The sequence below is a fragment of the Nicotiana sylvestris genome, chromosome 12, assembly GCF_000393655.2.
Source record: "Nicotiana sylvestris chromosome 12, ASM39365v2, whole genome shotgun sequence".
Lineage (NCBI taxonomy): Eukaryota > Viridiplantae > Streptophyta > Magnoliopsida > Solanales > Solanaceae > Nicotiana > Nicotiana sylvestris.
The window spans coordinates 79627391-79699479 of NC_091068.1; the positions used below are offsets into that span (position 1 = coordinate 79627391).

The 72089-nt window shown below is 40.2% G+C and overlaps 2 protein-coding genes across 3 annotated transcripts; one reads left to right on the plus strand and one right to left on the minus strand.

Annotated features, from left to right (window-relative positions):
• The first annotated feature begins 22100 nt into the window (after positions 1-22100).
• LOC104219209 (uncharacterized) lies at positions 22101-26734 on the plus strand. Its single transcript, XM_009769850.2, has 6 exons — positions 22101-22454; positions 23587-23679; positions 24314-24547; positions 24981-25083; positions 25499-25728; positions 26293-26734. Exons 1-6 carry the CDS (start codon positions 22141-22143, stop codon positions 26513-26515), a joined length of 1197 nt encoding a protein of 398 aa, XP_009768152.1. The 5' UTR covers positions 22101-22140; the 3' UTR covers positions 26516-26734.
• An 18632-nt stretch (positions 26735-45366) lies between these two features.
• LOC104219208 (F-box protein At2g26850-like) lies at positions 45367-47875 on the minus strand. 2 transcript variants are annotated; one of them, XM_009769849.2, is made up of 5 exons: positions 47008-47875; positions 46532-46611; positions 46262-46434; positions 46055-46129; positions 45367-45802 (listed from the first exon to the last, which is right to left on the minus strand). In XM_009769849.2, the coding sequence occupies exons 1-5, from the start codon at positions 47641-47643 to the stop codon at positions 45615-45617; spliced, it is 1152 nt and encodes a 383-aa protein (XP_009768151.1). In that variant the 5' UTR covers positions 47644-47875; the 3' UTR covers positions 45367-45614. The 2 variants fall into 2 exon arrangements, with proteins under 2 accessions (XP_009768151.1, XP_009768150.1); XM_009769848.2 differs by having other exon boundaries at positions 46532-46617.
• Between the last annotated feature and the right edge of the window lie 24214 nt (positions 47876-72089).

Sequence of the window (72089 nt, forward strand, 5' to 3'; positions counted from 1 at the left end):
AGAACTTAAATGTATTCCCGCATTATATTGGTGGGCGACCTAGAACTTAAAGTATTCCCGCATTATACTGGTGGGCGACCTAGAACTTAAAAGTATTCCCGCATTATACTGGTGGGCGACCTAGAACTTAAAAGTATTCCCGCATTATACTGGTGGGCGACCTAGAACTTAAATGTATTCCCGCATTATACTGGTGGGCGACCTAGAACTAAAAAGTATTCCCGCATTATACTGGTGGGCGACCTAGAACTAAAAAGTATTCCCGCATTATACTGGTGGGCGACCTAGAACTAAAATGTATTCCCGCATTATACTGGTGGGCGACCTAGAACTTAAAGTATTCCCGCATTATACTGGTGGGCGACCTAGAACTTAAAAAGTATTCCCGCATTATAGTGGTGGGCGACCTAGAACTTAAATGTATTCCCGCATTATACTGGTGGGCGACCTAGAACTAAAAAGTATTCCCGCATTATACTGGTGGGCGACCTAGAACTTAAATGTATTCCCGCATTATACTGGTGGGCGACCTAGAACTTAAAAGTATTCCCGCATTATACTGGTGGGCGACCTAGAACTTAAATGTATTCCCGCATTATACTGGTGGGCGACCTAGAACTTAAAAGTATTCCCGCATTATACTGGTGGGCGACCTAGAACTTAAAAAGTATTCCCGCATTATACTGGTGGGCGACCTAGAACTTAAATGTATTCCCGCATTATACTGGTGGGCGACCTAGAACTAAAAAGTATTCCCGCATTATACTGGTGGGCGACCTAGAACTTAAATGTATTCCCGCATTATACTGGTGGGCGACCTAGAACTTAAAAGTATTCCCGCATTATACTGGTGGGCGACCTAGAACTTAAATGTATTCCCGCATTATACTGGTGGGCGACCTAGAACTTAAAAGTATTCCCGCATTATACTGGTGGGCGACCTAGAACTAAAAAGTATTTTCGCATTATACTGGTGGGCGACCTAGAACTTAAATGTATTCCCGCATTATACTGGTGGGCGACCTAGAACTTAAATGTATTCCCGCATTATACTGGTGGGCGACCTAGAACTAAAAAGTATTCCCGCATTATACTGGTGGGCGACCTAGAACTTAAATGTATTCCCGCATTATACTGGTGGGCGACCTAGAACTTAAAAGTATTCCCGCATTATACTGGTGGACGACCTAGAACTTAAATGTATTCCCGCATTATACTGGTGGGCGACCTAGAACTAAAAGTATTCCCGCATTATACTGGTGGGCGACCTAGAACTTAAATGTATTCCCGCATTATACTGGTGGGCGACCTAGAACTTAAAAGTATTCCCGCATTATACTGGTGGGCGACCTAGAACTTAAATGTATTTCCGCATTATACTGGTGGGCGACCTAGAACTTAAATGTATTCCCGCATTATACTGGTGGGCGACCTAGAACTTAAAAGTATTCCCGCATTATACTGGTGGGCGACCTAGAACTTAAATATATTCCCGCATTATACTGGTGGGCGACCTAGAACTTAAATGTATTCCCGCATTATACTGGTGGGCGACCTAGAACTTAAATGTATTCCCGCATTATACTGGTGGGCGACCTAGAACTAAAAAGTTTTCCCGCATTATACTGGTGGGCGACTTAGAACTTAAATGTATTCCCGCATTATACTGGTGGGCGACCTAGAACTTAAAAGTATTCCCGCATTATACTGGTGGGCTAGCTAGAACTTAAATGTATTCCCGCATTATACTGGTGGACGACCTAGAACTAAAAAGTATTCCTGCATTATACTGGTGGGCGACCTAGAACTAAAAAGTATTGAAATTGTTTCCCCGTTTTTCCGAGAAAATTCTCGACAATTGGCAGAAAATTTTCTGCCCCGGTTCTTTGGTGATTTCCCTGGCGTTGCATCTTGCTGCCATCATCAGTCCTTTGTTTTCCTGCAGCAGACAAAAGGATTTAATTAGTTTTCATTGTGGCGGTAGAGGGTGCCTTTTTGGCGGATGATTTTTCCTTTCTTCTCTTTTCTTGCTCTATGTCCCATAATTGATTAGTGGGCAGGGCTGCCTGCTGGGGGTCTCTAGCCTGCTGGGGATTGGCTTTCAATTAATCCCCTTTTCTGCTTTATCTTTAAGCACGTGCTGTGGGAGTCTGCTTTTAACTCCCGACACCACTCCCTTTAGGAACTTACTTCCTCCAAAATTGTCGGGCACGATCACTGCACTGCCTGGGATCGGCTTTTAAGACTGTTTGTATTATCCTGCACTGGATGAATTCCCCTTCGATCTCTGGTAGTAAGCTTTGAAAGATCCTTTTCAAGACAAGTTTTAGGAAGAGAAATAAAAGCTAGAAGGAGAAAATCTTTCTGAACCCATATTTGGTGGGGGAGGAGAATCTCAGAAGAACTTATCTGGAGGACATGACTGGTCCCCGTGATCATGACGCGCACCATAGATTCCCGACCTAGTCTATTTGTATCAATCGATTTGCCCGATGGTCTGACTTGCTGGGGATGATAAATGACTATCCATTTTGTTGCAAATGTGGTCGCTTTTTTGTTGATCTGTCTTGTCGCCTTGTAGTGCCCTTCGAGGGGTTTTCACTAGTGAGACTCTCTCTTTTCTCTCATCTCCCGGCGCCTTATGGTGCCTGTGAAGGTTTTCACCAACAAGACTCTCTCATTTCACATCCCTCATCTTACATCGCCTCTCGGTGCCTGTGAGGGTTTTCACCAATAAGACTCTCTCATTTTATTTCTTTCGGGGAATCGGGGCGTTGTAGATACGACCCTCTCTTCTGGAGATTCCTTTGACCATCAATTCATTCCCAGTCTTACGATCCTCTTCTTCGCTGGGGATCGGTGTATTATTCTCGGCCTCATTTGCCTGACTCGACATCTCTTGAACATTGATCGGGAGGTTTTTTGGACGTTGATGTTGGTTTTGGTGTGGAGTTAAAGAAAAGCTATGAAAAATGAAAATAATTTGATGGGTGGTGTGCTACAACTTTTGGAATCAAATCTTTGTTGGAACTTAAAACATAACCTCTGCCCCAGTTTTCTTGCTTGGGGAATTTATTTTTTACACTTATGTTGCGCTATGTGCGTTACGCACAATGTGCCTATTATGCACACTATGTACCTTATGCATCCTATTATTCACTATGATGCATACTATGACCGAGCCGTGAGGCGCCTACGTATCCTCTTTGAGGAATCAGGTCAAACGTAGTTCCCAACGGTTTTGTATTTCTTATGATTTTATCTTCTCTTTTTTTTCTTTTTTTCCTTCTTTTCATTTTTTTTTCTTCTTTTTTTTCATTCATTTTTTTTCTTTTCTTTTTCTCTCTTTTTTCATGTCTTTTCCATTAGTGATTCCAAAAGAGGGGTATGAAAGAATAACTTTAAGCTCAAAGGGGGAAACAAGGGTTAAAAAGTGTTTGGATAGAAGAAAGAATTGCCTCCGTCATCTCATTATCCAATAAATGCCAAATACAAACAAGTAAACCAAAAATTGCCATAATTAAATAAATTACGCATAATATCTCTTGACCGCATCTGAATTGATAGCCATGTCGACACATCTACCTTCGACATCTGTCAAACACAAAGCACCGTTGGACAATACTCTGGTCACGATATAAGGCCCTTGCCAATTTGGGGCGAATTTGCCTTTTGCCTCGACCTGATGTGGGAGGATCTTCTTCAATACCAGCTGCCCTACTTCAAACTTCCTGGGGCGCACCTTCTTATTATACGCTCTTGCCATTCTCTTCTGGTACAGCTGACCATGGCACACTGCTGCCAATCTTTTCTCATCTATCAGGCTCAACTGTTCCAATCGAGCTTTGACCCATTCATCATCATCAATCCCGGCTTCAGCGACAATTCGGAGGGACGGAATTTCGACCTCCGCGGGTATTACGGCCTCAGTTCCATACACCAACAAATAAGGAGTTGTGCCTATGGAAGTTCGGACGGTAGTGCGGTAACCCAACAAAGCAAAGGGTAATCTCTCGTGCCATTGTCTGGACCCTTCCACCATTTTTCGCAGTATCTTCTTGATATTCTTATTGGCTGCTTCGACTGCTCCATTCGCCTTGGGACGATATGGGGTGGAATTGCGGTGTGTAATCTTGAATTGTTGGCATACCTCTTTCATCAAGCTGCTATTAAGATTCGCACCGTTATCCGTGATGATCACTTTTGGGATCCCAAATCTGCAGATGATATGGGAGTGAACAAAGTCCACCACTGCCTTCTTGGTTACTGATTTGAAGGTTTTAGCCTCAACCCATTTGGTGAAGTAATCAATGGTCACTAGAATGAACCTATGACCGTTGGATGCTGCTGGCTCGATGGGCCCAATGACATCCATGCCCCATGCCACAAACGGCCAGGGTGCTGACATCGTATGTAACTCTGTTGGTGGAGAATGAATCAAATCTCCATGTATCTGGCACTGATGGCATTTCCTCACGAAAGCGATACAGTCGTGTTCCATGGTGAGCCAATAACACCCTGTTCGAAGGATCTTTCTTGCCAACACATATCCGCTCATGTGTGGTCCGCAAACTCCCGCATGTACCTCTGCCATAACCGTCGTCGCTTGACTGGCATCTATGCATCTCAACAATCCCAAATCCGGGGTTCTTTTGTACAATACTCCTCCACTGAGGAAGAAGCCATTCGACAAACGCCGAAGGGCTCTTTTTTGGTCTCCAGAGGCATGTTCTGGATATATCCCCATTCTGAGGTATTCCTTGATATCATGAAACCAGGGTTCGCCATCTGCTTCTTCTTCTACGGCATTGCAGTAGGCGTGCTGATCACGGACCTGGATGTGCAGAGGATAAACATACATTTTGTCGGGGTGGTGCAACATTGATGCTAAGGTGGCCAAGGCATCCGCAACCTCGTTGTGAACTCTAGGGATGTGTTTGAACTTCACCGATCGAAATTGCTTGCTCAGATCATGCAAGCATTGTCGGTATGGTATGAGTTTTAGATCTCGTGTTTCCCATTCACCCTGAATTTGATGTACCAAGAGGTCCGAGTCTCCCAAGACCAAGACGTCTTGGACATCCATGTCAGCAGCCAAGCGCAGACCCAGAATGCAAGCCTCATACTCGGCCATATTGTTGGTGCAATAGAAGCGTAGTTGAGCCGTAACAGGATAATGCCGTCCTGTTTCAGAAATGAGTACTGCTCCTATTCCAACCCCTTTTGCGTTTGCAGCTCCATCGAAGAAAAGCTTCCAACCCGGTTCCTCAGGTAATTCCAACTCATTCGTATGCATCACCTCTTCGTCAGGAAAATACGTTCTTAAGGGCTCGTATTTTTCATCAACGGGATTCTCTGCCAAATGGTCTGCCAGTGCCTGGGCTTTCATGGCCGTCCTCGTTACGTAGATGATATCAAACTCTGTGAGCAGAATTTGCCACTTTGCCAACCTTCCCGTGGGCATAGGTTTCTGAAAGATATACTTCAATGGGTCCAAGCGGGATATGAGATAAGTAGTATATGAAGACAGGTAGTGCTTCAACTTCTGAGCTACCCAAGTTAGGGCGCAGCATGTTTTCTCGAGTTGAGTGTACTTGACCTCATGCACTGTGAATTTCTTGCTAAGATAGTAGATGGCCTGCTCCTTCCTTCCTGTGTCATCATGTTGCCCCAGTACACAACCAAATGAATTTTCCAAGACCGTCAGGTAAAGGATTAGGGGTTTCCCGGGCTTAGGCGGGACCAATACGGGTGGATTAGACAGATACCCTTTGATTTGGTCGAAAGCCTCCTGACACTCTGCCGTCCAACCTACTGCAGCATCCTTTCTCAGCAGCCGAAATATGGGCTCACAAGTTGCTGTGAGTTGAGCGATGAACCTGCTGATGTAATTGAGTCTACCCAGCAAACTCATTACCTCTGTTTTGTTCCTTGGCGGTGGCAAATCTCGGATGGATTCAATTTTGGATGGGTCTAACTCAATCCCCCGTCGACTGACGATGAATCCTAGCAACTTTCCTGATGGAACCCCGAATGCGCATTTGGCCGGGTTAAGCTTGATATCATACCTTCGGAGTCTTTGAAAAAATCTCCTTAGGTCTGCCACATGGTCCTCCTGACGCCAAGATTTGATGATCACATCATCGACGTACACCTCAATTTCCTTGTGTATCATGTCATGAAACACAGCAGTCATTGCTCGCATGTATGTTGCCCCAGCGTTCTTTAAACCGAACGGCATTACCCGATAGCAGTAGGTTCCCCATGGCGTAATAAACGCTGTCTTCTCAGCATCCTCCTCGTCCATTAGGATCTGATGATAACCCGCATAGCAATCCACAAAGGATCCGATCTCGCGCCCAGCGCAATTGTCGATCAGGATATGAATGTTGGGTAGCGGAAAATTGTCCTTGGGACTTGCTTTGTTGAGGTTGCGGTAGTCAACGCACACCCTGATTTTTCCATCCTTCTTTGGGACTGGTACCACATTGGCCAACCACTCGGGATACCGAGTGACCCGAATGACCTTCGATTGCAACTGCTTAATCACTTCTTCTTTGATCTTTACACTCATTTTTGTTTTAAATTTCCTTAGTTTTTGCTTGACCGGAGGGTATGCCGGGTCAGTGGGCAACTTGTGAACCACTAAATTGGTGCTTAATCCAGGCATATCATCATATGACCATGCAAAAACATCTTTGAATTCCATGAGGGTTCTGATCAATTCTTCCCTGACATTCGGCTCAATGTGGATGCTGATTTTGGTTTCTTGGACGTTATCAGCGTCTCCTAGGTTTACAGCCTCAGTGTCATTTAGGTTAGGCTTGGGTTTTTCTTCAAATTGGCATAATTCTCGGTTTATCTCTTCGAAGGCTTCACCTTCATCACATTCAGATTCATCATCACAAACGACCTCTTGCATCATTGAGTCAGATTCAGATTGATTTATTAGACTAGGTCGAAGATCCGCTTGTGCATGCCATGTCATTAGAACCAGTAAAAAGAGAACTGTTCAGAAAGAAAAAGAACAAAACAAAAATTAAAATGGAACAAAAGAAAAGAACTTCATTAACTTGCGGGATAAAAGGGTTCACACTTTTACAAACGAAAGTAAAATTTGGATTACACCCTTGAATAATCCGATCAAACAAACAAACAAACAAAACATTAATCAAAGCCTACTACCAAGACTCCCCTCGGACAGGAAGAGGAGTAACCGTCCAATTGTTGGTCTTGGCCTCAGGCCCCACAAATTGTATCTCTGCTCTGCTGGAACCTTCTCCAGCTTCCACCATACTGACATCCGCGAATAGCCTCTCAAAACTCTGATTCAGGTCTTCATTTATACCGATCAAAGGTCCTCGAATCTTTGGGATCGCTGACCCCTTGGCACTTGCTTTAACAAAAGACCTTGAGAGGCGTGGCACTGGTTTAGGCAGAAACCAGACCCTCTTCTTCATTTTTCGCGCTTGCTTCCTGTCTGCTGCGGTTGGTTTGAACCCCAATCCGAAAGTTTCCAGATTTTTAGGAAGGGAGACAGGTTGGACTATCCCTTGAATCTCGACTCCCAGGCCTTTTCCTGGCACAAATCCATTACCCAGCATTTCCGAGACCATCATAACTGTTGCGGCAGCTACCCTAGGGTGTGGGATGATTTCTCCTTCAGAAATTTTGTTGGCCGACCCTGTATCGAAAATCTGGTAGACCCAAGGACCTTTGTCATCAGTGGTCTCTATGAAAGGTACAATGGTTCCGCCCATGGTGCATGTTGTATCCTCGTCGTGTAACACGACCTCTTGTCTTTCCCACTCGAACTTCACCGTCTGATGTAGGGTGGAAGGCACCGCTTTGGCTGCATGAATCCAGGGTCGTCCTAACAGCAGGTTATAAGAAACTGTGGCATCTAACACCTGGAATTCCATGGTAAACAGGACTGGCCCAATGGTCAGTTCAAGTACAACATCCCCCACAGTGGCTGTTCCGTTTCCGTCAAACCCCCGGACACAGATGCTATTCTCCCGGATTCTTCCACGGTCAATCTTTAACTGGTCCAGGGTGGATAATGGACAAATATTGGCGCTTGAGCCGTTATCCACCAATACTCGAGTTACCACCGAGTCTTCACATTTGACAGCTAGGTATAGAGCTTTGTTATGCTCTGTACCTTCCACCGGCAGGTCATCATCTGAGAATGTTACCCTGTTTACCTCGAAGATCTTGCTGGCAATGGTTTCCAGGTGGTTTACAGAAATCTCACTGGGTACATGAGCCTCGTTCAGTATCTTCAACAGGGACTGACGATGCTCCTCAGAATGGATCAGCAACGACAACAGTGAGATCTGGGCCGGTGTTTTTCTCAGCTGTTCGACCACAGAATAGTCATGTACTTTCATCTTCCTCAGGAACTCTTCGGCCTCTTCCTCGGACATAGGTTTCTTGGTTGCCACTGGGTTGGTTTTTCTTAGCTCCACCGGAGCAAAACATCGACCTGATCGAGTCAGCCCTTGCGCTTCACAACTGACTTCTTCCACCTGTTTTCCTTTGTACGTCACCACTGCCTTTTCATATTTCCAAGGCACAGCCCTGCTGTCAATCATCGGCAGTTGGACCACAGGCTTTATGGTCACCCGTTCTCTACATACCCCTTTCAACACGACTGCCGGTGTGGGCAGGATCCCTGGTATTACCAACTTGCTTGGCTCGGGTTTGCTTGCTATGATGGACGGGCTCTTCCCCAATATCACTACCGGCTTGACGCCTTCTCCCTGCGACTGTACACTCGTTCCTCCACTGGTTAAGACTTCTTTCGGGGCGGCTTGGATCATCATCACTGTTTGTGAGGGTTTTCTTAATTCTCCTCCCTCACACACCAACTCAATCATGTGAGTTTCGTGGTGCGCTGGCAGTGGGTTTTGGTTGATGTTAGGAGCCTCCGGTGTCTGGACCTCGATCTTATTGGTGTCAATAAGATCCTGTATGGCATGCCTTAACTTCCAGCACTTCTCGGTATCGTGCCCGAGCATCCCTGAACAGTATTCACAACTGATTGATCGATCTACATTCTGAGGTGGGGGATTTGGTTCTCGAGTCTGGACAGGACTAACCAAACCCAATTGCCGCAGCTTGTGGAACAAAGCGGTGTAGGTTTCTCCCAGCTCCGTGAAGGTTCTTTGCTTCCGCAACCTGTCATTCCTAGCATCTGGATTTCCCCGGAAGCCTGCCCCTGAAGGGTTTCTATATGCCCTTGGTGGAGGGTAGGTGTTTTGTGGTGGTGCATATATGTTCTGGGGAGCCGGTGCGCGCCATTGTGGGCGAACCGGAGGCTGAGTGTATACCTGGGCTTGGTGTACGGAACAATGTGGTTCTCGAGGTGGATAGAAATTTTGTGGTGGGTTGTATGGGTAGTTTGACCTGTGAGGCCTGGGTTGGTTGTAGTGTGGCCTGCCAGCCCTGGACCAACTGCCTGCCTCGATCGTGGCAACCTCTTCTTTCTTTCTTCTCAACGCACCTCCCGTGCCGTTTTGAATGGCCTGGGTTGTGGCCTTGAGTGCCGAATAGTTCAAGATCTTGTCAGACCTCAAACCCTCTTCTATCATGACCCCTATCTTGACCACCTCGTTGAAAGATTTTCCAACCGTTGTCACCAAGTGACCAAAGTAGGTTGGATCCAATGTCTGCAAAAAATAGTCCACCATCTCTCCCTCTCTCATGGGAGGGTCGACTCTAGCTGCTTGTTCTCTCCAGCGGAACCCGAACTCGCGAAAACTTTCCCCGGGTTTCTTCCCAGTTCTCAATAACGTGAGACGGTCAGGGACTATCTCTAGATTGTACTGGAAATGACCTGCAAAAGCCTGCGCCAGATCATCCCACGTGTACCACCTGCTGAAATCTTGCCTGGTATACCATTCCAGTGCAGATCCGCTCAGACTTTGGCCGAAATAAGCTATCAATAGCTCATCCTTGCCGCCTGCCCCTCTCATTTTGCTACAGAATCCCCGCAAATGCGCCATGGGATCACCGTGCCCTTCATATAAATCAAACTTGGGCATCTTGAACCCAGCCGGGAGTTGGACGTCTGGGAAAGGGCACAGATCTTTGTATGCCACGCTGACTTGATTGCCCAGCCCGTGCAAGTTCCTGAAGGATTGCTCCAGGCTTTTGAACTTTCTCAACACTTCATCCTGTTCAGGGGCCTTAACCGGCTTCTCAACCTCTGCCGGTACTTCCAAATGGGGATTGTAAGCCTGTGGTTCGGGTGCATGGAATGTAGGCTCAGGGGGATAGTATTGGGTATCGTGAGCCTGAAACAATGGCTCACTGGTCGTTCTCTGCAAAGGGGCTGATGTGGGTCCCACAAAGATGGGAATATTGGGTGTTGGGAGAGGTTGATGGGGTGGTGGAGCTTGGGAATCATGAGGGCTTCTTTCTTGATGATAAAGGGATTTGGATGGCTTGTTGAAGGGCCGGAGTGAGGGTATTCCGGCATGTGCCCCAGTGTCTCAGGGCTCTTTTGTGTTTTGGCTAGGGCTAGCTGCATTGCATTCATCTCTAGTCCCATCCTTTCAATCTTTTCCATCGCTTCTTTTAACAACTGGCTTCATCGGCCTTTCTTCCTCATTACTATTCTCTGAAGTAGTCATGCTTGTTGCTACCGGTCCTTTGGATCTGGTTTGGTATGAGTGTGTTGCCAGAGTTCTTTAACAACTAACTTGTCTGAATCAGACAACAACAAACTTCGTTAGCGTTAGAGTTTAACAGATTTGATCATAACACACAGAGGATGCAATGCACCTAGGTAGTTAACCGTTTCTACATGCTTTGCTTCAAACAACATGCGTCATCCCGGTTTGCTCATTCGTCTCTTTAAAGTATTTTGCGAAACCCTGCGTTTTATTTTATTTACATTTTCTTTTCTTTATTTATTAAAAGCGGTCGAATCTTATGGGGATTGCCTACGTATCACGTCCCCGCGTGAATCAGACCAGGCGTAGTTCTGCCTCAAAGTAAAGACACATAGAAATTCTTCCGGAGTCACTTAATTTCATTATCAAAATTTGCTATTACACATTACTTCAAACAAAATAGCAACAGTACAGACTCCTCGGTTTTAAACTTGGTTTGAGGAAAAGAAAACAACATATGGGGAAACAACAAACAAAACGACCAGGACTCGGACAACTAATTTTCCAACTTAGGGACCCACGAGGCATCTTTCGGCCCTTTCGCGGCCCTAGGTGTAAGGTCTCTTTGCAAGCTCTTCAACTCGTTCATAATCCGGTGGACGCAGCCCATGATGGAAGCAATGAGGGTTTCCCGAGGTGTTTGCTCGCATGCCAAACATTTTAGGTAGATGTAATGCCCGATTTCGTCAATTCTTGCTCGAATGTTGTCCCTTTCTGCGAACAATTGCCTTATCTGTCGGCTTTTCAATCCTAGCGTTTGTGCATTGGTGGCGAGCTGATCCTGGAACATATCCATTTGCCTTTCCATCCTTGTCATTGCATTGTAATAGCGTCTTCGGTCGGCTTGGGCATCTTGTGTTTGCTTGAAGATCCGCTCTTGCAGAGCAGCATTTGTTTCCTTTGCTGCTTTGACGCTCAGTTCACAATTCCTCATGACTTGTTGTAGGCGCTTCCTCCGGGCCATTGTACCTTCTGCCCATTTGACCCTCATCCTTGCTATGCAAGCCTCTGATTGGTCTAATTCTTCTTGGCTCTGGATGACCTGATTCCTCAAACTGGCTATCAATCTTTCGTCGGAGCAGCGCTTCTGTCGGTTGATGTTATTCTTACTGGCTTGTCAAAGGCGGGCCTTCAGGGTTTGGTTCTCTTGGGCTAGCTTGTCTTTTTCAGCCTGCTCTTGGGCGACTTGCACGTTGTTTTCGAATACAATCCTTTCAACTTGTCGCTTCAGCTTCCTGATTTCAACCAGGTAACCTTCTTCTCTTGCGAGCCAGTCCCATTGTTCTTGCGATGACTCAACAAATTCTTGGAGGTGAGGCCGTTTGGTGGGCCGTTTCGCAATGTTCTTCTTGTTATGCCAAGTGAGATAGGCCGGCGAGACTTCACCCCTAGACACATCATTTACCCAGGTATTCGCCGTCAAGTACTGGCATTCACTCCATATGCAACGAACTGTCTTTTCAGGAAATTGGCCGTCACTGCTGACCTCGACTGCATAAGTGCTGAGATCTTCGTCCGGGTGTAGTACTTGACATCTTCCCAACTGTCTCATTACCCTGTAAGGGGCATAAGGTTGAATACCCCTGAGTCCCATCAAGAGGAAGTGAGGACCAGTGGCGGGCATGTATATGATTTCTTCCACAGAAAGCCAACCCAAAGTCCAGTTTATTTGGTCTGCGGTGATGATCCGGAGATAGGATATCCATTCTTCAAACCCTCCCGGTGATCGGAAACCTGAAACCCTTAGGCTATAACCCTCGATGCAGCCCCCATTTGTAGACATGTAGCGCATATACTGAGGATGGTGACACAAGTGTTCGATCATCCACATCTGTAACAACAAGTTGCACCCTTCGAAGAAGTCTGCTCCGGCCTTACAAGCCGTGAGGGCTCGGTATATTTCTGACATTATCATAGGAGCAAGGATGCTTTTATCGTTGGTAATCAGGATTTTGACGATTCCAGCCACCTTCAGGTCGATATTTCTATCTTTTCGGGGAAACACCACAAGGCCCAAAAATGCCACCATAAAAGCGAACCGCCTATGCTCATTCCATTTTACCAGATTTCCCCTGCTGCAAATACCACTTTCTGGATCATTAAATCCTCCTTTGCTCCCGTACCTCTGGTATATGAATCGTAGGGTAGAAAAACCTCTATCCAGTTCAGCGTATGGGACTCCTTTGCTTATCTTCAACAGATCCATGAATTTGTGTGAATTCACAGCCCTTGGAGCGATCAGGTATTTGTGTCTCAAACCTTCAGTGACGTCCATGTAACCCGCCATTTCTTCTAAGGTTGGGGTGAGTTCAAAATCTGAGAAACGGAACACGTTGTGGGCTGGATCCCAAAATGTAACCAAAGCCTTTATGATGTCGCACCGAGGCCTGACTTTCAACAAATCAACCAAACCTCCCAGGTGCAGTTTGACCTTGTCTTGCTCTGACTTTTCCAAATCCTCCCACCATAATCGCACTTCCAGGGGGATTTTGCTTCTAACTGTTACCGGCAAACTTGGACTCATGCTCATTCTGCATGTTTATTGGGGTGATTAAGCAAAGATCCAGACTCATTGGACTCAAATACACAAATTGACACACTATTTTTTCTAGAAAAACGAAATTTTGGTTGTTTCTGAAAAGTACGATGTTACCTTAAAAACTTTCGTTATTTGGATTGTACCTATATTTTGAAAAACAAGTTGAGCCCGATGGGGGTTGCCTACGTATCTTGCACCCTGCGAGAATCGAACTGACGTAGTTCAGGCATAAGCCGAATTTTGGAGACACACTATTTTTCTCTTAGAAATGAATCAAAGACCCTTACTAAAACAAATTAATAAGACACACATTTTCTTTCTTTTTTTTTTCAAAATTCTGGCAGAGTTTTAACCATTTTCTGGGTATTGATCTTTCAAAAATAATTATCTCCTTATCCGTTATTCAGAAACCGGTCAGCATGCAAGCCTTGAAACAAGTAAATGCATAAAGCAAGCAGGATGCAGTAGGATGGTCTTTTCACATCAGGTTGCTAGTCCTAGACGGGCCCAACCCCTGTGTTGAGTCCCCTAAGTCAAATGCACATGATGCAAATAAACGTTCCTACTAGGGATTCGGCATGCGGCTTTGTTATACTAAGTTCATAACCTGGGTATTTGTTCTAGACCTGGCTTACCCGAGCGAACAACTTGGGCCAAGGATGGGAGCTGTGTACCGGTAACCAAAAGGCCATCCGATTTTGCAACTCCTCCGAATCCTCGTTCTATTTTGGTATATGACACTAACAGAAAGAAGTCACGACCAGCGTGCACTCCTCAAGAGAGAGAAGAGAGGGGTTTCGGCACAGTTTGTATGTACAGTTCCAACAATATCAAAGCAGTAAAGCAGCATTTAGCACATTAGGCTCAAAACATGTAATAAAATCAGATAATAAATAAAGCCAAATAATAACAATTACACTAAGCTCGAATTCTTAACCCTGAACCAGTGGTTCTGGGTTTCTGATCCCCAGCAGAGTCGCCAGAGCTGTCACACCTCCTTTTTTCGCACCCGAGGGGCACAGGGGAGTTTTTCCAATTAAAGGACAATCGAAACGGGATTTGTTTAATTATTTCAGAGTCGCCACTTGGGAGATTTAGGGTGTCCCAAGTCACCAATTTTAATCCCGAATCGAGGAAAATAATGACTCTATATTACAGTCTGCATACCAGAAATCCGGATAAGGAATTCTGTTAACCCGGGAGAAGGTGTTAGGCATTCCCGAGTTCCGTGGTTCTAGCACGGTCGCTCAACTGTTATATTCGGCTTGATTATCTGATTTTATACAAGTGAACTTATGTGCAAAATTTAACTTTTAACCGCTTTTATCATTTACTGTTATTTTATAAGACTTGCAACGTCGTGAAAACATATTTCGAACCACGCTACATCAATGCACCCGTGGTTGTTGACATATTTCGACTCGGTTGAGATTTGGATTTGGGTCACATAAATGTGCACCCGAATTAAGGAGAATAAATTATTAAGACGCGCCTAAAGCAACTAGCGTATTGTTGTTTTGGGGAAGGCCGAAAAATTCGCTAAACGGCCTGTCCCGAATTCTAAGTGTTTTAATATATATATAGTCAGAGGGCCCCGCAGCTGTGTACATTTTGTTTGACGAGGCTCGTCTCGTTCTTCTCTTAAAAGGAACTTGCGACGTCATGGATATGCCTCTCGAACCACGTCACAATCAATGTACCCGTGATTAGAAATACATTTCGAATCCGTCGAGATTTGGATTTGGGTCACATAAATGTGCACCCGAGTTTAAGAAGGTAAGGTTTATTAAGTACGCGCTTAAAGAGACTATCGCGTTATTATTCTGGGAGGGTCATGAGATTTGCTAAATGACCCACCTTGGGGATTGAATGCTTCAATATATACATTTAACGAGGGCCCCGCAATTTGTACGTTTTTTTCTTTATTTTGTCGAGGCTCATCTCGTCCTTATTTTAAAAGGATATCCTATAGCAACTACGTTTCTTGTCGCGTTTGTCTCTACTAGCTGAAAATAGTAGATAGCCCTAGTTAATTATGTGCTTGCAAGTTATCTATAACAACATAAAAAAAGCTTGAAAATCAGAAATGAGGCTGCGTGTACAATCAACCGAACAAATAATCACGGGCCCAAATCTAGCCCATGCGCAATAGGCCAGACCTGGGCCACTGCTCGTTCGATGCGGGCCCGCCTGGTCTGTTTTTGACCTGGGCTCGACATTCATGAGGATGAGGCCCTGAATTTGTGTTCTTGCTCTTAAAACATGGTTTTAAGAGTTATATATAGCAATTTGTTGGAAAGGAAAGAACTTATTTACAGTGTACGAATTTCATGCTTGGCATACATTACAGGCTTATACTACACCTTTGAACTAAATATGAGATACAAACTACTGCCTTGGGCATACTCTCATCACCAACCTATATACACATTCTAGCATTCAACTACCATGCATAGACATTTATAGGCATGAAGACTACCTCTAGTACCCAGAACAAAAATGTAAAACTATTACACATTGCATGAATATTTAATGTAACAATCTATGTATAAGAGACATTCTTCAGGATCTTTCATTTGTATTCATGCTCATTTTTCCAATTACATTTTTGACAGTGCATTGGTTGTGTACCTGGTATAGAGAGGAAAGAAAGAAAGAGAGTAATCAGTTGAGTAGTATGCAACAAACACAGCAGCAGCAGACACACAGCAACAACACAGCAACAACCAACAACCACAAGTGTTTTCTACAGTCCACAGACAACCAGCAGTATTTCCCAGGACAAAGAGAACCAACAAATAGTCGAGCAATCCCAGGAAAGGGCAGAGAAACCAACAGCAATAACAGAAAATTCAATGCAGCAACACCAACAGTTCAACAACCATAAACAGCTCAGTCAATGCAAACAACAGAACCTGGCCAAGACAACTCGACCAAAATGCACTCTTATACCACTTTCAGACAGTGTTTGGTTGTAATATTTTCTGGAAACCACCTTATGTTCTTTCAGTCTTCTTTTGAACTCACTAGGCCTTTCTTCAGACTAAAATTCCAGCCTTAAGACTAAAAATGCCACTTTTGTTTTCTCTCTCTCTGAAGACCAAAAGTCCAGCCCCTTTTAAGTTCTCAAATGGCCTATTTATAAGCCAAATGAACCAGTGCAGTTAAGCTGCCTGCCCTGCCAATTGGCAGAATACCCATACCCTTTAAGCCCATGCCTAAGCATCTTTGGTGTCAGCCCCTTTGTTCCCCACGCTTGGTTTTTGTTTAATCAAGAGTTATGGGCATCATTTTATTATTCATTTTAAGCCCCATACTCTTGTGTCTTGTTCCCCGTTGGTATTAGTTTAATCCCAAATTAGTGCCCTACTTGTCAGCTCATTTAAACTAATCTTTCTGTCCTTTTTTAACACCCCAGAATACCCTTGTTGACCCTTGATTATTACTGCCCTGCCTATTGCAGCATCAGGGCATTTTTGAACTGGTGAAAGTTCAAATTCAAAACTGCCTGGACTGAACCTTTTCAGTCAGTTTTACAATGCAAACAAACCATTTCAAACAATGCTGGGGCATTCAGTCAGTGGCAAAGTTCAATTAGTCATGCGACATTATTAGCTCATTCGATTTATTAGTTATAGAAAACTAATCGACGACATTTATCGAGTCGACTATACTAATTATAACAGGTAATAATTAGTCGCTCATATAAACAATACGTTCAGGGACCTAAAGGGTATCAGACAACTTTTGTTCAATTACTGGGGCCTATATAAGTTATTCATGCGACGACTATACTAATCGGACATGCTTATCATAGGATACATTTAAATCATACACAGAAACAATCGACCAAATAAAAGGTCTTTACTGAGAGGAAAGAAATTAAGAAACTATCAGAAAATAACAAACAATTACCACAAAGCAATGCTAATGACTTAATCAGCAATTAATATAAACGAAAAGGGAAAGAAAACTTACCGAAAAATGTTTAAATCAAACAGACCCAAATCCGACTCAACTCTGACCATTTGAAGCCGAACAAATTTTAACCAGGGTGTTCTCACATGAGAACACCTTGGTTAAAATCCATTAAACCTCAAACCCTTATTAAGACCGGCCGGATTCCAAGGCTATTAGCGTTCTAGGTTTTGGATCTTTAGATCTGATTTTTTGGGAGTTGTGGGTAGATTCGGACCAAACCAAGCTTGGTTTGGTCACGACGAAGGTCAGGGGAGTGTCTGGTATGAAGATGGGGTGCTTTGGCATAGTTCCGGGTTCGACTCAAATCTTCAAATGAAGATTCGAGACGAAGGAAGATGATTCGAGGCAAATGGATAACAGATCCATGTTTAGGACAGTGAGGGGGTCTTAGGGTGTTCAGGAGGTGGCCACCGGCGTTCGTGCCACCGGCTTTAATGGCGAGGGAGACTAGGGCGGCTTGCTAGGGTTTGGGGTTTCAGGTTTGATCTTGGGGACGAAGGGATGGGGTGCTGGTATAGGGGGCGTGGGGTGTAAGGGAAGGTTTATATATGGTCTATGGGATTGGATCTGAGCCGTTAGATCAGATGATCTCAACGGCTTGGATCTGAGGGTGAGAAATGAGACGGGGTCGTTTGGTAGTTAAACGGGGTCGTTTGGTTTAAGTGAGGGGTTGGGTCAGACCGGTTATTTGGGTCGGGTTTGAGAATGGGTTGCTGAAAGGGGTCCTGAGCCATTGGATTGGCCTGGACGAATGGCTCAGATCGAACGCCTTTATACGGCGTCGTTTGAACTGGTGCTTGGGCAGCCGGATTTGGACTGGGTCTGAGTGCTGGTTGGGCCTGCTTTTGTTTCATTTCTTTTGGGCCCAAACCGATTTCCTTCACTCTTTGTCTTCTAATTTCATTTTTCTTTTAAAACAAAATAACAAATAATAAAATAACGAAATTAAAACTAAACAACAATGCAACATTTTAACACAATTATCACAAAAATATTTAAGTAAGTTAACTAAAAGCCTAGAACGAACGATGCACATATATATATTTTTTGAATTTTCTTTTACTGACCAAATTATGGTTTAATCATCCTAACATACATATTTTGTATTTTGTTTGTTAATGATTAAAATGCAAAAATGGACAGATCCACAAATGACTAACAACACATGTCACGAAAACTCGAACAATTGTACAGCGAAACCATTTGTCACTATTTTATTTTCTTTTGGAGCGATTGCTCGTGAAGCAAAAATCACGTGCTTACACCTATCATTAGAGATGGAGCTACACGCATGGATACTGTTATATCGAGGGAGAGGCAAATCCGAAAATAAGGAATACCAAATTTTAACATGCAAAATCCTTCAAATCGAAGGTAAAAATTACTGGACCAGAAAGATCCAAAAAGATTCACTATAACAATAAGTGGGTTGCAAAAGTTTTCCAAATTTGGTTACACAACAAATGTCAAACACGGAACAACAATTCAACAAAAAATTAATTGAAGAAGGAGGAGAAATTACAAAAATAGAGCTAGTATTCAGGGCTCGAAACTAGATGCTACATGCCACCAAATCCGTTCTTGTAGCATCCAAATCTGTTCTTCATCGTTCAAATCAAAGACGAAGATGTTAGGAACACTCCGTCAAAATTTTAGCCCGATCCAATAGTGAACGAATCGAGAAATGTGATTTGAAGCTAGCTGGTCGGAACAAAATACACAAAATGAATACTTTTCTTCTCTCTTCTCTCTTGACGGAAGCTCTCTAAAAAACCAAAGACTTATTCCAATGAGCATAGAACAATTCTCTAAAATTGCTCTATTTATAGATAATGAGTGGTGCTATCTCTTAAAGCCAAAACCAACTCCAAATAGGAATAAAAATCGAATCCAATTCCAAATAGGAATGAAAACCAAAAAGGAATAGAATTAAGCCATTGGACCTTTGGCCGAACAACATGGGTATGAGCCCAATAAACTCCCCCTCTAGCTAAGGGGTCAAATACGTTTTCAAGTAGATGAACTATTGACAGGCTTCAAGCCTGCTAATTTTTTTGCAAAACTCATGGTTATCTGCAACAACCGTTTTTTTCAGCATATCCGAAGGATTTTCATTAGTGTGTATATTCTCAACCTTGAATAATTTCTCTTTTACGACCATTCTTATCCAATAATACTTTCTTTCCTTATCTAGTGTCTTGTTTCAACTTGTGGCAGAACCTTTTGATATGTCATTTTTTTCCACAGTGGTTGCATGAATAATTTTGATAATTGGACCTTGACTTACTTCTGCTTTTACCTTTGCTCATCGAACCTTTTGTTCTATCTCTCCCTCGATTTTCTGTAACCAAAATATCTGCTTGTGAGGATGAACCCTAAGATTTTCTCCTTACTTCCTCATTCTAACACACAACTCTTGGCATATTCCATGGTCACCTTACCACGAGGAGCTAAATTTTTCGAAGAAACACGAAGAGTCTTCGAAGATATGATATAGTATTAAGAAAAGTCTTTGTATCTCAACATTAAAATTAACTCCTATTCTAGACAGTTGATCAAGGACAACTTGAAAATTATTTACATGATCAAGGATAGGACTGCCCTCATTGTATTTAAAGGTTATCGATTGCTTCAGCAAGAACAACTTGTTGTACCCAGTTTTTGAAGCATAAAAAGTCTCTAGCTTTTCCCACAATGATCTCGCATGTGTCACATTCACAATATGGTTGAAATATTGTCTTCAACATATTGTCGTATATATCTGCATACTCACTGGTGCTCGAAATCCTAATCTTCATCAGATACATCCTCGGATTTATGAGTTGCAGAAATGAGTAGATGCATTTTCTTCCTGAACAATAAATCTTTCATCTTGGTTTTCCAAACATTATAATTTCTCCTATTTAAACATACTATCTTACTCATATTTACTTTCATTTCGTAAAAAAACTCAGATAAATAACCAAGGCTCGGATGCCACTATTATATCGAAGAAGAAGAAAACTCAAAAATAAAGAAGATAAAGAACACCAAATTTTAACGTGGAAAACCCTTCAAATCGAAGGTAAAAACTACGGGATCACAAAGATCCAAAAAGCTCCACTATAATAATAAGAGGGTTGCAAAATTTCTCCAAATTTGGCTACATAACAAGTACCAAATACAGAGAAACAATTCAACAAAAAATCAATTGAAGAAAGAGGAGAAATCACAAAAATAGAGCTATTATTCAGGGCTCGAAATTGGATGCTACAGGCCACCAAATCCGTTCTCCATCGTTCAAATCAAAGACCAAGATGTAGAAACACTCCGTCAAAATTTCAGCCCGATCCAACAGTGAACGAATCGAAAAATGTAATTTAAAGCTGGCTGGTTAGAACAAAATGTGCAGCAAAATAAACACTTTTTCTTCTCTCTACTCTCTTGACGGAAGCTCTCTCACAAACTACTTTGATATGTTAAAGTCTTTCAAAGACAAATTCCAATTAGTATAGACTAATTCTCCAAGGTTGCACTATTATAGATAATGAATAGTGTTTTCTCTTAAAGCCAAAACTAACTCCTAATAGGAATAAAAATCGAATCCATTTCCATATAGGAATGAAAGCCAAAAAAGAATAGGATTAGGTCATTGAGCTTTTGGCTGGACAACATGAGCATGGACTCAACAAACTAATTCGACCAAACCCAATAATTTTTTCTCAACAATATATTTATGTTAAAAAATTCATTAAATATATACAAAATATTAAATGTAGAATCCAATCATTATCACTTAAAAGTCGATCGTTATAGAATTGAGAATTCATAAATTGATTTGCTCCGCCTCTGCCTATCACGGCGGATTAAAACATACTGATAGCAAAGACCATGATTGAGAATCATTTGATTGTTGAAAAAAGTTACATCCATTATTTTACCTTCAATTTCGCAGAATTTAAGTGTACGACAAAGTTCATTTACTCATTTTCAGGGTCCAAAGGAGGGCCAGTAATTAGCTGGTTTAAAACAGATGATTGTTTTTCCTTTAATCCTCAGTGAAATAATTTAAATCTCTGCATTATAGATACATCAGTTACATTAATGGAGATAAAAAAACTATTTAATTTAATACAAGAGATGGTTTATTATGCTTTTGCGGCATCAAGTAAGAAAATTGAATTTTTTTTCCCTTCAAAATGTGCACTTTTGGCTCCACAATTTAATGGTGTGTTATTTTTAAGAGAATACCATAAATATATAACACGAATATGTATAGTACGACTTAAGAATGAAGCATAACGGAAACATAGACGAAAGTTGTTATTATACACGCAATTAGTCGCATATACCGATTAGGATTCATAAGGCGCGTATGCCGAATATTTATAAATCGCATTTGCGGAATGCAATCTATAAGGCGTATCTATTGAATTATATTCGCTAATAGACACGTTTCAATTTCTCTCCTTTCCCAATTTCCGTTTGGATCTTTATTCTTTATATATAATCTCCTGTATAGAGTAATGAGTTATTCTTCAATGTAGTATAACACATAAGTATTCACTAAGGGCCTAAAAAAATTGACTGATAAAGCACAATAAATGCACATATACATGAAATCTACATTTATACAAAAATTAACAAATCATTTATTATATAAAGAATTGCATCATAGAGGAGAAACTTCTCTATTTATAAGTCATTCTCTATGGGAGAATTATGAATGAAGAGTTATATTTTTTGAAAATAATATTTATAATTATGTAACTAGCTAATAAAAAGTCCAAATAGTGGAAAATGGGGGATAATTGAAAAAAAAGGGAAGGAAAATCATCATAGATATTACTCGCATATAATATAAGTACTAAACTGAAGCATTTAAACACTTGAGGGACTAAAGTGAGTTTTATCCAGATCTTCATATTTATTTGTTTCTCTGTTCCTCGAGAATCAGAAATGGCGATCCAGAAAACCCACAAGGCAAAGCCAAAACCAAGATCCCCAACACTCATACTCACAGTTGCAATAGCAGCAATAACTTTACTATACATTGCTTCACCATTAATTTCCCCAAATGGGTTCTCTTTTTCAACTCCAAAAAGCTTATCAGTGTACTCTAAAAACCATAAACAATTTAATGGGCCTCACAAGTACCTTTATTGGGGCAGTAGAATTGACTGCCCTGGAAAACATTGTGATACTTGTGCAGGTTTGGGTCATCAAGAATCAAGCCTTAGGTGTGCTCTAGAAGAAGCTATGTTTCTTCAGAGGTAAAAAAAATTCATGGGAATATTGTATCTCAATTTTGTGTTTGTTAATAATTGCTAATTTAGTTTGCAAAGTTTGAATCTTTTCTATGTTGAAGTGGGTTTTACTTTGCTACATGTTTCTTTCTTGATTGCTTTAAAAAGGAGAAATTTTTGGTTTAGTATTTTTCTTTGTAGCTCGGCTCGTTTTAGATTCTTTACACTAGCAGATTATGTATACAAAAATGTTTTTTAATATAGTTTAGGGAGCATTTGCTACTGTTTTGCGCTGAACTGGTGTAATTATAGCATTCGTTGATTGAAGAAAGTAACAATAATATGATTTGATGATTGCTTGTTTCCCTTATTATAAATAAATAAATAATAGCATCTGATTGTTGAAGGGGATCCGTGGAGCAACGTAAAGTTGTCTCTATGTGATCACAGATTCTGGCCGTGGAATCACCCATTGACCCTTTGTCAGGGTAAGCTTTCTGCATCACATCTCTTGGGGTGCGGGCCTTCCCCAGACTCTGCGTGTATGCGGGATTATTCGTGCATCTAGCTGCCCCTTTTTAGCATTTGATGATTGTAGCAATTTGCTGTGTTTTTTTCCCGAGATTCAGTTCTTGTTACCTTGCGTAATGCATGTATTCAAGGTCAGTTTAATGTCTCTGTTAGAAATATACTGAGACTTCGGAATGTTTTGTGAGAATGAAGTCTGCATCTCGGATGAATCAGCTGTTTCAATGTATGAAGTAATTCTGATCTTTGGATTACATTTTCAGCAACATAATATGTTAGCTACCATTCTTTTGTGTTTATTTAGGTGAGAAAATTCGATCCATTCAAAAAATGGTATTTCTGAGTTCTGCGTGCATGGGAATTCTAGGTCCGTTTCATTTGGTCATACTAGGATCATTTATGCTAAGATTATGGGCATAAGACTTGACATGCAAGCAGCAACTAATATTATATTAGTGTGAATTTGGTTAACCACATTTCTGTGCACAGAATTCCATGTTTGTGTTGCTTCCAGCCACAAGCCAGACATTCAGCAATATGGCAGCAGCAATTTTTAAGTTGTGTTTAAAAGTCAGAGCACTTGTAGTTTTGACATTCTTCTTATCTAAGAATAGACTACTGCTTTTTGCAGAACATTTGTTATGCCTTCAAGGATGTGTCTCAATCCAATCCACAATAAGAAAGGGATTCTTCATCGGTCCAGCAATTCAACCTCTGAGGAAAGGTGCATATTCTGTCTTATAGCCATGTTGCAATTCATTGATTAGTTTGCATCCACTTCTGAGGAAAGGTGCATTTTCTGTATTAGCGGCAAGGTGGAGTTCGTTAATTAGGTTGCATCCAACAGTATGTAAAATGTATGTATAGCGGTATGAGAAAATTGATTAATTCTTATAGCTTATTAAACAATAAATAAATAAATATATTATCTCTTGTGGAATTTTCTGGTTTCAAAGAAAGGTAACCAACCAAAATAGAACTGCAGAGTATGTGTGTGATAACCATAGTCATGCCTGTAGAGGCGGAGCTAGGATTTGGGCCTTATGGGTTCGGGATTATAATCCTTTCAAGTTACTGGGTTTTAAATTAATAATTTGTACATATTCATTGAATTTTTAATATAAATACAGAGTTTGAACAAAAGCTATTGGGTTCGGCCGAACCCGCAAATAACACCGTAGCTCCGCCCCTGCACGCCTGGCCCTATGCAGTAATTAGGTGTTCAAATATTGTTTTCTCAATTGTGCCTAAGCTACAAAGAACTAGGTTTTGTGCTAATGTTATATGCCCTTGACAAGCATATGAATTGCTTAACAATATTAGCTTATACACTTCCTTTATGTCCATCTAATTGCCAGGTGGGGAGATAGTTCGTGTTCTATGGATTCTTTGTATGATGTGGATCTCATCTCTGACACTGTACCTGTAATTTTGGACAACTCCGAAATGTGGCATCATGTCCTGGCAACAAGCATGAAGTTAGGTTCTAGAGGGGTTGCCCACGTTGAAGGAGTTAGCAGGACTGATCTCAAAGAAAAAAGCTTGTACTCAAACATTTTGCTTATCAATCGAACTGCAAGCCCGCTTTCTTGGTATACTTATTCTTTCCTATGTTGCCTCCCTTGAAGTGATAAGATATTGGGTTGCTCGAGTTTCTCTTCTCTTCTTTATTTTTCTTGTCTAGTGGAAGGACGGTATCCTCCTAATATTAGAAATTATCCATAGATGAATTTAATTCCATTGTTTTGCCAGATTGCAGAACCTTTTATTTAATTTGTTCAAGAAAACGAACAAGAAAATTAGCCATGTGAGGATTAGTTCACAACTGCTGAAAAGTCATATTAGTTATTTTTTTGGTTTGTTCCCTTTATAACCAGTTACTTCAAGTACTCACTCATGTGCAAGCTTTCATTTGCTGGAAAAATGGAGCTCTTAATAGGGGATAAATTGTTCTGAAATTTTATATTGGATCTACTTTTGAGTTCTGATAGAGTTACTGTACAATTAATAATGGTAATCATTCAGGTTTGCGGAATGCAAGGATAGGAAAAATCATAGTTCCATTCTTCTGCCGTATTCGTTTCTTCCTTCAATGACTGCAGAAAAACTACGGCATGCAGCAGAAAAGGTTAGTTAACTGCATGCTTTTAACTTTTTCAATTTAACTACTTAAAATTTACTTTGGCACTCTTATCATCTATTGTGAAATTGAAATCCATTATCAATCTGTTTCCTCATAGTAGTAGAACTAGATTGCTATTACATCTCCTATTCTGTTTTCTCGATATATTGAATCCATCGGATTCAATATCAAACATCATATCTTGAAGCTTTTTGGTTCAAAACTATAAATGCAACTTCTAGTTTTTTTTTTCTTTATTAGCTTCCTTATATAATATGCCTCAAGGTTTTCATATGATGCATAAGTGGCTGTGAAAGATTACTTCCATAAAGGCCATTGTCCATCCCCTCAGTGCGATATGTTTTGAAACTACAAAGAGATATCCTCTCCCGTGGTTTAATGGATTCTGTCATTTCTATAGATCAAGGCGCGGCTTGGTGACTATGATGCTATGCATGTTCGAAGAGGTGATGTTTTGAAGACAAGGAAGGACAGGTTTGGGGTTGATCGAAGTTTGCACCCTCATTTGGACAGGGATACACGTCCAGAGTTCATTCTTTGCAGAATAGCAAAATGGGTACGCCGTGGCCGAACCCTTTTTATTGCTTCTAATGAGAGGACACCAGGCTTCTTTTCTCCTCTGGCTGTGAGGTTAGTGATCTTCCAACTCTTTTGTTAATCTTCATGTCCTCTACTTGACCTTTTTATGCAATACAAGAGTAATATGCACTGTTTCTTTTGGTCGCTTGAAGTATATAACTCTTATTTCCTTATGGTCTTCCTAAAACTCATTAGCCTGTGTCTCAGTCCACTAGTATAAAAAAATTAGTTTCTGTAGCATTAGAAGTTCTCTACATTTTCTATTGGCGTATAAATCTCTAACAAGGCTATACCTTTACTTTATATAAAATCTGTTACCTTCTTCAAAAAAAAAAAAAAAAAGACTATATTTTTACTTAAAAAGAAAACATTTGCTAACTTGTAAGGATCAGACAGAAGCAAGTTCCTGGTCAAGCAAATAGTGTTGGTTGTAGTAGGAGAAAGTATCATTCATAAATGCTTGTGTTACATTGCTGCATGTTAAAATGCATTTGATCAACTACTGGAATACCATAACTGCTGCAGGTTTAATTTTTCTAGTCTTCATGCGTACGTCATGATTAGCGCTGCCTGATATAATCTTCGTTCTGGATTTCTGGTACCTACTATTTGCAGGTACAAGCTGGCCTATTCATCAAATTACAGCAGCATTTTAGATCCATTGATTGAGAACAATTACCAGCTCTTCATGATAGAAAGGCTTATTATGATGGGAGCAAAAACATTTATTAAAACAATGAAAGAGGATGATACTGATCTCAGCCTCAGCGATGATCCTAAAAAGAATACCAAGAAATGGGAAGTACCTGTTTATACAAGAGACAACGAAGAATGTTAGTTATCAGATGCTTAACTGGATTCTTTTAAGCACGCTCATTTCATACTTTACACTTTTTCACTCAATTTTTGTTCATTCACTTGTAAATCAAAATTTTCTTTGTGAATGTCAGAGTTGCTAGGTACTACTTAGGGAGAATAGCCTGCTTCTACATGTTGTAAATTATCATATTGACTTCAGTGGAATCAATTGGAGATGTGCAAAGTATTGTTTGAGTCATTCTTTGTTAAATTCTTGAAAATGGTGCTGGCCTGATCAAGAAATGTTAAATTTATAGATATGTTGATATATGTAATATCTACATTTACGTTTCTTGCAGCTTGAGATTTAAAGAACCTCTTGTTTCAGAGAGACTCCTCATTTCAAAGTATCATAGAAATTACACTAATTAATTGTTATTGAAGAGGAAAAACTCAAACACAAAGTTGGGGAAAAAAAAACAGGTTATTCTAGTACTCATCCCAAGAAAGTCATTGAAATACATTAAAATCATTAGGCAAAATACATAGATGGCCCCTTTAAATTGTCCTCAGTGATCAGACATACATCTCAAGTGATCCATTTACCATTTGGCACTTTAAGTGCCTATTAAATATATCTAGTAGTCACTTTACATTGACATGGCAAGTTACATGTATTTTAGCTATATTTGGGCACGTGAAGGGTTTATCAAACTTCTTTTTTGTTTTCAGAATTAAATTAAAATTTACAAGTGTGCCCCATACTATATTATCATTTTATTACACCACCCTTTTTACCTAGAATTACGTGTGAACCTTGATCCGTTACAGATTTGATCAGAAAACGACTTTCGGTAACCTTCTTTTGAGTTCTGGTGTAGCTCTGATGTTCGCAATGGTAACAGCATTGCGGTGAAGCACCACATCTAAACTCTGATGGCTTTGTTTATGTTTGGTTTTCCTGATTTTATCATTGTCTGTTCTTCATTTTCTTCTCTTTATAGGTTATCAAAAAAATAAAAAAAGAAGTTCCTTTACCGAAAACTGCGCTGAAAAACTTTTCCGGTCACTAATCAGTTTATCGCCGGCCCCTTTGAGTTGCTTTTGTAAGAACATAAAAAGATGAGTGAATATCACCAACCGAATCCCGGAAGCCCAAACACTACTGTATGGGGTAAAATTGGTTGATGACAATTGGTCGAATGGTGAGGTGACATGTGTAACCTAAGGCATGTGGAAGGTGAAACAATACATAACTCTCACCGGGTGCGGGCGTGTGATCGGTGCAGGATGAATCCCGAAGGGAATATGAGTTGGCGATTAGGATTTGAAGGTTTGATATCGGATAACATTTAATAAGCAGCCGTTATAGAGAATATCAGCATTCAAAACCATTTTGTTATACGCCCATCAATGGCGATTTTATTCTTATTCAAGAGGAGCTTGATTTTAGGATTTAGTCTCCCTAAGTGAGGCTATAAATAGGAAATTGTTGGACATGAAATTTCTTGTACAAAAAAGGCTATACTCTATCGTTATACACTCAATTTTAACACATGAACATTATATTCATTCTTGCCATCGAAAAAAGGCTAAAGTCCTTAGCCAGCCTTGTTATCTTTTTTAATTTCATTTGATAATCTTCTTTCTATTCTTATTTATTTATTTATTTATTTATTATTTTTAGGGGTTAAATCAATTTGCTTGTCTATAAAATCATGCTATAAATTCAACTGTACCATTTTATGGGTAAACAATTTGGTGCCCACCGTGGGGCATATACTGCTGCGTAATTGCTTTGATCCATTCGTTTATAGTAACAAAGTTTTTACCCTTTCCTTAGTAGAAGTCAGGTATGGAAGCTAATGATGTCAATGACACTTACAATGCTGGAGCGCACGTTGAAAGGGAAGAATTGTCCCAGCGTGATGACTCAATCAACGATACCCATAACAAAGGGGATGAGACAACCTTGGTTCTTGAAGGTCAGTACCCTCGGCATGCGCGTGGCCCAACTCCTAATGATGCAGAAGATGAACATGTTGCTGAAACGGTTAAACTCTTGAGAGAGCAACAGAGAGCAATCATGGACCATCTCTCGAGGCAAGATCGTGTGATGAGGAATTGAAGTAGGCATTATCAGGTGCTTCCAACAACACTAATGGAGGGGACACGGTTCATCCCAGCGCTCGAAAAATCAGACGGCTCCAAGAGCCGATAACAACACTCCAAGGGATGAGGTTTGTTTCGACGAAGACGGAGGGATAGACAGTGGATCATGGAACAACAACTCAAATGATCCTTTCAAAATCGAGCTCATGAAGTTCATAAGGGAGATGAATGAACTAATGGACCAGAATGCGAAGGAGTTTTATGCTCGGATATATCAGATTTCAGGTGTGCCGCCGGTGTTAAAGGGCTAGATTAAAAAAAGTACATGCAATTGCCGTTTAAACCAAGTGCAGCACCAGAGTTAATCTCGAAGAGATTCAAGATGCCGAACATACCAAAGTACGTTGAGACTTCGGATCCATAGGAGCACATCACAAGCTACACCACAACAGTGAAAGGAAACAACTTGGCTCAACATGAGATCGAGTTGTTTGGTTGAAAATGGTTAGAGAATTCCTCAAAAGGGAGCTCAGACATGGTATTCTCTGTTACCTGAGCATTCATCGATTCTTTTGAAATGCTTGCAGATTCATTCATCAATGTCCATGCTGGAGCAAGGAAGGTTCAGGCAAAAAAGGTGGATATATTCAGAATTTTGCAAAGGAGAATCCGAGCTGTTGCGGGAATTCGTAATCCAGTTCTAGAAAGAAAGAATGCTGCTACCAGCAATTCCGGATGAGTGGGCAGCGGAGGCATTCATGAAGAGCCCCAATCCATTGAGTTTCGATGCCTCCCGAAAATTGAAGGAGAGCTTGCTCGAGTTTCAGGAAACCACATGGGCAGATGTCCACAATTGCTACGAGTCGAAGATAAGGGATATAAGATGACCAACTTGGCTTTCGGTGTCATCCAAGTGACTGGGTCACGATAAAAATTAGGATAAGTTTAAAAATGACTTTGATTCATATCGGAGGTCCTCTAAGGATTATTTTCTACCCTACGAGAGGACCAATGATGTAGCAGTAAATAATTTCAGTCATCGGATAGGTTTGCTTCCGACAGAAGGATGGATTGTGGCCAGAATAACAGGACGTTGCAAGAAAAGAGGTTCCAAGGTTCCGAGATCCCGCATATCCCAGGTTATCAGATTACAACTTTAACATCAGCCTGTTAGAATTGGTGTCGCCAATGAGAAATAACAAAGAACCTCGATTTCCGTAACCAATTCGACCAGATCCTAGCCAAAGGGATCCTAATTTGTGATGTCAATTCCATGGGACTCACGGCCATAGAACTGGGGACTAACAACATCTTCGTGAGGAGGTGGTGACATTGTTAAAGAATGGGCATCTTAGTGAGTTTTTAAGTTATCGCGCAAAAATTAGTTATGGTTGAAGCCGGGATAATGCATAGCCATCGAAACTGGCAGCATGGTCACCCCGAATGACGATCAACATGATCTTCGACGGGAATGAAATCAACGGGGTCTTATTTTCTATAGCAAAGAAAATGAAGATATCGGTGACTCATGGCAAAAGGGTCCAGGAAATCTCAGAAGATGACATCACCTTCACAGAGGAGGATGTTGACGAACTCCTTCTGCCATACAATGATGCTTTGGTAATTTCTCTCAATGTTTCAGATTTTATAATTAAGCATGTTTTGGTTGATCCAGGAAGTTCACCCAATATCATACAACGAAGCGTTCTGGAGCAAGCGAAATTAATCAGGAACATCATTACGACGACAAAGCTTCTAGATGGCTTCAATCTAACAAGCATGACAAGTCGAGGAGAAATTTTGATGCCCACGCACGCCGAAGGAGTAACCAAGATCATTTTGTTCAAAGTAGTAGATGACGACATGGTTTAATCCTCGGAAGGAAATGGATACACGAGATAAAGGATGTTCCCTCGACGTATCACCAATTATTGAAGTATCTGACACCTGAGGGGATCAAACAAATAAGAAAAGAACAAACAGCTGCAAGGGAGATGAATGCGGTGACCATTTCCAACAGTAAGGGAAAAGAATCTAGCAAATAACAATTACAAGAACTGGTGACTTCTCCCTTTCTGATTGAAGATGATAAAAGCGAGGAGTCATCAGAATTCTTTCAGGTAACAAGGTCTTTTCAAGTACTAGGGGAGACAGATGCAACTAAGTCATACGTAGAGGAGCTCGAGCAAGTGGCTTTGCTGGAAGAGTTCCTAGAGAGGAAATTCCATTTAGGAATGGGGCTGAATCCCGAACTCAGGTTAAAACTTACAAATTTTCTTAAATCTGACGTTGACTACTTTACTTGGTTGCATTCGGATATGATAGGTATTCCATTGGTGGTGGAAGTCCACAAACTAAGTCTGGATCCAAACTTCCCTCCGGTAAGGCAGAAACTGATAGTAGAGGTCAGAAACAGGCTTGTTAAGGAAGAGGTAGCCTGATTACTTTATATCAGTTCAATTTGAGAGGTAAAGTATTCGGATTGGCTAGACAACGTAGTAGTAGTTCCTAAAAAGAATAATAAATTTAGAATGTGTGTAGACTACAAGGATTCGAATAAGGCATGCGCCAAAGACTCTTTCCCGTTACAAAACATTGATCAAATGATTAATACTATGGTCAAGCACAAGTTAATGAGTTTTCTTGATGCTTACGCCGGGTATAATCAAATTAGGATGAACTCAAAGGATCGGAAAAAAACCCTTTTCATCACGAACTTCATCACGTATTGTTACAATGTGATGCCTTTTGGGCTAAAAAATGCTAGAGCCACTAATCAAAGGCTCGTTAATAAGATGTTTGAAAGGTATATAAGTAAAATGATGGAAGTATATATTGATGAAATGTTAGTTGAGTCTTAAAATGCAGGAGATAATCTAGAACATCTCCAAGAAACTTTCGACATTCTGAGGAAGTACAACATGAAACTCAACCCGGAGAAGTGTGCCTTTAGGGTTGGCTCCGGTAAATTCTTAAGGTTCCTGGTCTCACAAAGAGGGATCGAGGTGAATCTCGACAAGTTCAAAGCCTTCGAGGACATCCGAACCAGCTAACAAGTGTAAAAGAAGTACGGAGGTTGACCGACAGGTTGGCAGCTCTAAGAAGGTTCATATCAAGGTCTTCGGAGAAGTGGCACCACTTCTTTTCCCTTTTGAAAATGAATAACGAATTCGTGTGGACTCCGGAATGCCAATAGTCACAAAGAGACCTAAAACGATACCTATCCAGCCTTCCATTGCTGTCAAAATCAGAAGAAGGTGGGCAAGTGTTAGTTTACCTAGCGGTCTCGAAAGTAGTGGTAAGTGTCGTTTTGGTTTGGAAAGAAGAAGGTGCAATTTCCTATTTATTAAGTTAGTAAAATACTATCAGAAGTGGAGACATGTCCACAACTTGAAAAACTGTCCTTAACTCTCGTAGTTGCCTCTTGAAAGCTTAGGTCATACTTTCAGTGTCACCCAATAGCCGTTGTGACAATCTTTCCCTTAAGGAATGTCCTTCATAAACCTGAGTTATTAGGACGTTTGGCTAAATGTGCAGTAGAAGTTAGAGAATTCGACTTTGAATACAAACCTAAGACTATAATAAAGTCACAAATTTTGCCTGTATTCGTAGCCAATTTCAGTCTATGACTAGTGCCTTTGGCTGCTAAGGAAGCAATACTGGTGTTGGGGACGACCTCAAGAGTTTGGACCTTGCTTACATATGGACCTTCCAACGTAAAAGGGTTCGGTTTTGGGATAGTTCTAATCGCGCTCTCGGGGGAGACACTAAGACATGCCATTAGAACTGTACCGTTAACTAACAATAAAGCTCAGTATGAGGCTTTGGTTGCAAGACTTGTACTACCTTGGGGTCTAAGTTCCAAGGTCATCGAGATAAAATGTGATTCTCAGCTGGTGGTAAACCAAGTGTATGCAATTTTTGACACAAAGGAGGAGCGCATGCAACAATACTTGAACAAGGTTCAAGCATTACTTGCACGATTCAGAGAATTTCAATCGTTCACATTCCGAGGGAGGAAAATGTGGAAGCAGACGCATTGGCTAATTTGGGGTCATCCATAAAGATGAAAGGATCTGATCCCAGTATGGTCGTCTAATTGTTGCATTTAGTGTTAGATGTGGACGGATACTGCGAGGTAAATTTAACCAACTTAATTTGGGACTGGAGAAATGAGTTCATTGAATATCTTAGACATGGTAAATTACTCGAAGACCTAAAGCGTCTCAGGCACTGTGGACCAAAGAAGCTCGCTACTGTCTTGTTGATAGACAATTATATAGGAGATCGTTCCAAGGACCACTGACTCGGTGTCTAGGGGCCTCAGAGGCGGATTACATGATTAGAGAAGTCCACGAAGGAGTCTGCAGAAATCACTTCGGTGCAGACTCGTTAGTTATCATATTAGTTAGGGCTAGCTATTATTGGCCCCTAATAGAACAGGACGCAAAGACGTTCGTACAAAAGTGCGACAAATGCTAATGTCATGCATAGTTAGTGCATCAACCAGTAGAACTTTTGCATTCGGTGCCATCCTCGTGGCCATTCATGAAACTAGGGATGGACATAGTTGGTCCTTTACCACCGGTAACTGGGTAGGTAAGATTCCTTTTAGTTTTAACTTCTTATTTCACTAAATCGGTTGAATCAGGTCCTTGCCAAAAGATCGGAGAATGCGAAGTGGTTGACTTCATATGGGACCATAAAATCTGTCGATTTGGGATACGAAAGAAGATTTCTTGTGACAACGGGCCACAGTTTGTGGGTTCAAAAGTCACAAAGTTCTTAAAAGGTTTAAAGATCAAGAAAATTACTTCTTCATCACACCACCCGAGTGCTAACGGGCTGGCTGAGTCAACCAACAAGGTAATTATTCAAAACCTTAATAAGACGTCAAAAGATGCTAAGGGCAAGTGGCCGGACGAGCTACCGAGTTTTTTATAGGCATATCGTACCATGGCAAAGTCGAGCACGGGTGAAATACCCTTTTTGCTCGTATACGGCTTAGAGGCTCTAATACCGGTGGAAGTGAGAGAGGCGACCTTGAGGTTTTCTTGAGAAAACAAAGAAGAAAACAATGAAGCATTGCTGGTGAAGCTAAACTTGCTTGAAGAACACCTGGATCTGGCATATGTAAAGATGGTAACGCAAAAGCAAAGAATGGAATGGTATTATAATCGCAGGTCAAACCTCCAATATTTCAAAGTTGGAGATCTGGTTCTAAGGAATGTTACTCAGAGCACTCGAGAAGTCAACACCGGGATGATAGGACCAACATGGGAAGGACCTTACCAGGTTTTAGATATAATCGGTAAAGGCTCATGTGAATTAGAAAATCAAGACGAAGTCAAATTGCCAAGCAGTTAGAAAGGTACTATTGTTGAAGATCCTTACTGGTATTGAAAGTATGTGCTACTTTCTTTTTCCTTTTGACCAGTTTTTGTCCCGATAGGGTTTTTCTAGCAAGGTTTTGAACGAGGCAGCAACGTATATCATACTACGAAGGAAGGATCATCAGCAAAGGCAAGACCTTCAATATTAGAGCACCAAAAGTTTGCCACCAATGGGATCGATGACCAGGAGCTCGTGTGATAAACAACTTGTGGATGGTTAAATAATCTGTGGTTCGATGGTGAATTCACCTACCAGAACTCGGAAAGATTATTTAACCGTTAACGAGTTGTCTCCACTGATAAAGTAGTTGTACAAAGTATAAAATAAAGGATAAAAGGCCTTCAGTGGATGCAAAACTTCCAGTGTTTGAATTCTCATATTTAGGATTCGAACACTGTGGGAAGTAATATGTGTTACGACTCCAAGAGTGCCACACAGACTAGAGACTGTTAGAACTGAGATCAATATCTTATCAGGACATGGGACTGCACGATTAGCTTCGTAGAAATAAGTTGTACAAGTTAGTCATATGTATTGGCAAGTTTATTTACTTAAGCAAATTAATGTTTATGTAAATGTATTTTTAATGACAGATGGAATAAATCAAAGTCCTTTTATTATTATCTTATTTCTTGTCCAAATGATAAATTAATTTATTTTATCATTTGAGAGTTAACAAAAATTTCAAATGCTTGTACCATAATGAACATGGGACGTCTTCTTCAAGAGCACAAGAGCCCTCTCTTATGAAACCCTCATAGTAAAGGGTAGATTCCGAAAGTTTTTATGCTCGGAATCAAAAGCTACCGGATGCAAGAATATTCCCAAAGCTTTATCAATTAAACGTAAAAAGGATATTTTTACACAACAGTTAAGCAAAAAGTTCTTTTAATTAAAATTCCAAACATAGTAATTTTTTTGGCATAATTACAAAAGATAACAAAAATTATACATTATTCTTTGCTGCCAAAATTCGAAGGGAGAGAAGAGTCTTTATTTCCCTTGGTGGAAGAAGGATGTGTTGCTGCTGGTTCGGGGTCTTCATCTCTTCAGTTCCCTTTCGGTTCCTGAATACTCAGGACTAGTATTCAAGGAGTCAGTTGCAGCGGGTCGAGCTGGAAGGTTCTCGCGAGCAGTTAACTCTAGTTTTCGGGCCTAAACAATGTAGTCATAGATATTAGCAATGCCTTTTTTGGCCTTCTCCAAAATCTTCCACTTCATATGATACATTGAGTAGGGTTTTTCGAAGATAAAGTAATCTTCTTAGTTATGGAGTTTTGGTCAGAGTTAGTCAATTGTGGCATGAAGTTCTTCATTTTCATCTTTCATCGCTCTGAGTCTGGAATCAAGCCCAACGTTGGTGGTTGAGTGAAGCCGGTTTTGCTCCATGACTCTCTTGAGCCTCTCTTCCATTTTGGCCCTTTTATCCTCAGCAACATTGGCCTCCTTAATTTTGGCATGCAAACCAGCCTCCAAGTTACTCACTTTCTCCATGAAGACTGATTCACGTTCGGCACCAGCAATCACAACATCGTGAAGCTCATCCCACTTAGCCTTTGCTTCCTTAAGGTTCTCATGAAGCTGGGTGGCTTCTTGACTATGAGCCATCCTGTCTTGCGCAGACTGCTGCAGCCAGGCCTCAAGCTCATCCATTTGAGTAACTTTGGCCTCCAGCACTGGGAGGCGCACAACAAGCTGATTCCTCTTAGCCAACAGTTGTTCTCGTTTTGAAGCAAGCTATTGCTTGTCAAGAATCAACCTTTGCAGTCCCTTGGAGGAGAGAAGATTGGCCTGAAAATGGATAGAATCAAGATTATTACTTTAAAGCATAAATGGAAGGAAGGTAGAAAAGGGTGAGATTGTTACCTGTGCCGAGCAGTGCATGCTATTGTTTATTAGGAACTCCTCAGAAAGGGAGTCCATCTTTTTCCAGTCCTTTGCTGAAGCCAGTGACTTTAGGTAGTTAGCAAGATCCACCGACTTGGAGAGAATATGACACTTTCGAAACTAAAGAGTAGCACTTCGCCTTCCTCCAGGATCTTGAGAAGGGGTCGAGTACGTATTTCCCAAGTTCCTAGGTCAGAAGACCGCATAGGAGAGGCATTCCCTACTTGTTCAAGTGATGTAGGTGGAGAAGATGTAGTCGGTGCTGATGGCGAAGGAACAACTAGTGTTGGTGGGTATGGAGTTGTTGGTGCAGATAGAGAAGAGGCAACTGTAGTAGAAGGTGTAGCAGTTGTTGCTGGCTCAGAAGTTGATGGCAGAAAGAAGTCAGGGGCCGAACTCCTCTGATCAAATACGGCAACAGGGGTCGGAAAGCAAGAATTGGCATTCTAAACCAAGTCCATTTCCCCCAAAGCGCCCGTACTTCTTCTGCCGATGGATTTTGGATCTCCACCAGTTAAGCATCTGGTTGTGTTGATGAAAATATTTTTCTCCTTTAAAGGGAAGCCTCTTTATCATTGGCTTCCATTTCATCATCGAGGACCACAACGGCCGGCTCGGTTGATATTTCCCTTATTCTTTTCTCTTGAGTCCCAGCCGAGGAGGATCGTCTCCTCTTCAAGTTCTTATTTTTGGGCTGGGGACTATAGGAGAAAGTACGTTCAGTGGAGGCGCGAGAAGTTTCATGGGCCATCCTTTAGTTAAGGGCACCTTGCAACACCTATGCGGCCTCCATCAGGTCATCAAGAACCTAGACATCAGGGCACACAACGGAACCCCTCGAAAGCCCTTTATAAAGAAAAAATATAGCTAGCAATTTATTCTTAATGGTTTTATGCTTGAATAAGGATGAAAGAAAGAAGAAGTTTGGTTTACCGTGGTTCTTGGATTTCCACACCGTATTTGAGAGCTATTTCTTTCCACTGTCGGGATTCTCGAGTTGTAATATTCAGAATTTTCTGAACCTATCGGTTCAAATCATGAACCCGTGGTGGTTCTAAATGAGTATCTGAAACAAAGGAAGTTAAAAATCAGCAAAGAAAGGAATTCTCTTTTTACAAAGAGTGAACACGAACACTCAAAAACTTTTGAAGGAAATTCCATGATTCGGGGAATGTTGGAGTTGTGGCCGGGATGATGTCCTTGGTAGCAACAACAACAAACTGTTTCATCCACCCATAGTCGTTATCATCATCTATGTTGGTGATAAGAGCGTGGTGGCCACACTTGCTGAGATTTAACCCCCCTCCCCCCCACAAAAAATCTTGGGGGAGTAAAGATTCATCACGTGTGCAAGAGTTAGGATTTTCCCGGTCTCAATGCACAACTAACGAAGGCATGCCACCGTATGCTATATAGATAGGCCTACTTATGCCAAGCAGACCTGGTATCAGTGGCAGAACTCTAGGATTATTGGGTCAAGTCCTTCACTCGACCCCAAGGCGAATGGACCCAAAGTAAAGGGATATGTATAGACATACATAAACCCTCTTAGAATATGTAACTCGTTTTATCCTATCTAGGGTAAAGATTCAACATTGTTGCAGTTATAGTCCTCCTTTACAACGAGGATACTATAAGGAAGAATGGATGAAAGGTACCTACAAACTGGCCAAAACCTGCTACTTTGGGAATTTGCAAGTGCGTTTTCCTCTTGGAGATTAGACGCGGTGCTGAGATGAAGGGGTATGATTGTGTTTACAGTTGGAGGTTCGGACTCGACGTCGACATCTTTGCTTTTGTTTTTCTTTGGGCCTCTACCAAAGAGAAGACCAATGTTTCCGGTGATAACAATGCGAGAAGACATTAAGACAAGAATTCTGTCAAAATGTTTTTACTGAAAGAGTTAAGTGTTGCATAAAAGCTCTAAGGAGATTAGAAGAAGAAGGAGTTGTGAAAATAATGAAAGTAAGAAAGTAAAAGTGATGAGTAGGGGAGAAGTTATAGACGGCAAAAATCGTGGTCATGATTACCTCGAAAACCAGCAAAAATACTTGCTGAATCATGGGGCAACATGCGTTCAGTTTATTAAATGGGAGAAGACGTGCATCGTTTCAAGTGTCAGAGACCGTTCAGGAGCTTTCCCACCAAGAAAAGAATTCTTATCTACTTTTCGGTAATATCGAGTTGTGTCACTGGAAATTAGGGGGACTATTTGTATAGGGTAAAATTGGTTGATGACAGTTGGTCGAATATGGTGACACATGAAATCGAAGGTAGGTGGAAAGTGAACCAACACATAACTGTCACCAGGTATGAATGTGTGATCGGTGCAGGATGAATTCCAAAGGGAATATGAGCTAACGATAAAGATTCGAAGGTTTGATATCGGATAACAATTAATGAGAAGTTGTTACAGAGAATATCAATATTCAAAACTAGCCGTATATACCTATCAATGACGATTTTATTCTTATTGAAGAGGAGCTTGATTTTAGAATATGGTCTCCATAAGTAAGGCTATAAATAGGAAGATTAACAACCATTGTTGGACATGAAATTTCTTATACAAAAAAGCCTATACTTTGTCGCTATACACTCAATTTTAACATTTGAACATTATATTCATTCTTGCCACCGGAAAAAGGCTAAAGTCCTTAGCCACACTTGTTATCTTTTTTAATTTCATTGGATAATCTACTTTTAGTTCTTATTTATTTATTTATTTATTTATTTATCATTTTTGGGTTCAAATCGATTCACGTGTGTATAACTATGCTATAAATTCGACTGTACCGTTTTATAGGTAAACACTGCTAGTGCCAGAATTTGCCTGGTGTCAATTTTGCCGGCAAAAGTTCTGTCTCTGGTGGCGGCGGGGATGTTAAACCTTCTTCTTACGGAACTATCCTCAAGGAAAATTGGAAATTTAAGTAATTTGTCTTTCTTTAGATTGTACTCTAATTAATTGGCGGTGGCTGAAGTTTATGTTCGCTGTGAAGCGAGGGTGAGAGAGGGTTCTTTCTCTTACTGTATCAATGTAATAAAGGACTATGATAATGGAAAATAAAATTTTCTCTTTGAAAAAGCGAAGAAGATGGGTGAGAGAGAGGGTTCTTTTTCTTTAAATGTTTTTTTAATTACACGTGTTAATTGTTTTATTATAAATTATACTCGCTTTTTAATTGGTTCATTTGACAAGGCAAGTGTAATTCACTCATATAGTATGATGCACTCAAGTATTTACTTGATACACTTAATAAACACTTCAAGTGTCAAAATGAAAAAGTGGTCAATTGAGCTTAAGAGGGCCGTTTATGTATTTCGCCAAATTATTATTATAACAAAAATATTCATACCGTATTGAAGAAAGAAGACAAAAAAGAAAAAGGAAAAAAAGTATTTCTCTACCTTTGGACCAAGTAAAAAACAGATAGAAGGAAGAAGCTTTATTTCTGTTATAAAATAAAAGCAACGCAGTAAAATGTAAACAAGAAGAGATAAAGAGAATGGAGAAGTGTTTTCTTCTTTCACTTTGGTGTAATTTTTCATTGCAATTACATGGCCTTTTATAGGCATAAAAAGTAAAGATGATGGACATAAAATAGGAAATTTAATCTTTAAGTTATTCACAACATGGGCATCCAATGTAGCATCCAATGTAATATCCAATGTAGTATCCAAAGTAGTATCCAATGTACAAACTATTCATAACACTCCTCCTTGGATGTCCATGTAAGATAATGTGCCTCATTAAAAACTTACAAAAAAAATTTTGGGATGTACATAGTTATTTATAATATGCATTGCTTGCTGCCTCATTAAAAACCTTACCAGGAAAACCCAGTGGGACAAAACCTTGGTTAAGGAAAAGAGTGCAGCGTGTAGTTACTCCCCCTGATGAAAAATCACTTAATGTCTCGAAGACGACGCATTCCAATCTTATATATCAGCTTTTCAAATATTGAGGTTGGTAATGCCTTAGTGAACAGATCAGCCAAATTATCACTTGAACGAACTTGTTGTACATCTATTTCACCATTCTTCTGAAGATCATGAGTGAAAAAGAATTTCGGTGAAATGTGTTTTGTTCTATCTCCTTTGATATATCCTCCTTTCAATTGAGCTATGCATGCAGCATTGTCTTCATACAATATTGTTGGAATATTCTCTTTCGAAGAAAGACCACATGTTTGCTGAATGTGTTGAGTTATAGATCTTAACCAAACGCATTCTCGACTTGCTTCGTGAATGACTATTATCTCTGCATGATTTGAAGAAGTAGCAACCATAGTTTGTTTTGTCGAACGTCATGATATGGCTGTACCTCCACTTGTAAATAAATAGCCTGTCTGAGATCGACCTTTGTGTGGATCAGACAAATATCCTGCATCTGCATAACCAATCAATGATGGCTTGGATTCATTTGAATAAAATAAACCCATATCAATGGTCCCTTGGAGGTATCTGAATATATGTTTAATACCATTCCAGTGTCTTTGTGTTGGCGAAGTACTAAATCTTGCCAATAAGCTTACTGAGAAAGCTATATCTGGTCGGGAATTATTGGCAAGATACATTAATGCCCCAATTGCACTAAGATATGGTACTTCGGCACCAAGAAGCTCTTCATCATTTTCATGAGGTCGGAATGGATCTTTCTTTATATCAAGTGATCTCACAACCATCGGGGTACTCAATGGATGTGCTTTATCCATATAGAATCGCTTTAAAATCTTTTCGGTGTATGTCGATTGATGGACAAATATTCCATCTTTCATATACTCAATTTGTAGACCAAGACAAAATTTTGTCTTTCCAAGATCTTTCATTTCAAATTCTTTCTTCAAACAGTCTACTATTTTTGGAAGCTCCCCAGGAGTTCCAATGATATTTAAATCATCAACATACACGGCGATTATAACAAATTCAGATCCAGACCTTTTTATAAAGACACAGGGACAAATTGGATCATTCTTGTACCCTTCTTTCAACAGGTATTCACTCAGGCGATTGTACCACATACGTCCTGATTGTTTCAATCCGTATAAAGATTTCTGAAGCTTTATTGAACAAGTTTCTCGAAAATTTTTATATGCTTCTGGCACTTTAAATCCCTCAGGTACTTTCATAAAAATTTCGTTGTCTAATGATCCATACAAATAGGCTGTAACAACATCCATTAGATGCATATCAAGTTTTTCTTGCACTGCCATATTTATGAGATACCTGAAGGTGATAGCATCCACTACAGGAGAATATGTCTCCATATAATCAATTCCAGGCCTTTGGGAAAACCCTTGTGCCACAAGTCGTGCTTTATATCTAACGACTTCATTTTTATCATTTCGTTTTCGCACAAAAACCCATTTATACCCTACTGGCTTTATGCCTTCAGGTGTTCGAACTATGGGTCCGAAGACTTCACGTTTTCCAAGTGAAGTTAACTCTGCCTGGATAGCGTCTTTCCATTTTGGCCAATCATTTCTCTGTCTACATTCATTGACAGATTTTGGTTCAAGATCCTCATCTTGTTGCATTATTTCAACAGCAACATTATAAGCAAAAATGTTATCGATAACAATATTATTTCGGTTCCATCTTTTCCCGGTTGAGACGTAACTTATTGATATCTCTTCATTTTCATTATTTTTAGGTACCTGGACCTCCCCTAAGGTCTTATCATTTGTTACGTCTTGGGGCTCTTCTTGAGCCACTACCTCTGTGTTATGTTCACTTTGATCACTTGCTCCTTTTCTTCTTCGAGGATTTTTATCTTTAGAACCGATTGGTCTACCACGTTTCAAGCATGGCTTAGACTCATTTGCTTTAATTAATTGTTTTGTAGGGATATCAACTCGAATTGGAGAATTAGCAGCTGGAATATGTGACTTAGTCACCCTTGGTAGGTTAGTGAATGCATCTGGCAATTGATTTGCAATATTTTGTAAATGAATAATCTTTTGAACCTCTTGTTCACATTGATTTGTTCGAGGATCTAAATGAGACAGTGATAATGCATTCCAATCTATCTTCTTTTTCAGCTGCTTATTTTCTCCCCCTAATGTTGGATATACTGATTCATTAAAATGGCAATCAGAAAATCTTGCCGTAAATAAATCTCCAGTCATCGGCTCTAGATATTTTATAATAGAAGGAGATTCATATCCAACATATATCCCCAACCTTCTTTGAGGACCCATCTTTGTGCGTTGTGGTGGAGCAATTGGAACATATATCGCACAACCAAAGATCCTAAGATGGGAAATATTTGGCTCCTGACCAAAAGCCAATTGCAATGGGGAGACTTTATGATAACTTGTGGGCCTTATCCGCACAAGTGCTGCTGCGTGCAAAATAGCATGACCCCATACTGAAATGGGAAGTTTTGTTCTCATAAGCATTGGTCTAGCAATTAATTGGAGGCGTTTGATCAATGATTCTGCTAGACCATTTTGTGTATGAACATGAGCAACCGGATGCTCAATTGTTATCCCAGTTGAAATACAATAATCATTAAAGGCTTGGGATGTAAACTCACCAGCATTATCAAGACGAATTGTCTTAATTGCATAATCTGGAAATTGTGCTCTTAGCTTTATTATTTGAGCCAACAATCTCGCAAATGCCATATTGCGAGTTGATAGTAAGCACACATGTGACCATCTTGTAGATGCATCTACCAAAACCATATAATATTTGAATGGTCCACATGGAGGGTGAATGGGCCCACATATATCACCCTGTATACGTTCCAGAAATGCAGGGGATTCCATCCTAACTTTAATAGTTGATGGTCTAATAATTAATTTTCCTTGAGAACACGCAGCACAAGAGAATTCCTTAAATTGAAGAATCTTCTGATTCTTCATTGCATGTCCATGTGAATTCTCAATTATTTTACGCATCATATTAGAACCAGGATGGCCCAACCGGTCATGCCAAATAATAAAATTATCTTGATTAGTAAACTTCTCGTTTACTACGGCATGTGTTTCAATCCTGCTAATACTTGTGTAGTATAAGCCGGAGGAAAGAGCAGGTAACATTTCAAGCACATATTTCTTACCGGACATTATTGTAGTAATATAAAGATATTCAATCTTTTCATCATTTGTAGTCTCAATATGATAGCCATTTTGGCGAATATCTTTGAAACTTAATAAGTTTCTTTGAGATTTACTACAATATAGTGCTTCATCAATAGCCAAATTTGTTCCTCCTGGTAGTAATAAATTGGCTCTTCCAGAACCTTCAATTAATCTTGTACTACCGGATATTGTATTAACATTCGCTTCTTTCATTACCAAATAAGAGAAATATCTCTTATCTTTTAAAATAGTGTGTGTTGTAGCACTATCCAGAAGACATATATCATCTTTATTAATCTTGAGTCCAACTGAAGACTGGAGAATTTTCATATTCTTCATAAAAAAGACAAATAATACATCATAAGAAATATGAAAGACAAGCAGGAAAAAAACATTAAGAAATACATTAGAAATGTAGAAACTAGCAACACATGATGCATTAGGAAAATACACTCAAGAAAAATAAACTAGTTGCAAACATAAACATAACAACTTTTATAGCTTCATTCCCCAGTAAGATGATTAGTTCTTCAGTCAATATCCTCAAAGAAGTCCCCAACTTCTAAATGAGTAATATTTGTTAGGCCTTCAAAATCATCATCTTTATATGCAAGATGTGCCTTAGAATCATATTTATTTGAGGGACCTGCTTCATCATCATTATTTTGAAAGGTCAAGTGTGCCTCCACATTATTTTCTTTTTTCTTGAGGGAGGCTTGATAAAGTTTGACAAAATGTTCTGGCGTACGACAAATGCGTGCCCAATGACCTCTCATACCACATCGGTGACACATACTAGCTTTACCTTTTGAATGATTAATTTGAGAACCCTTATTGTTCTCCAATTTATTTCCACCATAATGACGATAATTGTTTCGCCCCCTGCCACGTCCACGTTTACGACCATGTCCACGACCACGGTAATTATTTTGTTTTCTTTCAAACTTATCATATGTTGCTACAACATTCACTTCCGGAAATGGAGCTGACCCAGTGGGACGGGCTTCATGATTTTTCATTAATAGAGTATTATTCTGCTCAGCCACAAGTAGGCATGTGATTAACTCAGAATATTTCTTAAAACCTTTTTCACGGTATTGTTGTTTGTAGCACCACATTTGAAGCGTGAAAAGTAGAAAATGTTTTTTCCAATAAGTCCTCATCTGTGATAGTGTCTCCACATAATTTTAATAGAGAACTTACTTTAAAGATAACAGAATTATACTCACTTACGGTTTTAAAGTCTTGCAACCTTAAATGTATCCACTCATACCGAGCTTTCGGTAATACCGTAAGTTTTAGGTGGTCATATCGATCCTTCAAATTAATCCATAATTCAAGTGGATCTTTTACGGTTAAATATTCAGTTTTTAACCCTTCATGTAGATGATGACGAAGGAAAATCATGGCCTTCACTTTATCGTGATTTGATACTTCATTTCCTTGTATAATAGTATTTCCAAGACCTTTAGCGTCAAGGTGAATTTCAGCATCAAGAACCCATGATAAATAGTTCCTCCCGGTGATGTCAAGTGCCACAAATTCAAGTTTTGATAAATTTGACATAGTGAAAACTATCATAAAAGATGAATAAGTTAGAGAAATAATTATAATAATAAACAATTAATGAAAACAAAACGATTAAGGTAAAAGAAATGAAAATAGAGCTATATCATGTTAACAATCTACTATTTCATTTTATTCTTGCCATAAAGTAGAAATTACATACTTGTTTCATTTCACTTTATATTATTGATATATATGTGTTAATAGAACTGAACGTGACTAACATTATTTATATGTTCCAATAAATATAAAGTAATTAAACTATAAAATTATTGCTTGTCAATTTATTTCTCACAGTTCTTCAAAATGCCTTAAAGATATGTTTTGATCTAGGGAGTCCATGAATATTATAAGTATGACATTAGTGCATAGCTAGTTTGATGACTTTGAGGTCCTCCAAGAGCTGAGCACGGAAGGAAATAGTTATTGTATCACTGCAATGTACTTAAACTATTTAAGATGTCAAGCGCACAAGTAATCTGCAAACAATGAACATATGATATGTACTGCCATAAATAAAATGATTATAATGATACATACCTTAATAAAATATGGCTCAACTTAGCGGGAGTTAAGAATAAAATTAGAGCTTCGTGCTGATAACGTGTTATAAAATAAAAGCAATGCAGTAAAATGTAAACAAGAAGAGATAGAGAGAATGGAGAAGTGTTTTCTTCTTTCACTTTGGTGTAATTTTTCATTGCAATTACATGACCTTTTATAGGCATAAAAAGTAAAGATGATGGACATAAAATAGGAAATTTAATTTTTAAGTTATTCACAACATGGACATCCAATGTAGCATCCAATGTAGTATCCAATGTAGTATCCAATGTACAAACTATCCATAACAATTTCATCTTTCTTATTACCAACTAAATTTTTCATTATGCACAATAGTACATGTTCTTACAAGATCTTTTCATTGTATATATTTGGAAAACCTCTAGCCTCTACACAGAGCCGAGCATAAATTCAAAAGCCCAATTATGCTCTCTCTATAAGCCGTATTCTATTAAAAATCAGAATAGCTGAAAGGGAGCCTCTTCCTAGAAAAGAAAAAGGGGGAAAATGGAAAGAGCTCTTTGTGTGCTATTCCAAAGTGCTGCTAGGACAGAGGCTCTTCCACAATGAAATCTCTTTGTCACTATAAAGCTTTCTGATTCCTCCATAAAAACCATCTGCTTCATTTCCCACTTCTCTGTGTTCCTTTCTGTTTATCACTATTTGCCTCCATCTCGAGCCCGGGGTGTACTGTTTGAACTCCAGTAGCACTGTGTCTGCGAATAAGTTGGTCGCGAGAATGGTAATCATGAATTTCTCGTTCAACAAACGTACAGGTTAACAGGTTAACGACATAATTAAGTAATTAAAAACGTGCTCTCTAACAGTTTCAGTTTAAGCTTCTAGACGAGAGTTATTTGACCATGACTTTCAATTGTTAACATAAGAGCTCACAACATATTATTGTTACAAAAGTTTTAGAAAAGATGATTCTGATATTTACTGATTGAAAGGTCAATATTTCTTACCGCTGGAATGACAATGGCAATTCAATTTGTTGCCATTACAGGATTCCAAATGTCCAACAACTCCATACCACCAACCTGCAGTACAATGAGCACAACTTTTAGAGTATATTTCAATGCTAATGAGATTAAAAACAAAGCCATGAAATCAAGAAAGTGCTAAATTCTGATGGAATAACAATTAGTCTTTAATTTGACCCAAAAACGCACCATATGCAAACTCTTTGCTTTTTCTCCACTGAATCTCAAAATGATCATCAGGTTTCAGATCACTTAAGCAATCAGATACATGTAGAACATAAGGAGGAGTATCAACAGTTGGTGCTCTTAGCCTATTCCATTCTATGTTTTCCTCTACTATTCGCCTCCCCTGTGAGGGATACCTGCAAAATTAGTTCATTCATAGTCAGGATAAAGGACTAAAAGAAAAAACAAATCTTGAATTCATCTATCTTCCTCATCCAAGGGTAAACTTTTTACCTTGCTCTGAAGGTATTTGTGTTACAATCATAGCTAACTTCAGCATCATAACAAGATAGCGTAAAACCAACATGGCCATTCTGCACCTTCAAAAGAAAAAACATGATCTATCAGCACTTAGGTCAAGAGATACTAAAAGAATCAAGTTTTATATAAATAAAAGAAAAATGTTTGTAAAAACTACAGGTAACAACCCATGACTTCTGGAATTAGTAACCTGAAAAATAATGCAGCTAACCTAGTATAACATACAACAACAACAACGACCAAGTACAATCCCACAAATGGGGTCTGAGGAGGGTAGTGTAGAATAGTATGTAGGCAGACCTTACCCCTACTCCTTCGAGGCTGTTTCCGAAAGATGCTTGGCTCAAGAAGACAGAAAAGACGAGAAGAGAAGGGACAATATAACCTAGTACAACATGATATTGGTAAATGTTCTTATGCAATTAGCGTATAAAAATTAAACTCTTTACCTCGCGGTTAAAAACCTGAGCTGAGAACCAAAACGTGCCAGACTCAAGGGAGAGATACCAATCCATAATTGCTGAAGAACTTCTAACCTTGCTGTTATCTTCATTTCCTTTTGATCTGTTCCATAAAAATTTCCTAATTTCTGAAAATTTCCCAAGTAAATCTCTCTTTTTTCTTGAATTTTCCAAGAGGGAATCATTATTTCTTGAAGCGATGTAGCATTGCCATTCTCTATAAGCAGCAGATCCTATCAATGCACCCCATTTTTCCTTCATATGTTTCTCCCACAAATGATCACTTGTGCATTTTTCTCTCAAATAACTGCAAACTGCAGCCATACTACAAAGACCATTTGGTGGAAGTCTCTCAAAGATACATTCCAAAGTCAAATCAGGCAAATCCAATAAAGAAATCTCATCTTCCTTCTTCTCAACATTCTCTAGTTTTGACTCAACATGCTTTTTCATTAGAGGCAAATTCAAGTAACTAATAGTATTCCGACCTTTTCTGAACCATGAAGCCAAAAACTTCAAAAAATCTTCACAGAACCATATATTTGAGATATCTCCCATTGTACTCTTCCAAGACTTAGAAAGTAGTAGTATGAAAGAAAAACAAGAAACCAAGAAAAATAGCATGGCATTCAAATTTTTTTTTTTTTGATCAAAGACAATTCAAGAACTGCTGCAATGCTAGAGACACACTAGTTTTATACCACTATATAGTAATAAGGGTAAAAAAGCAAAGTGTTTAGATTATGCAAATTTTGGCGGAGTTTTCAAATGGGGTTGTGGCCAAAAGTAGAATTAAAGAAAGTGGGCATAGGTAGATACACAGCAGACAAGCTTTAATTGTTGTGACTCACAAAACCACACAATTCACTGAAGGAAAAACCAACATTAAAGAGGTTGCTTCTTAACTGTTTTGGTATCCAGCTACAGTGAATTGCCCGCCAGAGATATGAGGAAACAAAAACTTTACTATGACACTTCTTGTGGGGTCAAAATGTAAGCCAAGATTTGTATATTTTGGTTATGAAACAAGAATCAAATTGTAGCAAGAAACTCCCCTCAAAGACTCAAATTTATCAACTTTGGTAATACCAATCTTGATGGTTCCTCAAGTGACAATGAAAGACAAACAACAAAACCGTTTTCTATCTATGTCATATATAACAAGATCATTTGTTCACAAACCAAGAAAAGTAAAAGGATTAAATAAAAATTTGGATAAATACAAAGTGGATCATCAGTTTCATCCAAGATTTTGTCAGGACTAAGAAAATGATTCTCTATTTAAATTAGTGTCCTAATATAACTTGTTGACAGGGTCTATAGGTAAATGTGGGGAAGACTTTAGACTTAGGTAGCAGAGATTAAAAAGGTAGTTGTCACAGTTCACCTAGTCATTACTTATGTAGCTATAGACCTCATACAAATGTAGCTGAAAGTTGCCTAACTTCTACTCAACTACACAAGAACAACTGTATGGACCACAGACACACCATGTGGAATTAAAATAATGTGGCAGATAATCTCACCCTCAAAAATATGAAGAAAAAAAATAATATTAATTGTTTTAGAAAATTAAAATATTTGAAATTTAAAAAACAAGAAGTCATTTATTACTTTTTTCTAAGTCTTTCCTTACTGTGTCTCAGTTGATAGAGTGTTAATTAAGATATGATGTTTTTACAATGAGAAAAAAAGGATTACAGAGATACTTTTATATAGTTAAGACTATTAAATCATTTTTGCAAAAACTTTAAATGGCAAAGAATATATGAGTTGGAGATTGTACAAAATAAATTACTAGGGTACGTTATTTAATGTTTAAAGACTTCACAACATTGGTAGACAAGTTTTTATAAGGTTCACTAGTTAAGCAACTTTGTAGCTTTCTTTTATTTTCCTTCTCTTTATACTTTTCTCGACTTTAATGCCCTCATAAGAAGGTTGTGATTATTGTCATAAAATCTGAACGAAAACGACTAGTTAATTCGACTGGATCTGGAATAACTAATATTTTATATGTGTATACGGCTAAAATCGGAGAGCCCGATTTTATGATTATTATGATATCCCGCAGTTCGTTTTCAATAGGCCCGAGTCCAGTTCAAGGTTCGAACCCGAGGGTCCTATATGCTCGACCTCGGGGCAGAGTGAATCGACGGCTATGATGAACGAGTGGGAGATTCCCAAGGCACATGACTAAAGCTGAACAAGTCTATTAGGCTAGTTCAAGCCCGTACCGTGGCATTAAATGGTTGTACCAGCCATATATCTTTGTAATAAATGCACTTGTACTATGTTGGAATTCCCCCTAGTATATAAAGGGGACCCTTGTCATTTTGTAAAAGATACCATTCACAACATTTAATACAAGAACATTCTCTCTGCTCTCTAATTTAAACATATTCTCTTGATTTCACTATTTATTGCTTACATTTATTGTTCTTCATTTATTGCTCATTATTGACCATAAAGAGTCTTCATCAAAGCTCTCAATACTGTTAGCCCTTCATCGACTGCCCATAGCTCAGTGTCCAGCTCGACCTCGAGGCCCCGTATAATCAGGCTCGAGGCCTCCATTCTCAGCTGCTCGGTTTGCTTAAATATATTATTTTCAAGTTCTTATCTTATTTACTAATCTCATACTTAGCATCTATTGCATAACAACTAACATAAAAACAGATTACATATTTTTAGAACCACAAAATCAAATTTAATTGTAATTATCATTTTCAAGGTAAACGATTTGGTGCCCACCGTGAGGCTAAAAATAATAGTGATTGTTTTCTTGCTGGTTCACTATATAACGCAAGTTATCTTTCACGTTTTTTCTTGTCCAAGAATCTTTGATTTCAGGTCAAAATGTCTAACTCAGTGAATGCATATGAAAACAACGGTCTTGAGAACCATGGAGAGAATGGTGTAGTTGTTCCAGGTATTGGCGCACCACCACTAAAACCTGAGGACGCACCAGAGCTAATCCCCACGGATGTGGTCTCACGCGATGCCCAACACGTTGATATAAGCTCCCACACTAACATGAGCGTACGCCAAGGAGACCAACAAGAAGCTCAGAAAATCCCAGCTCGGGAGGAACATGAGGTTAGCCTTCACGTTATTTTTGAGATGTTGCAGGCACAACAGCAGGCAATTGCTCAACTGCAAAGCCACCAAAAACCCCCAAGTACAGCGGCTCCGGAAATGGCCCCTCGAACCGAACAGGTACCTGAAAGGTCAAGCAACAACAGGCCAGCAGCCGACCCTGCTATTATGAAGATGCTCGAAAACCTCACAAAGAGGATTGAGTCGGGCGAAAAGATGATAGAAGCCAACGACAAAAATGTAGAAGCCTACAACTCGAGGGCCGATCAGATCCTGGGCGTACCCCCAATCCTGAAGGGTGTCGATTCAAAGAAATTCGTACAAAAACCATTCCCATCAGATACCGCTCCAAAGCCCATCCCGAAGAAATTTAGAATGCCCGATCTACCAAAGTATAACGGAACCTCGGACCCTAACGAGCACGTCACAGCTTACAATTGTGCCGTAAAGGGAAATGACTTGAAGAAGTTCAGTGAAACACTTTAAATGGGGCCAAGATGTGGTATCACAACCTAGCCCCGAACTCCATAGACTCATTTTTCATGTTGGCAGATTCTTTCATAAAGGCACATGCCGGTGCCATTAAGGTGGCTACAAGGAAATCCGACGTCTTCAAAATCAAACAAAGGGAAAACGAGATGTTATGGGAGTTCGTATCTCTTTTCCAAATGGAGAGGATGAAATTACCACCAGTCTCCGATGATTGGGCAGTGCAGGCCTTCACCCAAGACTTGAATGAGCGAAGCTCGGTGGCTTCAAATCAGCTGAAGCAGAATTTGATTGAATACCCCGCCGTGACTTGGTCAGATGTCCACAACCGATATCAGTTGAAGATTAGGGTCGAGGACGACCAACTGTGAGCCCCCTCGGACTCGGTATATCTAAGCAGACTCCTAGCAAAGGATCCAAAGCCAAACAAGGAAAGGTACCAACCATACACCGAAGATAGGAGAAATGCCCCAAGGCGTAACATACCCCGAAATGATCGAAGAACAGACCGAGGTCAGAACCCTCGGGGACTCGTGAGCATAGTCGAATTTAATAGGCATGTAGGACCAACGGTGGTACCACGCCTGTCGGAATACGACTTCAATGTTGATATTTTAGACATCATATCCGCCATCGGTAAAATCAGAGACACCAAGTAGCTAAGACCTATACTATCAGATCTATCGTAGAGGAATCCCAACTTAGTGTACGAATTTCACGGCACACACGGTCATAGGACCGAAGATTGCAGACATCTCTGAGGAGAAGTGGACCGGTTACTCAGCAAAGGGCACCTCCGAGAGTTCCTTAGCGACCGAGCCAAAAATCAGTTCCGGGAAAAAGAGGCAAACAGGAAGAATGAAACAGATGAGCCGCAGCTATGTCATTCACATGATCATGGAGGGAATTGATGTCCCATAGGAGCCCATTATCATAAGAACAAAAATATCCATCACCAGGGAAAAGCGAATTCGAGGTTACATACCCAAGGATGCTCTCACGTTCAGCGATGTGGACATCGAGACCCTGTCTCAGCCTCATAATGACGCACTGGTAATATCTTTTCTTGTGAATACATTTAAAATTAAACGTGTACTTGTGGATACAGGTAGCTCGGCCAACATTATCAGGTTGAGGGTGGTGGAGCAGCTCAGACTGCTTGACCAAATCGTGCCCGCCTCTCAAGTCCTCAACGGATTCAACATGGCGAGTGAAACAACAAAAGGGGAAATCCTCCTCTCGGTCAATGTGGTCGGCACGACCCAAAATGCCGAATTCCATGTCATCGAAGGAGACATGAGGTACAACGCCTTGCTTGGAAGGCCATGGATACACTACATGAGAACGGTACCATCAACCATTCACCAAATGATGAAGTTTCCGACAAAGGCCAGAATAAAAACCGTGTATAGGGAGCAACATACAACAAAGAAGATGTTCGCGGTGCACAACGTAGCACCAGCATCGATGACTTCGACATCGAAGGAGCCACAGAATAAGCAAACAGTGAAGTAGCAATCGCGAGACACATTCACGGCTATACCCGAATAAAACAAGCAAAGGACTGTGCTGCGTCCTCGGAACAAACATTGAAGGCATATCACCCCTTTTTATATATACATATTACACTAACCTTTGTATAGATGTCTGATCAAGAACAGTCGAAGCGTTGTCCAGCTCGAAGCCCTTAAAGTTTCAAAGCATACATTGCACTCTTTTCCTTCGATCGGGTTTTATCCCCAAAAAGGGTTTTACCGGCAAGGTTTTTAATGAGGCAACATCGATATGCTACCTAAGGAGAATTTAACAAGTATTCAAGGCTTCTCTTCAATCAACCTCGAACACTAGGGGGCATCCCCCCGGAAGATCGCCTTCTCGGAGAAGTCAAAATGAGCCAAAAAGGGTTTCGATAGGAAAATGATGTACCGGGTCAAACGGCCGAATGAACCGTGTCCGCATAGAATAATTGAGCCCTTGATGGTAAAAATGTGTATACTTGTTCCAAGTAATCAATGAATATTTACTCCTCTATCAAAATGCTTTACGCTTCAAAGAAGTCTGATGCTTTCGCAAGAAATGGCTCCACAGACAAAAAATTCCCGAGCACTCGGGGACTGGTGTCAGGAACTCAACCTCCGGGTTAGAAAACTTCGAACTCATAAGCCCTCAATAAGGCAACACCAAGTTTATAAAAAATGGCTCCAGAGTCGAAAGACTTTCGATGTCTCGGGGACTATCGCCTATTGTCACCCCATCGGTTTGAAAAGTCGAGGCTATAAGACTCCATGTGGGCAACCCCTATCTCATAAGGCCTTCTTAAGGCGATACCAAACCTATAAGACCTCAAGAAAGGCATGAATCACACTTGTACCAAGTAACCAAATCTGTAAGACCTCAAGCAAGGCATGAATCATACTTGTACCAAGTAACCAAATCTGTAAGACCTCAAGCAAGGCATGAATCATACTTATACCAACTAACCAAATCTGTAGGACCTCAAGTAAGGCATGTTAAAATTTATAAGACCTTACAAAAGGCATAATCTCGATCTTAATGTTAAGGCTATATATTCAAACTTGTAAGACCCCCAAAAAAGGCATACCCTCGATATAGATGCTGAAACTACTTCACTCGGGGATTGCGGCTCCGACCAAATACAATGACTCCAGTCACAAGGATGTACTAGCCAAACTAATGCGACTGGGGATGCCCGACCATCGCTACAAAATCACAGGCCTTCAATTACTTCGAAAAAACTTCGAAAAGAACCGGTTAATCAGGCTACCCTTGGCATAAGCAAAAGGGCTTCGATCATATCAGCTCCAAATATTAGGCTTCAAAACAATTCAGCCATCGAGCGAAACCTCCCGAGGTGCTCAATTGCCGCTACCCAATGGCTCATAATCGAGGTTCTTATCGAACCGTTGAAGAGTCGAGCGAACACAAAAAACTTCAAAAAGTCTTTAGCGAGGGAAAATAAAGCCTACATAAGAGGTCGTACCGACCCAATGCGTAAGAGCCACTTTCACTAGCTTAAAATTAAAGGTCGTACCGACCCAATGCATAAAAGCCACTGTCAGCAGCTTATATTAAGAGGTCGTATCGACCCAATGCGTAAGAGCCACTGTCGCCAACTTATATTAAGAGGTCATACCGACCCAACGCGTAAGAGCCTAAGGGCCGATTAAAATTTAAGGGTCAATAAGCTCGAGTCAAATCCGACTCGGAGACCGAGCCCAAAACAGTTAACTGAAATCGCCCAAGGGCAAATACGTAAGAGCCCAGATGCCAGCCTATATTAGAGGTTGTACTGACTCAACGCATAAGAGCCTACGAGTCATTCCAACAAGCCTCAGGGTCGAATTACAAACCGAATGGTTTTTATTCAAAGGCCAAATCGTTTGGCTAATCATTGACGAAACGTCAAAGCTCAAGACAAAGAAAGACATACACAAGCAAATAGAAATTCATGGAAGGAGAAAACCGAAAGGTTTCTTTATATATATGCATGTATGAAACAATGTGAGGCTACATTTACAAAGTTCTCTAAGAACACTGTACAAAGAATCAAATAGAAAAAAGCCTAGTCTATTTTTCCCTTGGGGTCTGTGGCCCCATCGGCCTCTTCTCCACTATCTTCGGCATCAGAAAGAGGAATTTGGCATCGTATTCATCCGCCCTGGCCTGCGCTATCTCTTCCGAGAGATCGAAGCCCCTAGCATGAATCTCTTCGAGGGTTTCCCTCCAAGATTTGCACCAAGCATATTCATTGCTTCTGCTTTCTCGATCGGAAGTACCTTTCAACTTTGCTCGAACCTCAGCAACATCTTTTAAATATACGGCTACTTTCTTGTCGTCCTTAGCCCGAATTTCTTCAGCTTTAGTCCGGGCGTCCATGACCTATGCCTTTACCTCCAAAAGGTCGAACTCGAACCTTGCAATTCTGCTCAGCTGAACCGAGCTGTTTTCATGGGCGTTTCGGAGCTGCACCTCGAGTGTAGAAACCTTGGCCAAAGCATTCTTTTTGGCCGCAACATAGACATCTATCTGAGCCCTTATCTCGTTACACTCATGCTTGGCCTGGCCAACCTCGCCCCAAAGCCGTTCCAGATCCTTTATTTTTCTCTGCAATTGAGGTATCAAAATATTAATTCCTGAGGATAGAAGAAGAAGCATGCATTCCCTCAAAGCAAAGGTTACCTGTTTCTCAAGATGGCTTTCGTAGTTCAAGCTCCGATTCTCTTCATTTTGTAGGTATACCAACTCATCTCCCCTTTTATCACAAAGAAGCCTAAGGGGTTTCTCCCCACCCAAGGCTTTCCTCAATCTGGCTTCACGGTAGAGAAACTCGAACTTGAGCTTGTCAAAGGCCTGCGAAAAGGGAGCTCAATAAGAAAGTGGGACTGCAAAAATAAATAACTGATACCATCGGTCAAAACTCACCATAGAACATAGCCGTTGAGCCTCCTCAAAGGTCAAACATGCACATACCAGCCTAGTTTCATCGGCCCCAGCAGAACCACTCCCAATAGGAACGTGATCATTTGAAGCCTCGCTTGAGCCAGGCAACCCCTGGCCTCGAACACCCCTCGTAGTACCTTCGACGGGAAGAGAAGATGGCGGCACAGAATCCTTGTCCCTCGAAGTACCTTCGACGGGAAGAGAAGATGATGGCAAAGGGGGAACCGTCTTCCCAAGGCCGGAAGCCTCAGGTGTTGCAGGCTCAGTCGAGACATCATATCTGGGCCTCCGAGCAGAACTTGTTTCGCTATGAGCACCTTCTCCCTATGAGGGTTCCTTCCATTTGATGTTACTGCTCAGTCCCGAAGCCGATGACCCCTCATCCTCTCTGAGGGAGAACAATCTCACCTCAAGAAATTCTCCAACACATGCGGTGACGAGGTTAGTACACATAGAGTACCTTCCAAAGAAAGCAAACCACACTGCACGCACCGTGGTGTTTTGCCTCCCATCTACCCTTGGATAGATCTTGCCACCTACGCTCATCATGGGTCGAACGGCTGCAAGTTTCCAAGCCCAATCCGCCAGGTCAGGGACCTCATATGGCATCCACGAGGTCGCTGCAAAAAGAAAAAGAAAGCATCTTTACGGAATCCATACCCGTCATGAGCAAAAATTATAAAAACACAAGTGTACCACTTACTTGTGACATTCCATTTCTCAGGAAACGGCAGGAATTCCACGGGGATAACATCAACAGTCCTTACTCGGATAAATCGATTCATCCATTCTTAGTCCTCATCTTCTTCGTCATCAACAATGAAGGGCCTGGTGGAGTGTCACCGCAAATCTAGCAGGCCTCGGCAATGAAAGGGTCGGTACAATCTGATGAGGTGGCTAAGGGTGAACTCGAGCCCGGCTTCTTCCGCAAAGAACCTTATCATCAGCATTGTCCTCCAGAACGACGGGTGAACCTATGCTAGGGTAGCCCAATATCTTTGACAGAAGTCAAGCACGACTCTATCAAGAGGACCTAATGTAAAGAGATACGTATACACGTGTAGAAACCCCTCTGTATGAGCTGTAATGTTCTTTTCCGGGGAGGGTACCTGCAGTACCACCTCTTCTCCCCATTTGCAGTCTCCCTTCGCTGCCTCGAGGTGTTCCTCTCCTATTAATGAAGTAAACCTTTATGCATGATCCCAATGGCCCTCGACATTGGGAAGCCTCTTTAGCAAAAGGTCCCTCCTCGAGACAAATTTTCTTGAGATTGGCTCACCAGGTGTCGGCGGTGTACCATCGATCGAGCGGGAAGAAGAAGCGGAACCCTCCTCTTCTTGGCAAACGGATTTAGGCATGGCAGCCATGGCTATAATAAAGCAAGAGAAGGAAAATAAAAACTCAAGCAAAAACTTTGAATGATGAAAAAGCTAGCACAAGGAAGAAGAACTCTATGAAAAGGGGTAGCGGCTCAAAATAGCAGGATCCTTAGAAAAGAAGAAAATAAACTCATATATAGAGCAAGCGGCGACTGTCCGCCTACCCTAAAAAGCCAATTAATTCCAATTAGGCCATTATCACTTTCGGGGAGATGTACCAGCAGAGTCACCTCGATCATTTTATGACCATGTCATACGATTAACACTGACGTACAACGTTCGAGGGATCAAAAACTCCCGTATCAACCTGGCTTCGAGATGGTACCAGATCTCGAGGGTATCTGCTACCATTAGAATAGGCTCTACCATCAATATCACGCTAAGCCTTGAGATGGTTCCCGATCTCGAGGATCCCTGTCAAAATAAAAATAAGCTCTAAGGAGCCATCAATATCATTCTAAGCCTCGAGATGGTGCCCGATCTCAAGGATCTCTGTCAAAACGAAAAATGAGCTCTAAGGAGCTAGTCGTATAAATTTAACCTTGAGGTGGTACCCTATCTCGAGGATTTCTGCTATTACAAGTGCGGTCATCCACCTGATTCTTTGGCCCTCGAGCCACTTAAGCCCGAGCCAGTTCTCACTCAAGAATTACTGAGAAAGTCTTAGATCTGTTTTCGCCTTCAGATCAAGTTAAACGCTCTCTCGATTACTTCAGTCCAGGAGCCATCCGAGTCCAGGCATATCCTCATCTGAGGTCTATAAATAACGCCTTAGGGCTATCTTCACTCTAAGTTCAAATCAAGTTTTTTTAGCTAGACAGCCCTAGCTCGAGCTAACTCTCACGTGGGGACTGTCTATGAAAGTCTTAGGCTATCTTCATTCTCAGGCGTTTTGAGACAGTTCTCTCTCGAGGACTATCGATAGGGCCTACAAGGCTAGATTTCGTTCTAAAAATCAAAGCCCTATTCTCACTCAATTCGAAGTCAGGGGTCTCGACGGCCTAAGTTTGTATCAATTCAATCTGGGATTAGTCCAAGGAACGGTAAAGGGTTCCAGGGAATATCATATTAACCAATCAGGAACCGAGGGAATACCTACGGCTGGGCCCGGTATTCAGACCAATCGGTAGAGTCTTGTGCTCAAATTCTTCACTAACATAAATAAAGGGATATCCAACACAAATCAGAAACAAATTTAAGAAGCATTTTTGTATTAATAAACGATGATTACAAAAGCCCACGAAGGGTCTTTACACATGATTGCAAAAGCCCATGGAGGGTCCTTACACAAAAATGAAGAAGAAAAAAAAATAACAGCTAAAAGTCTAATCTACTCTCAGGGGATATACCCTCGGGGGAAATATCTTCGAGAACCATTTCCTTAGGAGCCTCATCTCGGTCTTCCAAACAGCGTCTTCAAAGATGATGAAGAATCAGAAAAAGATGAAGAAGCAGAAAAAGATGAAGAAGTAACTGGGTGAAAAATTTGGCAAGTATGGGTCTCGCCAACACTACTATTGGGAAGCCACTTCTTGAGATATTGAACCGGTGTAGGATGCAAAAGTTAGTAGATGGTACCACCTCACTCCATGAAAAGCAAAGGGAGTGAAGTGCCACACCAGGTGGAAATTAAGAGAGGTGAGCAGCAGTCTACGTTACACATATCCTCTGATACAAAGATAATTTGAGATTCCTCTCTCATTATTTCGGGTCAACAATAACAACAACAACAACAAACCAATGTGATCCCACTCGGTAGGGGAAAGCTCTGATATATAGCCACAATATAACTGGCGAGAATACTGCCCTGTGACCTTTCAGCCACGGGCTTTAAACATGGGAAATAAAGTTGGATGGGGATGAAGAAAAGAAAGGAGTTAAATGTTGTTGAAGAATGACCGAATGAAGATTGATTCAAAAAAGCTTCCATTTATAAGAAGGTGGCAACGTGACCGACGACATAATCAATGCCTTTGGGAAACGTATCGACAGGCGCAATCAATGTTTTTTGGAAGACGGATCGACGGCGATATTATCGCTTTGAGAAAGTAAACCGGCGCTACATTGAATATTTCTGGAAAGTTGTATCGATGTGACGTGTCAGTTATCACAAAGGCTTACGTCATAAACATGATGTCATCGCAAGAGGCTCGAGGAGATCGGTGTCAAAACTGTTTCTTGTCATTTTCATTCTAAGAAACACGGGGACTATATGTATACGGCTAAAATCGGAGAGCCCGATTATATGATTATTATGATATCCCACAGTCCATTTTCAATAGGCCCGAGTACAGCTCGAGGTTCGAACTCGAGGGTCCTATATGCTCGACCTCGGGGCAGAGTGAATCGATGGCTATGATGAACGAGTGGGAGATTCCCAAGGCACATGACTAAAGCTGAACAAGTTTAGTAGGCTAGTTCAAGCCCGTACCATGGCATTAAATGGTTGTACCAGCCATATATCCTTGTAATAAATGCACTTGTACTATGTTGGAATTCCCCCTAGTATATAAAGGGGACCCTTGTCATTTTGTAAAAGATACCATTCACAACATTTAATACAAGAACATTCTCTCTGCTCTCTAATTTAAACATATTCTCTTGATTTCACTATTTATTGCTTACATTTATTATTCTTCATTTATTGCTCATTATTGACCATAAAGAGCCTTCATCAAGGCTCTCAATACCGTTAGCCCTTCATCGGCTGCCCATAGCTCAGTGTCCAGCTCGACCTCGAGGCCCCGTATAATCAGGCTCGAGGCCTCCATTCTTAGCCGCTCGGTTTGCTTAAATATATTATTTTCAAGTTCTTATCTTATTTACTAATCTCATACTTAGCATCTATTGCCTAACAACTAGCATAAAAACAGATCACGTATTTTTAGAACCAAAAAATCAAATCTAATTGTAATTACCATTTTCAAGGTAAACAATATGGATTATGTTATATATATTGCATGTTATTAATCTCTTTATTTTCGAGCTACCATATTAGGTTAATAGAGAATTATCTATTATTGTAAATCAACTTAATAAAATAATAAAATAGTGTAGAAATTCTTTGTTATGTTTGTGTACAAAACATATACTCTACTAAACATTGTTTGAAATTATCTTCCTAGTCATTGTTTTAATATTTCGCAGAAAAATTGAACCAAAAGACAGACTTGACTGAATTTACAATATAAAGATATTGAGCCGTATTTTTGGTGAGTATCACTTCTTTATGTAATTGATTATTTGTCCTCGAGGTATCACTGCGTCAATAACACGGTAGACCAAATAAACTTTTATAGTATTAAATCTTTAATATACAACATGACAAACATGAGGTTTATAATACTTTTGTGGAGTTGTTTGTTAACTATAATATAATCCCAACGTGATTATATGCAAATAATGTCAAATATACATTATGAGAAATTTTGTTTGAGCTAAATGAAAATGTTGAGTTTTTTTTAACTACTCTTCGAAACATATGTAGAAATCATATTTGAGCTATCTAAATTTAGCAGCGATTTTCGCTACATTATTATTTGAGGCCCAACTTGAACTTCGTACATGATTCAAAAATTTGTTACACATAATTTGGTAAAAATTGCAGAGGGCGCCCTATTTGGTCGCGTCCATTTAACCTATACTTATTTTTTTTTAAAACTTTTAACTTGTACTCACTTTTTAAACAACTTCAGCCCCCTTTCTCGTCCTCCTTCTCCTCCTCAAAGTTTTATCTTTTCTTTTTCCCGAAGTAAGGTTCATCCCTATCTTCCTGTGAGTCCTATAAATTTTCACGCCAACCTATACATCTGAAACAACCAATTTGCTTTCTTCGTCACTTCCTATCACGTGACATGCATATATATATATATATATATATATATATATATATATATATATATTTATACAACTGACTTGGTAATTTATTTGATTAATTATTACTCGTAATTACCTAATCTGGTAAGTAGCAGCAGTAAAAGTCATGAAACTACCCAGGTAAATAATCGTACAGTTCTGTATAAGGACAAAAAAGTGAATGAATGAATGAATTGATGGATTGAATCTGCCTCTCTAATTTCTCTGAGGATATTTACAGTGTTTCATGGATCCGATGCAAAGTAAAGAATCTAACACAGTTTGCAAGTTTGTGGTGCAGTGTTCTCCTGCTGTCTCTAATTAATTTTCTTTCAGTTTGGTCAAGATGGTGTGGCAAATGAAATTATAAACAAACAAAAACTTCAGCTCTAGAGCTGAAGTTCGACAGTTACAAAACAAAAACTTCAGCTCTAGAGCTGAAGCTTACAAACAAAAACTTGCCGGTTACAAACAAAAACTTTAGCTCTAGAACTGAAGTTCGACAGTTACAAAACAAAAACTTCAGCTCCAGAGCTGAAGCTTACAAACAAAAACTTCAGCTCTAGAGCTGAAGTTCGCCAGTTACAAACAAAAACTTCAGCTCTAGAGCTGAAGTTCGACAGTTACAAAACAAAAACTTCAGCTCTAGAGCTGAACTTCAGGCCCGGCTACTAGAATGCTGAAATTTTGCGTGATTGTCTTTGCTACTTCAGCCCCATATGCTGAAGTTATGCGAAAAAGCGGGTACGCTTGCAATTTTTCTTGCAAAGAGGGCACAAGTTAAAACGTGATACAAAAAGCGAGTATAGATGCAAATACCCCCATAATTTGTGACGTACACAATGGATGGTGAGCTTGTGCGGAGAGGCCAACGAGAAAGTACTTGATAAATTTTTAGGTCCGTAAGCTTCCGGAAAATGATACATATTAAGAAAGGAAATCTTACGTAAATGTCCCAAATGAGTCCTAACTTATCAGCTTTTAGTCATTAATTATAGACTAATTAAAATTATTCAAGTATATACAAAAATTAAAAACCCAAATAAATAAGGATTCTCTCTCCAAGAATCACATGCAAAGATCTCCTACCATATTTTAATCGTGATCAACAACAATAGATGCAAGACGGAAAGAAACTTTCATGGATGTGTGGTGTTATATATATATATATGATTCCAAAAATCTAAGAAAAAGGGAACTTTTTCAATGGACGTGGTTGAAATTCATTGAAAACATATAGATGAGTCAATATACAAAATTTGAGGAAGATTGGTAATTTGGTCTAATTTGGTATCAAAAATCATAGTTAAAATCGAGTTCAAAAAATTCTTCTGCGACAAATGTATCACACACACACATATATACATACACACATGTGATACACATTTGATACAAATATAATACATAGGTGATACACAAATGATACATGGTGTGATACACATATCATCTTTTTTCATGTTCAGCTTCTAATTCGAATTTTCAATTCAAACCGCCTCAAAACTCTACCAAATCATCCCAAACTAAGATTTAAAATTATTAAGATATATCCAATCTTTTCCAACAACACCCACTCAGAGAAAGCAAATTTTTTATATTTTTTTGCTACAAATAGCTAATTGGCTAATATTAGTAATATTTTATAAACTAACTAATTTTTGTATTAACGTATTTATGGGTGACATAACTGGTAATTTTCCTTTAAGAAATCTTATATGAGAAAAAAGACAAGAGAAAATGAAGGATTATATAATAATCCAAATGTCATGACCCAAAAATTCTGCCAAAGGTCGTGATGGCACCTAACCTCCAAAACTAGGTAAGCTAATCATACAATAATACAAAAATTGTGCAATAAGATATAATAAGTCTGAATTTAACATAAATAACGTAATAAAGCTCCAATAAATCCGATACAGTAGTACATACGTGATAAGTGTGGATTTTGACAACTTATTAGTACCTTTTTACTTTTGTTTAGTCCTAAAGTATTGATTTATATTCCCAAACTAATAAAAGTGTGTGAATTGCAAGAATATTGGAAATTTGGGCTCTTATGAATAAATCTGACTCAAAAAGGAGTATACTGACTTACAAAGCAAGAAAGGGCACAAACACAAGAAGTGCGGTCAGCAAAAGTATTTCTGCGATCGTAGTAGCAAGTGCGGACCACAGAATTCACTCTGCGGCCGCAGAACTGATGAAGAAGCCCAGCAGTACTTGAAGTAGAAGTGCGGACCGCACACATTTTGTGCGGCCGCAGAACAAGGTCCGCACTGACAAGAATTCAAAAAGTTCAAAGAATGTGCAACTAACCAAGACTTGATGCCTTGCCTAATGTGCGGACCACACAAAAATTGTGCGGTTGCAGAAGCTAAATTGCACCTGCAGACCAAATTGTGGTGCTGCAGAATCCTATTTCCTGCAAATTCAAGCAATGTGCAGACCGCACATGAAATTGTGCGGCCGCAGGACCTCCCGAGGGGCATTTTTATTAGCAAATTTTGGGTCACTATAAATAGACGGGAATAACACTTTTAGGTCAAGTTTTGACGCTCTAGCAGCTGTAGCCGTTGTAGTTTTCTATTTAAGGTAATTTGTGATCATTTTGGGATTAAAACATCATAGTTTATCATTTAATTTTATATTCTGGGTTTAATTAGTATGTCTTCTTTGTTTTATTCATTTCTACTATGAGTAGATAGTCTTTACTAGGGTTGTGACCCAACCCTAGTGTGTAAACCTTATGGGTATTTAATTTAATGCTTGTTTATGATTGAGTGTTTGTTATTTAGCCTTGTTTATGCTTTAATTATAGAATTAATGGTTGAAAATATTGATTCATGTATTTTTCACTTGGTCTTTACTTGAAAAATAGGGACTTAGTCTAGAAAAATTTGGCTAACAAGAAATTAGGCTAGTTAAGGATTTGATTAGCCTAATTAAAGGTTTTAAACTAGAGATAGGGAAAACCCGACTTGAACCCATATCAACTATTTAGCTTGATACCCATTTGGGCTTGAGAAAGCCAAATTTGAAAATATCACTCTATGGCCGAGATGTATTGAGTGGATAACTTAGAGTTGATAGATATAGTACACCCATATCAATAAAATAAGTGTTAACGTACTTAACCCATTAGTCGAACACCTAGGTGAAGTCCACTACCCTAGGCCTTTTAACCATTTGGAAAAAGCAACAAAATCAATTACTCGCTTTCTAGTTTCTTCTCCTTAGTTTAGAAAACAAAATTCTTTGTTTGGAAGCGCAATTGAGATATTTAATTTACTCCCATCAAGTGTACACCCTAACACCCATATTAAACTTCCTGTGAAAATCGACCCCGACTCTTATTGGGTACTATTCTTCCAACGACCGTTTTCACTCACTATTCAGTGTTGATTGAACGTGGATCAATTTTTAGCGCTATTGCCGGGGAGTTAAAACGGTGTTAGCTATATATTTGAGTGTGTTTTTGGAATATCTTCTTTCCTTTTCGTGTTACTAATTTGTTTAAGAAATTTTAGGTACGACCATGGAGAACAATGAGCTCGGAAACTTTCCTTTTGGGAAATTACGGCGAGGAAGAACAAGTAGAGGAGGTACCTCAAGAGCCACAAGCCAATCGAAGGGAGCCAGGCACCTCATGATAACATGCCCGTTCCACCCCCACCTCCACCACGAGCGGCTCTACCCCGGATATTTCCTAACGAATGTTATGCTAGTGCAATAGTCCCTCCCCGTATTAGGGTAGGAAACTTCCAAATCACCAAGGTGATGCTCACTTTGCTTGAGCAACGGGGTTTCTTTACCGGTGCTCCAACTCAAAATGCTTATAAAAATTTGAAGGGCGTTGTGGATACATGTTGGGGGAGCAAACAAACTAATATTTCCAAGGATGCATTAAGGCTAAGGCTTTTTCCCTTCTCTCTGTGGGAAAAAGTTTTAAATTGGTTGGAACGATTGCCGAACCATTCAATTCACACTTGGGATGAGTTGGAGGAAAAGTTCATTGCTAAGTTTTTCTCTCCCGGGCACATGGCTACTCTTTGAGATGAGATCTTGGCATTCAAGTAAGAGCCGAATGAGCCACTACATGAAATATGGGAGCGCTATAAAACAACAGTTAAGGAATGGCCCAATAACGATATGACGGAAAACATGATTCAACAAACCTTTTATCGTGGGATTAACACAACCAACCAATGTATAGTGAATCAACTATTCGGTGGGAACTTTATGACTACGCCTTATGCGGAGGTATGTGAAATCTTGGATGAGATGGCGGAAACGTCGTCGGTTTGGAAATTCCGGGCCAATGTTCCACAAGGTGACCCAAATATAATCCAACTTCACAAAGAACTGCAAGATCACGGGCAAGCCATTGCCAAATTGATCTCTACCATGACTTAACTAGCAAAAACTAAACTAAGTCAAGAGCAAGCATCTAAACAAGTTAATGCTATGGAGGAAGTGAATGTGTGAGATAATAAGAGGAGGACTAAGGGTCCACAAGTGCAAACTCAAGTGGAGAACTATGTGCAAGATGATGGTGGTTTTGAGCAAGATGATTCTTACAATGAGCAAGAGGAGGAAGATCAATATGGGAATAACTTTCAAGGGCAAAGAAACAACTTCCAAAGAACAAACCAACAATAATGGCAGCCATAAAACAATCATGGCAATTGGAATTCGAACAATCAAGAGAATTGAGGAGGCAACAATCAAGGTGGTTGGGGTAACAATCAAGGCAACTGGGGGTCGGGTTTTTAAGGGCCCCTAATGTATCGATAATTGAGCAACCCACCTCCTTATCCTTCTCATGGTTCAAGTTCTTCAAACAATGAGATGAGATGTACTGAAAGTATGTTCAAGTAAATGATGGAAAATAATGCCGATTTGGATGCCCAACTTGCCTCACACAACACATCAATCCACAACCTAGAAGTTCAAATGGGAAAAATCTCTCAAGTTTTAAATTCCCGTCCTAAGGGGGCCCTGCCAAGTGACACGGTGGTGAACCCAAAGGATGGTAACAATACAGAGCATGCTATGGCATTTATCACAAAAAGTAGAACAGGCGAGAATGCACTCACCTCAAGTGGAAGGCGACTTGTTGATAATGATCAAGTGGTGAAAGAAGAAGAGATCCCGAACAATATTGTTCAACCTAATGAGGAGGTTCAGATTGATATTGATGATAGTGTGGAAGAGACGCAATAGGAGGTGAACCCCTCTAGGGAACACATTATTGACATACCAAAGCTGGTAGTGCAAAAGGCAAAGGCACCATTTCTACGCCTCCACATCCATACCCTCAAAGAGTTGCCAAGCAAAATGGTGAGAATCAATTCAATAAGTTTATTCAAATGATGAAGAGTCTTTCAATTAATGTGCCATTGGTCGATGCTTTGGAACAAATGCCTTATTACTCAAAGTTTATGAAAGATTTAGTGACAAATAAACGGTCAATGAATTCTAAGACCATCAAAGTCACTCATCAAGTGAGTGCAATTGTTCATTCAATGGCTCCTAAGTTGGAGGATTTCGGTGCTTTCACGATTCCTTGTACAATTGGAAGTGTCGAGTTTGCTAAAGCTCTTTGTGATCTTGGGGCAAGTATAAATTTGATGCCTTATTCGATTTTCAAGACTTTGGAGATTGGGCAACCAAGACCCACTTTGATGAGATTGTAAATGGCTGATCGTACCATGAAAAGGTCGTTGGGTGTGACTGAAGAAGTTTTGGTCCGGGTTGATAAATTCATTCTTTCAGTGGATTTTGTCATTCTAGATTGTGAGGTTGATTATGAAGTACCAATTATTCTTGGGAGACCTTTCCTTGCTACGGGTAGGACCCTTTATGATGTTGAAATCGGAGAACTCACTTTCCGGGTTGATGATGAAAAGTGGTATTCCATGTGTGTAAGTCCATGCGGCAACCAAATAGCAATGAGGTGTGTTCTTTTGTGGATTTGGTGACCTATGTCATCGTTGATGATACAAGTGCTGCAATCAATGTTGGTGATATGTTGGAGGCTATTTTGCTAAACTTTGATGATGACGAGATGGATGGCTTCATGGAATGTGTGAACTCTTTGCAAGAAATGGGGTCGTACAACTATGCACCCCTGAAAATTGTCCTTGGATCATGAAAATAGGAAGACTCCTCCTATAAAGACTTCTATTGAAGAGCTACCTACCATGGAGTTGAAGTCATTGCCTCCACATCTTCGGTATGAATTTCTTGTCCCTTGTTCTACTTTACCGGTTATTATTTCCTCTTATTTGACTAACGTACAAGTAGATTCTACATTGGCGGTACTACAAAAGAGGAAGAAGGCTATTAGGTGCACCTTGGCAGATATTCGAGGTATAAGGCCAGCCTTTTGCATGCATAAGATCAAGCTAGAGGATGGTGCTAAACTGCCACGACCCGGATTTCCCACCCTCGGGAGTCGTGATGGCGCCTACTAATGTGAGCTAGGCAAGTCAATTCTTTAAACTAATTACTCCATTATCCAATTAATTATTTTTAACAAATATAAAAGCGATAACGTATAAAACAGCGAAATATTTAATTAAGCGGAAGAAAAACAATAAAATATCTGATTCTGTAGCTATTACAACTACTTAAACCTTAATCACCCAAAACTTGGTTTCACAGACGGTCTAAGACTGCTAAATACAAGGTTCGAGAATAAAAGACACACTATTTCTGAAGCAAAAGATGAAACAGGAAATAAAAGATAGAGGAGACGTTAGGGCCTGCGGACGCCTGCAGGTCTATCGTGGATCTCCGCGTGGACTGAAGGTAGCCTCCAACTACGGTCTAAGAGCTGCTCCGGGATCTGCACATAGTGCAGAGTGTAGTATCAGCACAACCAACCCTATGTGATGGTAAGTGTCAAGCATAACCTCGGCGAAGTAATGACGAGGCTAGGATCATACCACCAAATAAACCTGTGCAGTTATATAATATACAACGAAAAGTAAAGCAGGAGTAAACAAGTAAAGATGGGAGGGGGAAACATGCTTCGGTGAATAACAGGTAAAAACAGAATATCAAGAGAACTATAAAGGAATCAAAATCCAACCACTAACAAGAGTAGGGAAAACAAAGGTAGATTTCACTTTCTTTTCACATCTTGTTGCAGGCGTGCAACCCGATCCCATTTCCTGTATCTCGTGGCAGGCGTGCCACCCGCTCCCATTTCATTTATCTCGTGGTAGGCGCACCACCCGCTCCCATTTTACTATATCTTGTGGTAGGCGTATCACCCGCTCCCATTTCATTATATCTTGTGGTAGGCATACCACCCGCTCCCATTTCATTATATCTTGTGGTAGGCGTACCACCCGCTCCCATTCCATTATATCTTGTGGTAGGCGTACCACCCGCTCCCATTTCATTATATCTTGTGGTAGGCGTACCACCCACTCCCATTTCATTATACCTTGTAGTAGGTGTACCACCCGCTCCCATGTATAAGCCAACAATAATCACAAGGAATCCCGGAAAGGGAACAATAATATCAACAAACAATATCCCGGCAAGGGAGAAACAGCTATAACCAAACTTGTTACAACATCTAACTACCTCAACTATAGCCAAACTTGTTACCACACCTAACTACCTCAGCAATAACCAAACTCGTTACAACATCTAACTACCTCAGCTATAACCAAACTTGTTACAACACCTAACTACCTCAGCTATAACCAAACTCGTTACAACATCTAACTACCTCATCTATAACCAAACTTGTTACAATACCTAACACAGAGAATCATCAACCTAAACATCTGTAATACCAATTAAGAACGCAATGCAAGGGAACCACAACTCAACAATAGCCTGGCAAGGGGGAAGCATAATGATCTCTTCTCTTTCTCACTTTTACTTCACAACTCATTATACAACTTGAGCCAACGCTTCTCAATGTTCATAGGTCACAATTATTTCCACAACTTTACACAACAAATAGAAATCTTCACCAAGGCATGAATAATATAACGAAGTCATGAAAATCACAATATAAGACCCACAGCCATGCTTGATACCAACGTATAGATACTCGTCATCATGTCTATACGTCGTACTCAACAAGAAGAAAATAACAAATAGGACACAACTCATAATCCCTCAAGCTAAGGTTAGATCAAACACTTACCTCGATGCCACGAACACAATTCACGATTCAATTATAGCTTTACCCCTTGATTCCACCACCAATTCACTTGTATCTAGTCACAAGTTACTTAATTACATCAATAAACGCCAAATGAATCAATTTGAAAGCATTAAAATGAGTTTTTCAAAGTTTTACTCAAAAAGTCAAAAATCACTCCGGGCCCACATGGTCAAAACCCGAGGTTCGAACCAAAATCCGATTACTCATTCCCCCACGAGCTCAAATATATAATTTTTTTGAAATCGTACCTCAAATCGAGGTTCAAATCCCCAATTTTTGAAAAACCTAGGTTCTACCCAAGACACCCAATTTCCCCCATGAAAATCATTGATTTTGAGTTGAAATCATGTTAAAAGATGTTAATGATTGAAGAAAACAAGTTAGAAATCACTTACCAATGTTTTGGAGAAGAAAGGTTATTTGAAAAATCTCCTCTTATGTTTTTGGGGTTTTGAAAAATAAAAAATAACTGAAAATCCCATTTTAATATACCCCTCTCAGACCCCCTGTACGGACCACACAAAATGGAGTGCGGCCGCACAGCTCACCAAGTTGACTGCACTGACATGTTCTAGTATTTTGGAAATAACTTTCTATACAGATATCCACATTTTGATTCCTTGATCATTCTGGAAACTAGACACAAAGGTCTACAACTTTTGTTTTTGAATCATCTCAAAATTCCTTGTATATCAAAAGATATAGGCTTCCAAAGTCGGACCAGTGAAATGTTCTTCACCGCGGACCACACAGAATCTAGTGCGGCCGCAAAGCCGTCACCGCGGTCCGAACAAAAGCCAGTGCAGTCGCACAAGCCCCTCCGCGGCAGAGTTCCTTTTTGTGCGGACCGCACTGGTTTGTTCAGAGGCCTTCCACCTCTCTGAACCTGCAACAACTATGTTTTAAAGCATAAGACATCCCGGAACCTACCTGAAACTCACCCGAGCCCTCGGAACTCCAAACCAAGTGTGCATACTAACTCAAAAACATACTATGGACTTATTCGTGTAATAAAATCACCAAAATATAACATCATGAACATCAAATTAAACCTCAAGATCAATGAAATTTCTCAAAACTTCTTTAAATATCAAATTTTGCATTTAAGGTCCGAAACACGTCGAATGGATTCCGTTTCTTACCAAACTTTACCGTCAACACATATAAATCATATTGGACCCGTACCGGGCACCAGAATCATAATACGGGCTCAATAACAATAGTTTCAAACATTAATTCTTTTCTTTATTTCTTAGATAATTTAGTAAAATAATTTCTTTAAAAAATATATTTCTAAGGCTTGGGACCTCGGAATTCATTTCCGGGCATACGCCCAAGTCCCATATTTTACGGCGGACCTCCAGGGATCGTCGGAACACGGATCCGGGTCCGTTTGCTAAAAGTGTTGACCAAAGTCAACCATAATCAAATTTTTAACTCTAAAATTTCTATTTCTCATATTTTCACATAGAAGGCTTTCCGGATATAGGTTCAGACCACGCACGTAAATCAAGGTGGGGTAAAAGGGAGGTTTTTAGGCCTTGGAACACTGAATTCACTTGCAACACAAAAGGTCATCATATTCTCTACCTCTAAAACAACTGTTCGTCCTCGAACGGACAAAAGAAGGAAGTACCTAACTCGGGAAAAAGATGGGGATAACGGCTCCGCATATCGGACTCGGACTCCCAGGTCGATGCCTCAAGAGGCTGACCTCTCCACTAAACACGAACAAAAGGAAAACTCTTCGATCTTAATTGACGAAACCTGTCGGTCTAGAATAACTACCAGCTCCTCCTCATAAGACAAGTCCTTGTCCAACTGGACAATGCTGAAATCTAACACGTGGGAGGGATCACCGTGATACTTCCAAAGCATGGACACATAAAATACTGGATGCACGGCTGATAAGCTCAGTGGTAACGCAAGTCTATAATCCACCTCTCCCACTCGATCAAGAATCTTAAACGGGTCAATGAACCTAGGGCGAAGCTTGCCCTTCTTCCCAAATCTCATCACGCCCTTCATAGGCAACACTTGAAGCAATACCTGCTCATCGACATCGAATGCCAAATCTCGAACCTTGCGGTCGGCATAACTCTTTTGCATGGACTGAGCTATACGAATCCTATCCTGAATAATCCTAACTTTGTCCAAGGCATCCTGAACCAGATCCGTACCCAACAACCGAGCCTCTCCTGGCTCAAACCATCCAACCGGAGACCGACACCGCCTACCATATAAAGCCTCATACGGAGCCATCTGAATACTCGACTGGTAGCTGTTGTTGTAGGCAAACTCTGCTAAAGGCAAAAATTGATCCCACGAGCCTCCAAAGTCAATGACACAAGCTTGGAGCATATCCTCCAAAATCTGAATGGTCTGCTCGGACTGCCCGTCCGTCTGAGGATGAAACGTTGTGCTCAATTCAACCCGTGTGCCCAACTGTAGCTGAACTACTCTCTAGAAATGGGAGGTAAACTGCGTACCTTGATCCGAGATGATAGACTCGGGCATACCATGAAGACGAACAATCTCCCGGATATAGATCTCAGCTAACCTCTCTGAAGAATAGGAGACTTCCACAGGAATGAAATGCGCTGACTTGGTCAGCCTATCAACAATAACCCATACTGCATCGAACATCCTCTAAGCCAGTGGGAGTCCAACAACGAAGTCCATAGTGACCCGCTCCCACTTTCACTCAGTAATCTCAATCTTCCGAAACAACCACCAGGCCTCTGATGCTTATACTTAACTTGCTGACAATTCAAACACCGAGCCACATATGCAACGATATCCTTATTCATTCTTATCCACCAATAATGTTGCTGCAAATCCTGATACATCTTAGGGGCGCCTGGATGAATAGAGTATCGGGAACTATGGGCCTCCTCTAAAATCAGCTCTCGAAGCCCATCTACATTGGGCACACAAACCTGACCCTACAATCTTAAAACTCCATCATCATCTAAGGTAACATGCTTGGCACCTCCGTGCTATACCGTGTCTCTAAGGACACACAAATGGGGATCATCATACTGCCGATCTCGGATACGCTCCAATAATGAAGAGCGAGCGACTATGCAAGCTAACACATGGATGGGCTCAGAAACATCCAACCTCACGAACTGATTGGCCAAAGCCTGAACATCCAAAGCAAGTGGTCTCTCACTGACTGGAATATAAGCAAGACTGTCCATACTGGCTGACTTCCTACTCAAAGCATCGGCCACCACATTGGCCTTTCCCGGATGATATAAGATGGTGATATCATAATCTTTCAACAACTCCAACCACCTCCTCTTCCTCAAATTCAACTCCTTTTTCTTGAACAAATACTGAAGATTCTTATGATCAGTGAACACCTCACATGCCACACCATACAGATAATGCCTCCAAATCTTCAACGCGTGAACAATGGCTGCCAACTCCAAATCATAAACCGGAGAGTTCTTCTCATGAATCTTCAACTACCGAGAAGCATAGGCAATGACCTTGCTATCCTTCATCAACACTGCACCGAGTCCAGTACGAGATGCATCACAATAAACTGTATAAGGCCCTGAACCTGTAGGCAAAACCAACATAGGTGT

Bases quoted from the DNA above. Each gene is read 5' to 3' on its own strand.
- LOC104219209 (XM_009769850.2), top strand. From the start codon at position 22,141: ATGGCGATCCAGAAAACCCACAAGGCAAAGCCAAAACCAAGATCCCCA. The intron at 22,455-23,586 runs GTAAAAAAAATT...TGCTTTTTGCAG, and splicing joins GAAGCTATGTTTCTTCAGAG to AACATTTGTTATGCCTTCAA. The intron at 23,680-24,313 runs GTGCATATTCTG...TCTAATTGCCAG, and splicing joins AATTCAACCTCTGAGGAAAG to GTGGGGAGATAGTTCGTGTT.
- LOC104219208 (XM_009769848.2), bottom strand. From the start codon at position 47,643: ATGCTATTTTTCTTGGTTTCTTGTTTTTCTTTCATACTACTACTTTCT. The intron at 46,618-47,007 runs GTAAAGAGTTTA...TTTCTTTTGAAG, and splicing joins CTCAGGTTTTTAACCGCGAG to GTGCAGAATGGCCATGTTGG. The intron at 46,130-46,261 runs GTGCGTTTTTGG...ATTGTACTGCAG, and splicing joins AAGCAAAGAGTTTGCATATG to GTTGGTGGTATGGAGTTGTT.